The sequence below is a fragment of the Canis aureus genome, chromosome X (assembly GCF_053574225.1).
Source record: "Canis aureus isolate CA01 chromosome X, VMU_Caureus_v.1.0, whole genome shotgun sequence".
NCBI classification, from domain to species: Eukaryota; Metazoa; Chordata; class Mammalia; order Carnivora; family Canidae; genus Canis; species Canis aureus.
Window position 1 is genome coordinate 54,563,407 of NC_135649.1, and position 72,089 is coordinate 54,635,495.

The 72,089-nt window shown below is 38.0% G+C and overlaps 1 pseudogene; it reads right to left on the reverse strand.

Annotated features, from left to right (window-relative positions):
* Positions 1-12,440: 12,440 nt before the first annotated feature.
* On the reverse strand, positions 12,441-15,746 carry LOC144308871 (pantothenate kinase 1 pseudogene; annotated as a pseudogene).
* Between the last annotated feature and the right edge of the window lie 56,343 nt (positions 15,747-72,089).

A 72,089-nucleotide genomic window follows, 5' to 3' on the forward strand; every position in this document is an offset into this window, starting at 1 on the left:
GTACCCCCCTATTAGTTATTCCTAAAGCCTTTTATATAATGCAAATTATTTTATATCCCTAAATTAGAGTGTTGAATTTGCATTAAATTATCTTGCTACCTATAGTATAACCACTTTTCATATACTTTAAAATATAAAGTGGCCCAGTTTTCAAAAGATTTCTAATGTTGCAGTTAATAGAAAGATGTAGATACATATATCTTACCTACATTGTTTTGATAATGAAAAGTAAATATATTGTTAAAAATAAGTAAAAAAAACAATTGGACAGCCATGTGCAGAAGAATGAAACTAGACCATTCTCTTACACCATACACAAAGATAAACTCAAAATGGATGAAAGATCTAAATGCGAAGCAAGAATCCATCAAAATTCCAGAGAAGAACACAGGCAACACCCCTTGTGAACTTGGCCACAGCAACTTCTTGCAAGATACATCTATGAAGGAAAGGGAAACAGAAGCAAAAATGAATTATTGGAAAAAATGAATTATTGGGACTTCATCAAGATAAAAAGCGTCTGCACAGCAAAAGAAACAGTCAACAAAACTAAAAGACAACCTACAGAATGGGAGAAGATATTTGCAAATGACATATCAGAGAAAGGGCTAGTATCCAAGATCTATAAAGAACTTATGAAACTCAACAACAAAAAAACCAAACAATCTAATCATGAAATGGGCAAAAGACATGAACAGAAATGTCACCAAAGAAGACATAGACATGGCCAAGAAGGACATGAGAAAATGCTCCACATCACTTGCCATCAGGGAAATACAAATCAAAACCACAATGAGATACTCCCTCTCACCAGTGAGAATGGTGAAAATCAACAAGACAGGAAACAACAAATGTTGGAGAGGATATGGAGAAAGGGGAACCTTCTGGCTCTGTTGGTGGGAATGTGAACTGGTACAGCCAGTCTGGAAAACTGTGTGGAGGTTCCTCAAAGAGTTAAAAATAGAGCTACCCTATGACCCAGCAACTGCAGTACTGGGTTATTTACCCCAAAGATATAGATACAGTGAAAAACTAAGACACTTGCACCCCAATGTTTATAGCAGCAATGTCCACAATAGTCAAACTGTAGAAGGAGCCTCAGGGTCCATTGACAGATGAATAGATAAAGAAAATGTGGTATATGTATACAATGGAATATTACTTAGCCATTAGAAATGACGATTACCCAATTGCTTCAACTTGGATGGAACTGGAGAGTATTTTGATGAGTGAAGTAACTCAATAGGAAAAGGACAAACGTTATATGGTTTTACTCAAATGGGGAATATAAAAAATAGTGAAAGGGATCATAGGAGAAAGGAGAGAAGACGAGTGTGAAAAATCAGAGAGGGTGACAGAACATGAGAGACTCCTAACTCTGGGAAATGAACAAGGGGTGGTGGAAGAAGAGGTGGGTTAGGGGGATGGGGTGACTGGGTGATGGGCACTGAGGGGGGCACTTGACGGGATGAGTGCTGGGTGTTATACTATATGTTGGCAAATCGAACTCCATTAGAAAATATACCAAAAATAAATAAAAGAAAAAAAAACAAATGTTATTTAAAAATAAATAGGGCAGGTTTTAAAAAGTACTCTCAAAAAAAACTTTCACACCATTTTAAAAACAAATACAACAAATGCAATAATTACCTTGCAATTGAAACTTTGTTTATTTGACATTGGTACTGCAGAAAGGATCCAGAAAACAATTGTTTCTTGACACTAAAATTGAGATTTTGATTGATTTCTCAGTTGAAGATAGGAGAATTTTTGGTTGTCAAGACTACAAGAGAAGATAGTTCCTAGTACAGACTTAGTAGGTTATTATCATTTATCAAGGAACCAAATATGAATGGAATCAAGAAGAGAAATGTGTGTAAAAGTTCCATCCTATGTGAGCCTGATTTTGAGGCCTGACAGCTCAAACATATGGTTGAACACATTACTAGGAAACACAGAAACACCTGATTTGAATCAGTGAGGCAAGTTAGAATCCAGATTTGCCAATTTCTGGCACAAAACTCCTCCCCCATTTTCAGTTTATGTCAATTATTCATTTTCTATCCTATGTCCAGAATCCTTGGGTCAGAGCATGTAACCAAAGCTGGCTCAAGCAAGGGAAAATGCTGTGACAGAATTTTTTGTGTGTGTCTAGAAAATTTGGTTTGCATTTTAAAGCCTAGAATTACAGTAGCTATTTCACTACCATGAAGTAAAGCATCCTTAGGACAGGGTAAGCACACTAAAAAGGGCAGAGCTGGGAGAAATGCTGATTAAATCATACCAGAAAACTATCCTACTTTGGACTTTTAGTCACATGAGCCAATAAATCCCCTTATTTGTTTAAAGACTGCAAATTACATTTTATATTGCTTACATCATAAAGAATTCTAACAGCTTCAGAAGGCATAAACCTCATAAAGTTAGTAAATAATTATTTTCTTAGTGATTGGATATGGTAAGCACTGAAGTTAAATAAAGTCCAGTTTTGGGTGCCTGGGTGACTCAGTCTGTTAAGCTTATGCCTTTGGCTCAGGTCATGATCCCAGGGTCTTGGGTTTGAGCCCTGCATCAGGCTCCCTGCTTAGTGGGGAGTCTGCTTCTCCCTCTCTCTCTGCCACTTTTTCTTCTTATGCTTGTTCTCTCTCTCTCTCTCTCTCTCATAAATAAATAAAATCTTTGAAAAAAGAAAGTTCAGTTTTCAGGGAAAAATGCATCATCTTCATAAAGAAGCATTCTGGGGTCATTTGCAGATCATGAAAGCATCATCACTATTACCAGAAATTATCAAAGGAATAAATTAGAAGTAAAAAGAGTAAGAAAGGAATAGAAAGTCTTTTGAATCATGAAATCAGATTTTAAAGTGAGAATCTTTCCCTTCCGTTTGATAAAGAGTATCACCCTTTTTGTGACACTATCAGGAGTTGTCACAGTTACATCCTCTTGCTGGATTTTGCTTTCAGTTCTATCTTTTTATGAAATTAAAAGCAACAATTTTTAAAAAATATTTTATCTATTTATTCATGAGAGACACAGAGAGGCATAAGCAGAGGGAGAAGCAGGCTCCCCATGGGGAGCCTGATGCAGGACTCGATCCCAGGACCCCAGGATCATGACCCGAGCTAAAGGCAGACACTCAACCACTGAGCCACCCAGGTGCCTCTAAAAGCAACAAATTGTTGTAAGATTTTATTTTAAACAAATAACTTAAAACACTTAGAAGTGGCATATAGGGGTGCTTAGGTGGCTCAGTTAGTTGAGCCTCTGCCTTCAGCTCAGGTCATGATCCTGGGGCCCTGGGATCAAGTCAGAATCTAGCTCACTGCTCTGCAGGGAGCATATTTCTCCCTCTCTTCTCCACTTGTACTCTCTCTCTCTCTCTCTCTCACTATTTCTGTAGCTATATCTTCCCCTCTCTCTCAAATAAATAAATAAATAAATAAATAAATAAATAAATAAATAAATAAAATCCTTTTTTAAAAAAAGAAATGGCAAAAAAAAAAAGAAAAGAAAAGAAATGGCATATAAGCAGCTGAATATTTAAGCCTTGAGCAAGGGTTTTCAAACTCATAAGAATCATGTATGGAGATTTTAAAATCCCACACCTCACAACCAGGCAGGTCTGACACCAGTAGTCATTTCATTTGGAAATGACTTGGGAAAACTGACTTAAGGGAAGTCAGTTGCTATTTCCTATATAATTTTCTGGATTTAGATTCTCTAAACCATAATTTTGACTCTAATGATTTGGTATTTAAAATCAAGTAATTAGGAGCACCTGGGTGGCTCAGACTATTAAGTCTTACATCTGGCCTTCTACTCAGGTCATGATCTCAGGGTCCTGGGATGGAGTTCTGCATCAGGTTTCCTGCTCGGCAGGGAGTCTGTTTCTCCCCATGTGACTCCCCCCTTCGTGCTCTCTCTCAAATAAATAAATAAAATCTTAAAAAAATAGATAAAGTCAAGTAGTTATATTAAATGTCATTTATAGTTTCATTTAAATTATTTGTGCAGCTGATTAAGTCTTGATTTCATCAGTATTGCTTATACTACTATAAATTGACATTTTTAAAAAGATTTTTATTTATTCATGACAGAAAGAGAGAGAGAGAGAGAGGCAGAGGGAGAAGCAGGCTCCATGCAGGAATCCCGACGTGGGACTCGATCCCGGGTCTCCAGGATCACACCCCGGGCCGAAGGCGGCGCTAAACTGCTGGGCCACCAGGGATGCCCTAAATTGACATTTTAAAGCATTTTTCTGCATAAAAAAATGGCAGGGCTTTGACTTAAGATAGACACAAATTCTAAATCTGATATTTAAACAGTAATTTAACTTGATTTCCCCTCAGTTTTCTCATTTACAAAGCGTAAACCATTATGTCTTCTTTAGTGGATTTTTGTGAGAAATAACTAAGATAATGAAGGTATACAAAACACCTACCGCAGAATTTTGTACAAACTAGAAGCTAGTAAATTGTAGCTATTGTTAGTTGAATTCCATATTTAATTTTTATAGGTATAAATTTAAAAATTGAACCTAGTATTCATTTGCTTTAGGACAGTTATGGAAAATTACCAATTTGAAAGCCCTGGCAAAGCAATGATAGGCCAATTCATTTAGTTCTTTGAGCCCCAGCTAGGTTGTTGGTGAAAGGAAAGTTAAAGGCTCAGTGCCTTAAACTTCCTGAAGGTATCATAAGGATCTTTAAAAATCTATTGCCTGGTATGTTTTATGTGTTCTGAGAAACAGAAATTATGTGACAAAAAAATAAGAGAAAAGGTCATAGTTGTGCATTATGTGTATGTTGTTGACAAGACACATTACTCACACTTGATGAAGTAATAGGACCGTGAACATGGGAACAGTCAATTAAATAACAGTGTATCAGTAATATAGGCATTTAAAGATTACAAGTAAAGTTATACAGTTAAATTTATTCTAATCTGTTGTATAGTATGTTGTAACTATTTTTCACCATATAATTATACCCTAGAGAACCTTAATTACAAAATTAAATTATTAAATAGAAATGTGGTGCTAGACAAAAGAAATATTATGCTACCGAACTTTTCACCTCTTACCTGAGCATTTGAAAACAACTTGAATGAGAAATAAAGAATATTATGCTCAATGTGGTGTTCCTGAATTATTTTCAACTTATTTTAAATGCCACTACTACACTACTATTTATCCAGGATTCCTGTAGCATCCGGAAGGTTTAGAAGTTTTCTTTTCTTTTTTCTTTTCTTTTCTTTTCTTTTCTTTTCTTTTCTTTTCTTTTCTTTTTTTCTTTTCTTTCCTTTTTTTCTTTCTTTTCTTTTCTTCTTTTCTTTTTTTTCTTTTTTTTAGGAGTTTTCTTAACATAGGATAAGAAAGAACTTGGGACTCAAGAGGACTATGTACAGGATCATAATATTTATTCAAATTTGCTGGAAGGAAAGGAGAAATTCATAAATTAGAGACGGTTGTGTCTGGTCATTATATGAGTATTAAAAATCCATTGTGGATAGAATAAATTTTCTTATGAGATCATTATGAAACCAGAATATTTTGACATAGTTTAGTTGACTATTTCCACAAAAGATATGTTTTAATCAGTGTTTTGCTATTTTCATCATTCACTTTTCATTAGATTGGTGACATTAATAATGTCAAACACTGCCTATTATTTTGTGCATTCTTACTGATAAGCCCTTAACTGTAACCCATTAAGATGTTCTTTGGTTCAAGACAATAGAGAACTTAAAAGTAGTCTGTATTTGATCTGGAAAACAAGAAGTCATACTATTTAGAGCAAGCATAAAAAGAGTTAACACAAGCAAATTAGGTACTTGTAAAATCATGGGAAAGATGGAGGACTGAGTGTCAGGGGTGATATCTTTAGCTTTTATGTTCACTGCCTCAGAGAATCAGAGTATTGCTACCATGGGGAATTAAGAATCCTCTGAAGACTTCACATATCCTCTTCAGGCTAGAAAAGAGTGAATAGTAGAACACATAAATGACTTCAAACATGTCAAATCTGGGAAGTCCAAACATCTGCCTGCCACTACTGTCAGTGGAAGAAGATGGCTTTTGCTTCTATTCTTCTAAATATCATGTTAAAGGTATCAGTTATAAAATATAAACTATATATAGAAAGAAATAGAGACCTGGGAATCTGGGATATGTTCCAGTGTTTCAAGATCTTTCAATGGAGGGGATAGCATAAAAGGTAATATAAAGGTTGCCAAGTCAGCATACAATATTTGTTACAGTCCTTCCCTTTGGCAAATAGCACCTATATACATACTCTATTTAAACTCCTAATCATCAACAATAGCAAACATTTATTCTCCTAAACTATTGCAGTTATCCCTCATACAAACAAAGGGAGATCAAAATCCTATCAGTCACTGTGTCCATCTCTGGAGAATGTAGTATCTTTTCTAGTGTACCCACCTGCCAGGTTTGATATCATGTTGCCTAAAGACTAAACTATAAGGTTAACAACCACTAATGGATTTTCATATAACAGAAGAAGGACAGAGACAAAATAAAAGAAATTTACTAATTATACAAATAAATACAAAGAAAACAAGAATGAGAATATGTTTACTGCAGTCTTCATTTCTGCAACTCAGAGTTGGAATTTAGAACTTTCTTCCTTTATCACCCATTTCATGTTAATTTGCTGTCAATGAAATCTTTTGCTGGCCATGGTTACTTGGTGTAATAAGCTAACACAACATTCCTGAAAAGTCACAGCTCTTAGTGGTGCTGTTTACAATGGGTTTTTTTTTTTTGGTCATATTCCATTAATTTATACCACTGTGTATGGAAGTACTAAGCAGCACTCTAAAATCCTCTGGCTTCCAGGCATCTCTGTTTTGAGGGGAAAAACTCTTTTTCACATTGATCACTTTGGCCAGCACAATATTTCAATATGGTGATGGTAATTTCCAACAATGATGATCATAGCACTTTTATTTTATTTTTTATCTTCATTCTGAGGTTACATGATGCCAGTATATCCATATTGATATTCTGTATTTTGATACAGGTGTATGTAATTTTATAGATTGCCTCTATTTAAAAATAGCTTTTTAGAAATTTTCTACTTAAACAGATGGGTTAGTGAATTTCAAACTAAGATAGATGTGTAGTAAGGGAAAAAAATCACTTGCTAATACAGCATACTTTTTTTTTTCTGCTCACAAAAATTATTCTTGAGAGTTAAGAAAGTACCATAGAGTTGAGCATTTACTTCTTTGTGTAGAACTCTATATGATAGAGAAGATATTTTGTAGATCAACCAACATCAAGTGGTCTGCAGGAAGAAAATTTGGTCTTTCAAGATGTGGTTTCTTTTTAAGATTTTATTTATTTATTTGAGAGAGAGAGACAAGAGTGGGAAAGGCAGAGGGAGAGGGAGAGAGAGAATCTCAAGCAGACTCCATGCTGAGCATGGACCTGAGATCATGACCTGAGCGGAAAACAAGAGTTGGATGCTCAACCAACTGTGCCATCCATGCACCTCTCAAGATGTGTTTTTGACATAAGTTTGTTATACAAGACGAGAAGGATGCAAGATGAGAAGTTATTCAGAATAATATTTTTTATCTAACTTAATTATTATTGGGACTAGGCCTATAGGAGGATTTGGGACATGAATAGACATTAGCAATAAGCTTGGTGTTTCTGAATAGTCTCCTTTTTCTATGAACTATTTATTTATTAACTCCTCATCTACATAAAAGTGTTAAAAGCTAAAACTTTCAACAAGAAGTTTTAAAATACAAAATATGCATATGTTAGTACATACTTGAAAAATTTACATGAAGGATAAGTAGAATTCACCAGGCAAATAAACATATAAAGATCTGAATTCAGGAGGGTATTCATGGGAAAACTGTAACACTAAAAGAATTAAAGGAATCTTAGTATGGGTAGAGAATAAGAGAAGATAACAGAGAAGAAAAGATGTTGGAGAGGTACATTGGACCAGCTCTTAAGGACCTTGTAAAAAATAGGGAATTTGTGCTGTGGCAAGAGCATGGAGAATGTATTAGTGGGAAATAAGCCTGGGGGAAGGGAGAGCAGTTAAGAGGTATTTACAGGAGTCCAGACAGGGGTTGAGAATGGCCTGTACTAAGATATTGGGAGTGGAAATTCAGAAAAAATGGACAGATTTAAGAGTTAATTTAAAAGATAAAATAGGTGAGGCCTGGGTGGCTCAGGGGTTAAGCACTGCCTTCAACCCAGGGCATGATCCTGGAGTCCCAGGATCGAGTCCCACACTGGGCTCCCTGCATGGAGCCTGCTTCTCTCTCTACCAGTGTCTCTGCCTTTCTGTGTATCTCTCATAAATAAAAAAAAATTTAAAAATAAATAAATAAATAAAATAGTTTTTAAAAGATAAAATAGATAATACTTTGGACTAATTAGATGGTTGAATGAATAGAATGCACAAGGCATTCACTTGGACAATGTTAGATGGAATATTATAAGCATCAAAGCATATTTATTTTGATTTTATTCTTTGGCCCATAAAGCTAATTACAACAAGGAAACAAAGGATATATGCCATACAAAAAAAAGGATATCTATCATATAAAAAAACAAAGTACCAAACCACACAAGAAAACAAAGGATACCTGCCATATATTCTTTTGTTCCCACTTCCTGACATGAATATATGAACACATACTGCCCTCACTCCCCTACCCAAAACACACAATATTTCCCAGGAAGCTTTATAAGTGGTTTCCAAATGCTAGTCTATCTACAGATGGGCTGAATCCAAATAGTAATTTTGGAGAGAGTCATGTACTGAAATACAGATTTCTGGATGCTATATACTAAATTAACATCACTTGTGTGAGGCCCAGGGACCTATATTTTGATCAAATACCCCAGATATTTATGCACATACAGGTTTGTGACCCATGGTAGCGAACTTTATATTGACTCTGGATTTCTGATGTCCATTTAATGTATGACTGCAAAAGGAAGGCAAAAAAGGGCCCTAGCTGGTGAACTTGCAGATTGTTGCTTCAATTTCAATGGTTTTCTTCTCTGATCAAGAATGAAGAAAATGGGTACTGTTATCTTCCACTTATGGCTCTGCTTTATATACCTGTGAGAGGAGAATCAAAAAGAGCCAAAAAAAAGAAAATACATTTAACATTTTGGCCTGATTTATAATTTTCCATTCCCTCTTACAGCAACCTCAATTCTTTCCTTCATTCTTTCAGTACTTACTTTCAATACTACTAACTTACCATGAAGTTTTATGTATGATAATAATTGTACAATTAAATAATGTATAATTGGTTATAGTAATTTAAGCAAAAAAAGGAGCTCTTTTGAGGAAGTTTGGAATCCAATTATTTTGTTCATAAGGATTATTATCAGTTACCTTGGTTATGTGTTTTTATTGTAATCAATATTCATAATTGATTATTAATACATCTCATCCTTTGCTTTAGTTATTAAAGTCACTAAAATTTATTTAACAAGTAACACTTCTTTTTAAATAAATAAAATTTGCTAATTGTTGAAATAATTATTATTAGCGTTCTCATTCTGTTAATTTTACAAAAATTGTTTTTGTCTTGTTTTTGCAATTCATTCATTCAATGAGTTTCCTCCTATTTGAAATTTAAGAACTATATTGCTGATTGTAGGATAGGTATGAATTGCAGTTCTTGACAATGTAATAAGAAGTAAGCTTGAGGAAATAAATATGTACTTAATGATATCCAGCAAGAATAAGGCTTCTATAATGAGGTGTTTTTCTTTGGTTTTGAAGATTATCTTCTAAACACTAGCCTGTATCTACCTGTTTAAGTGTGAAGCTAAAGCTGTACACTAAAAAAGTAAATACATCTGCTTCATTTATTCATGTCTTTATACAATTTTAGTTAGTTAGTTTATTTATTTATTTATTTATTTATTTATTTATTTATTTAATCACAGTCACAGAAGAGCATTTTATTCATATCCTCAACCTGCTAACCAGTGTTTAACCAATGTGGTTCTCTTGCTCATAATCAGATACCTGTTTGTTTCAGCAGACACAGTAAGACCCTCAGCATATCGGAGACAAAAACATACGGCTTAGAGACAGCTGTTGAATAGCATCATTATTTTTTGAAAATCCCAACAACCTTGCAGTGAGGGATTTTAGGGAAAAGTAGAAGAAATCTTCAATTACTGACAGGTGCTTGTGCTCTTAAACTAGATTCCAAAACAATGAGACGAGGTGTACTACTTCCTTCAACCAAAGTTTCAAAATTCTTTACATTTCTCTTTTAATAATCTGCACACTGCAACAGTGTTGGCTGTAAAGTTCTCTTTTTTCTCTGGCTGCTACAATAAAATTAGAGTACTGTCAATAGAAAAAAAAGTGTTGCTCCCTAATCTAGGATGCAATAAAATCACACATAACACAAAACAAACCATTTAAAATCAGATGTTTAAAAGAAAACTGATCTTCTGGAATGATATGTCTTCCTAAAAATAAAAATGTTCGAGGAAAGAATAGGGCATAATATAACAAAAACCCTGGAGTTATACCTATCAGGTCACAATAGCAGTAATAAATGTAAAGCTGAAGCCATTTGCTCTGATCAGTGATTCCCAAAGTATGTTCCACACACTGATGTTCGCTGCTCACCGTTAACGGTTCATATTAGTGGTTTTGTAACTTAGATCAAACGAAGCCTGTGGCAGAACAACTCTGGTTGGACTGAGAGGAGCTGCAGCCCACAGAATGGACATTTCCTTCCCTTCTCCTGCCTGTGGCAGCCCCCGAAAGAGCTCTCTATTAACCTTCAGTCTGCTGTAGCACATTTCCAAAATTACTAGTTGAAAAACACTTGCAGGGTAACTTGGACATCCAGACAGGATTTGTTGAGGATTGAAAAACATTGGTCATTAATGGGCATTTACCAAATAGCTGGAATATATGAGCATGATTACATATGTAATAGAGCCAAACACCACAGTGAGCTCATTAGCTGCTGTTAAAGATGATCCAGATTCATGGAACTTCCAAGTATGAGAAAATACAAAATGTGATTGTGATTCATGATTTCTCTAAGTGTTAATCAATGAAATGATAAATACCTCTCATTAAGCATAGTGTTTAACTTGTTGTTACCTTGGGCCTAGCTCTCTCAATTCAATGATTCCTGGGGGGAAGTCTGGAGTTACTTCAAAATTGTACTCTAATGAGATCGCCATCTAAGGTAAAACAAGCTTGGTTGAAATATTCATTTATCTTTGATGCTCCTGACAGTCCTAGTGAAGCCCTGGGGCAGTTGTGATTTTTCTGTGTGCAAGAAAGCTTAGTTCTGTATGCTCAATGAGAAAAGGTATACCTGGGGTAATTAACTTCCTATATTCTGAACATAAGCAGGATTCAGTGAGGGTGTGTGTGTACACACACTTGTGCACCAAGGTTTCTCAATAGAAGTACTATATTGACTTCTGAGGCTCAATACTTTTTTTTTGTTGTTTGCTGTTATTCGTGCATTGCAGATATTTATCAGTACCCCTGACCTCGAAGTACTAAATGCCAGTAGCACCCACCTCCAATAGGGATGGCCAAAAATTGCCAAAATTCCCCCCCGGGGGTGAGGCGGGCTAAATCTTCCCTTCCCGAGTGGTGAGTCACTGATGCAGACCCCTTACAGATCATGTAGGGGTAGCAAAACAGTGCTGTTTCTCCTAATGGATGAGGGAGGAGTGCAGCAGAATTTCCGGGCTGGAAATGTCCACAGACAGTATCTAAGAAACGACTCCCTTCATGGCACAAACAAAGATGCGGAGGCCCAGAGGAGTGACATGATATCTTCATCTTTAAAAACCAATGTTTTCTGGGACGCCTGGGTGGCTCAGCAGTTGAGTGTCTGCCTTTGACTCAGGGCGTGATCCTGGGGTCCCCAAATCAAGTCCCACATTGGGTTCCCCTCCGGGAGCCTACATCACCCCCTGCCTATGTCTCTGCCCCTCTCTGTGGGTCTCTCATGAATAAATAAAATCTTTAAAAAAGCAAAAACAAATAAACAAACAAACAAAAAAAAAACAATGGTTTCAACATCATGTTCCAAAGCACATTCCACATGGCACTAGTTCCTTAAGTCATTTCTCTAGAAACAGGTTCTGGGGTCTCCTAAGTGGGAGAAACACTTCACACCAAATCATTCACTTGCAAGTAAGAAAAACTTTTAAAAATTTCATTTACACAAGGACGTCTCAAAGATTTCTGATCCTGGATCCTCTTCTCATGTCTGATCCCTACTAACTGGAAGCTGAGCGCCTCTGCCCTTAGGGCACGAACGCACTAACTACCAGGTACTCTCCCCGTCTTGGAGGGCTGTTTTAAACCTGTCTGTGGTATTCCGAAATTCCTTATGAGGCGTGCCAACTATTCCAGTTTTCAGGTGAGACATTTAACCGAGGGTAAAAAACTTTTTTTTTTTTTTTTTGGTAAACCCAGTTTGGTTTACTGGTTGGAATGACAGATGATTTTAAGCAATTCATCCTGTGCTCGGCACCAAGGAAATTCTAAAAGAAGGCTTCTTCTGAAGCCCTCTCTGACCATCCCAAGCACCCTTTCTTGTGGATCCTACGGTCCGGTCCCTGCCATTCATTTGGCACTTAACACATACTGCTTTTTGTTTTTGGTGGGTGTGGCCTTCTTCCCTCAACCTGACCAGTTTCCAGCAGGCTAAGGACTATGTTTTACGAATCTTCACATAAATTATCCTCTTGCTATGTTAACATATCATGCAGTAAATCCTTTTTAAGCTATTTCTTTTAAAAATGTGCTCAACACAAATAATCTTTTTATAAACTGGTATTCAACATAGAGGCCTGGGTTTAAGTACAGAAAGGTTCTCCCAGCAGAAACCATGTTTACCTGGTCCCTGTAACTCTTTTATAGTTGTCCTTGGAGTATACTGCTAGAATGCTGACACCTGAGCCCATGTTCGCCGGCAAAATAGGGTATGGGTTATCAAGGCAATAAGGCTTTTTTTTTTTTTTTTTTTTACACAATTCAGGATTTGTAGGATTTTCAAAATAGTAACATTCCGGCTTGCCGTTGAAGCCGACGGAGTCAACTGACAGTCCAGTTCATCCAGTTTATGGAGCTGCAGGTCAGCAATCATTCTGAAGTCCTTTTCAAACTTGAAAGCCCCGCCTCCGGTGGCGCAGAGGGTGGTGCGAAGGCTGGAGAAGTTCTCGCTGCGCATCTGAATAAACCTGTGCACGGCACAGCCGGGGAAGCGGATGAAGTGCAGGTTCCCTTTGCGCCCACACCCGGTCAAATTTTTCAGTTCTAGATGGACGTCTCGGATCCCGGTTTTCCCATAAGCCATATTAGAAGTGAAATACTTCATGATGCTCTTCAGGTTCTCCACCTCCCCTTGCTCCTCTTCAGCTGTAATATCCTTCGGTTCGAAGTAGACCACTTTAATCAGCGTTCCGCCGATATCCATGCTGAACCATGGGAATGGCAGCCTGTGTTTGCTCATTCTCCTCCGCAGCCGGCATTTCTTGGCCGGGGAGTCGTGCTGAGGGGGCAGTGGCTGCGGCTGCGGCTCTGGCAAGAGCGGGAGGCGCGGGGGCTGGACTGGCGGCGGGTGGAAGCCGTTGTGCAGCAGCGCGTTCCTGGCTGCAGCGCCGGCGTCGGCGGGGGCCCCCGGGGCGTGCGTGGCTGAGTGCTCCGACCGCCCGCCCGGGTCACCCAAGCCGGGGGCTGGTGCGGCGGCGCGCGGGCCCCGGCTCAGGCGGCCTCTCTGGAGGTCGTTCTCGGGCGTCTTTATTTCCCCGGATCCTCCCTGCGGTTTCCGATTCAGCAGCCGCAGAGCCGGCGCCGGGGGATGGCGAGCCCGGCGCTCCTCCCCTTCTCCCACGGGCTCCTCCCGGCTCCTCCGCTTTCTGCCCCGCGCGCCCGCCTCGCCGCGCCGGCCGCCGGGAGCATGCGGGCTCCTGGCACGGAACCGGGGATCCCCGCGGACCCCCAGCCGGGGCCCCCACAACCTGCCTCCCCCTGATCTCGGGCCGCGCGACTAAAAACGCTGCTTCCTTGCCTCCCTCTTCATACAATTTTAAGTGCTAGGGTTTTCTCTTGGTGATCTAAAATAATATTGAACACTGAGAGGTAGAAAATACAAGTATATTTTCACTATTATCAATGTGCCTTAATAATGTGGAAGGAGGGGCAGTCCTGCTGGCTCAGCCCGGGTGGCTCAGCGGTTTAAGGCCACCTTTGGCCCAGGGCGTGATTCTAGAGACTGGGGATCGGGTCCCATGGAGCCTGCTTCTCCCTCTGCCTGTGTCTCTGCCTCTCTCTCTGTCACTCATGAATAAATAAATAAAATCTTTTTAAAAAATAATGTGGAAGAAGTTTCTACTTATTTTGGTATTGCTATGCATTTCTTTTTTATCCCCTTGTCATATAGCCTTATCTATTTTTTCTATAAGTTTTAAAGTTTTATTTTTCACATTTAGATCTACACTGTAACTGGTATTAAAATATTCATCCATAGTCAAATAAAGCCATAAAGTTTCATAAATGGTGGGAGACCTTAGTGGATATTTGAACAACTGATTTTAGAGACAAGAAAATTGAGGGCCAGAGAAGTTAACTAACATTTGAGTTAGTTGGTCATGTGCCCAGCAGAATGTATGTTGCTTATAGTGACTCTCTTCCTTTTTATTACACATACATATCATTTACATATGACAAAAAAAAATCTCCCCTTGGATAAGGACTACTGAACAATTCTGACCATTGGACCATTGGAACAAAAGCTTGTTGTGTCCTCTATTGCACCCAGTGGCTATGTTTGTTGGCACTTTCTTACATAATGCACAGAAGATGGAAAATGGCTTTCACTTCCTATTCTAGGGCATGTCCTTATACCAACATTATTTTCTAGCATGACTATTCTGTGTAGATTTTCAATTAAGTTAACCAAGAATTGGATGCTTAACTAACTGTGCCACCCAGGTGCCCCTATTTTTTTTTATTTTAAATTCCAACATAGCTAACACACAGTATTATATTAGTATTATATTAGTTTTAGGTATACAGTATAGTGATTTAATAATCCATACATTACCCAGTGCTCATCACAACAGGTGCATTCCTTAATCCCCATCACCAATTTCACCCATTCCCCTACCCACCTCCCCTCTGGTAACCATCAGTTTGCTTTCTATAGTTCAGAGTATGTTTCTTGATTTGTTCCTTTTCCCTTTGCTCATTTTCTTTTTGTTTCTTAAATGCTATGTATGGGAGAAATCATATTTGTCTTTATCTGACTTATTTCACATAGCATTATATTCTCTAGCTCCATCAGTGTCATTGTAAATGATAAGATTTTATTCTTTTTTATGGCAAAATTATATATATATATATATATATATATATATATATATATAATCTCCATTATCTATGGTTGGACATTTGGGGGTGCTTCACTACTTGGTTATTGTATATAACCCTGCTATAAGCATAGGGTTGCATGTATCCCTTTGAATTAATGTTTCTGTAATTTTTAGGTAAATTCTCAGTAGTATGATTACTGGATAATAGGGCAGTGCTATTTTTTAATATTGAGGAACCTCCACACAATTTTCCATAGTGGCAACACCAGTTTGCATTCCTACAAGCAGTGCACGTGGTTTTCTTTTTCTTCACATCCTCACCAACATTTATTGTCTCTGTGTATTTGATTTCAGCCATTCTGACAAGTATGAAATGATACCTCATTATAGTTTTTATTTACATTTTCCTGCGATGAGTGATGTTGAGAATCTTTTCAATTGTTGGCCATCTGGATGTTTTCTTTGGAAAAATGTCCCTTCATGTCTTCTGCCTATTTTTAATTAGAGTATTTGTTTTTTGGGTGTTGAGTTGTATAAGTTCTTTGTAAGTTTTGGATACTAATCTTTTATTGGATATGTCATTTGCAAATATCTTTTCCATTCCATAAAAAGCAGTAGGCTGCTTTTTAGTTTTGTTGATCATTTACTGTGCAGAAGCTTTTTATTTTAATGGAATCCCAATAGTTTATTTTTGCTTTTATTTCCCTTGCCTCAGGAGACATATCTAGAAAAATATTGCTACAGCTGATGTCAAAGAAGTTACTGCCTGTGCTATCTGCTAAGATTTTTATGGTTTCAGATCTTTCATTTAAGTCTTTAATCTATTTGGAATTTATTTTGGGGTATAGTGAAAGAAAGTGGTCCAGTTTCATTCTTTTGCATGTAATTATCCAGTCTTCCCAATATTATTTGTTGAAGATATTGTTTTATCCCCCAGTGGATATTCTTTCCTACATTGCCAGATGATTGACCATATAATTTTGGGTTAATTTCTGTGTTCTCTATTCTATTCTATTGATCTATATGTCTATTTTTGTGCCAGTACCATACTGTTTTGATTACTACATCTGAGTAATACCAATTGAAGTCTAGAACTGTGATAACTCCAGCTTTGGTTTTCCTTTTAAATTTGCTATGGCAATTTGGGACCTTTTGTGTTTCCATATACATTTTAGGATTCTTTGTTCCAGTTCTGTGAAAAATGCTGTTGGTATCTTGATAAGAATTGAATTAAATCTTTAGAATGCTTCGGGTATTACAGAAGTTTTAACAATATTGGTTCTTCCAATCTATGAGCATGGAGTGTCTTTCCATTACTTTGTGTCATGTTCAGTTGCTTTCATCAGTGTTATAGCTTTCAGAGTACATATCTTTAATATATTTGGTTCAGTTTATTCTTAGATATTTTATTCTTTTTGGTGCAATTTTAAATGGGACTGTTTTCTTAATTTATCTTTCTGCTTGTTCATTAGTGTATAGAAATGCAACATATTTCTGCACATTGATTTTTTTTTATCTTGTGACTTTGCTGAATTTGTGTATTAGTTTTAGCAGGTTTGTGTGTGTGTGAAATCTTTAGGGTTTTCCATATAGAGTATTTTGTCATCTGTAAATAGTGAATGTTTTACTTCTTCCTTACCAATTTGGATACCTTTTATTGCTTTTTGTTGTTTAATTGCTGAGGCTAGGACTTCCAGTACTATGTTGACTAAAAGTGTTGAGAGCGGACATCCTTGCCTTATTCCTGATTTTAGGGGAAAGCTGTCAGTTTTTCCCCATTAGGTATAATGTTTGCTGTGTGTTTTCCTATGGCCTTTATTATGTTGTGGTGTTTCCTCTAAACCTACTTTGTTGAGGGCTTTTATGATGAATGGATGTTGTACTTTGTCAAATGCTTTTCCTGTGTCTATTGAAATGCTCATAAGGTTTTTATCCTTACTCTTATTGATGTGATGTAACACATCAATCGAATTGTGACTATTCCACCACACTTAGATACTGGGAATAAAGCCTACTTGACTGTGGTGAATGATTTTTTAAAATATATTTTTGGTTTCTGTTTGCTAGTATTTTTTGAGGATTTTGGCATGTAGGTTCATCAAAGATATTGGCCTTTAGCTCTCTCTCTTTTTTTGGTATCTTTATCAGATTTTGGGATCAGGGTAATGCTGGCCTTGCGGAATGAATTTGGAAGTTTTCCTTCCATTTTAATTTTTTGGAATAGTTTGAGAATAGGTATTAACTCTTCTTTAAATGTTTGGAAAGAAGATATTGTATATATATACAATGGAATATTACTCAGCCATTAGAAACGACAAATACCCACCATTTGCTTCGACATGGATAGAACTATAAGGTGTATGCTGAGTGAAGTAAGTCAATCGGAGAAGGACAGACATTATATGGTCTCATTCGTTCAGGTAATATACAAAATAGTGAAAGGGATTAAAGGGGAAAGGAGAGAAAATGGGTGGGAAATATCAGTGAGGGTGACAGAACATGAGAGACACCTAACTGGCAAATGAACAAGGGGTAGTGGAAGGGGAGGTGAGCAGGAGGATGGGTTGACTGAGTGATGGGCACTGAGGGGGGCACTTGATGGGATGAGCACTGGGTGTTATGCTATATGTTAGCAAATCGAACTCCAATAAAAAAGTATACAAAAAAAGCAATAAAAAATTCCACTTCACTTAAAAAAATAAATGGTTGGTAGAATTCATCTGTGAAGGCATCTAGTCCTGGACTTTTGTTCATTGGAAGTTTTTTGATTACTGATTCAATCTCCTTGCTGGTATTTGGTTCATTCAAATTTTCTGTTTCTTCCTGCTTCAATTTGGCAGATATTTGAGGAGATATTTTTTATCTTTTTATTTTGTGATTTTCTTGACTGATTTTTTAATAGAAGTATTTATTTTTACTGTTTTTGTGTTTTACATTCATACTGTCACTCTGGTCTCTTCTTTTCACTCAGAGTCCCCTTTCATATCTCTTGCAGGACTAGTTTAGTGGTCATAAACTCCTTTAGTTTTTCCTTATCTGGGAAGCTCTTTATCTCTCCTATTCTGAACGATAGCCTTGCTGGATAGAAAAATCTTGGCTACAGATTTTTCCCACTCAGCATGTTAATTATATCATGCCACATATTTCTGGTTTTCCAAGTTTCTGATGAAAAATCTACTAATAGATTTATGAGAGTCCCCTGGTATGTCACTGTCTTCTTGTCTTGCTGCTTTGTAAACTTTTTTATCACTCCTTTGACATTTATTTTATTTTATCATTTTATTGTTAATGATTTTATTTATTTATTTTATTTTAGAGAGATTGAGCACTAGTATGGGGATGGAAGGAGGGAGAGGGAGAGAATCTCAAGCAGACTCTATTTCAAGCATGAAGCCCAATGCAGGTCTTCATCTCATGACTCTGAGATCATGACCTGAGCCAAAACCAAGAGTCAATTACTCAACCGACTGAGCCACCCAGGCACCTCCATTTAAATTACATGTCTTGGTGTGGATCTACTTTTGCTGATTTTGCTTGGGGATTCTCTCTGTGCCTCCTGGATCTAGATATCTGTTTTCTTCCCCAGATTAGGAAAGTTTTCAGCTATTATTTCTTCAAATACATTTTCTGCCTCCTTTTTCTCTCACTTCTGTGGCATTCCTATAATGTAAATTTTAATGCATGTGATAAAGTCATTGACTCCATAAGTCTATTCTAATTTTGCATAATTCTTTTTCTTTCTTTCCTTCTTTTTTATTTTTTATTGTTTAATTTGCCAACATATAGAATAACATCAAGTGCTCATCCCATCAAGTGCCCCCCTCAGTGCCCGTCACCCAGTCACCCCCACCCCCCGCCCACCTCCCCTTCCACCACCCCTAGTTCGTTTCACAGAGTTAGGAGACTTTCATGTTTTGTCTCCCTTTCAGATATTTCCAACTCATTTTGTCTCCTTTCCCCCTTATTCCCTTTAACTATTTTTTATATTCCCCAAATAAATGAGACCATATAATGTTTCTCCTTCTCTTTCCTTCATGGATGTATCTTGCAAGAAGTTGCTGTGGCCAAGTTCAAGAAGGGTGTTGCCTGTGTTGTCCTCTAGGATTTTGATGGAATCTTGTCTCACATTAAGATCTTTCATCCATTTTGAGTTTATATTTGTGTATTGTGTAAGAGAATGGTATAGTTTCATTCTTCCACATGTGGATGTGCAATTTTCCCAGCACCACTTATTGAAGAGACTATCTTTTTTCGAGTGGATAGTCTTTGCCCCTTTGTCAAATATTAGTTGACCATAAAGTTGAGGGTCTACTTCTGGATTCTCTATTCTGTTCCATTGATCTTTGTGTCTGTGTTTTTTGCCAGTATCACACTGTCTTGATGACCACAGCTTTGTAGTACAACCTGAAATCTGGCATTGTGATGCCCCCAACTATGGTTTTCTTTTTTAATATTCCCCTGACTATTTGGGGTCTTTTCGGATTCCACACAAATCTTAAAATAATTTGTTCTAACTCTCTGAAGAAAGTCCATGGTATTTTGATAGGGATTGCATTAAATGTGTAAATTGCCCTGGGTAACATTGACATTTTCACAATATTAATTCTTCCAATTCATGAGCATGGAAAATTTTTCCATCTCTTTGTGTCTTCTTTAATTTCTTTCAGAAGTGTTCTATAGTTTTTAGGGTATAGATCCTTTATCTCTTTGGTTAGGTTTATTCCAAGGTATCTTATACTCTTGGGTGTAATTGTAAATGGGATTGACTCCTTAATTTCTCTTTCTTCAGTCTCATTGTTAGTATAGAGAAATGCCACTGACTTCTGGGCATTGATTTTGTATCCTGCCACACTGCCAAATTGCTGTATGAGTTCTAGTAATCTTGGGGTGGAGTCTTTTGGGTTTTCTATGTAAAGTATCATGTCATCTGCAAAGAGGGAGAGTTTGACTTCTTTGCCACTTTGAATGCCTTTTAATTCTTTTTGATGCCTGATTGCTGAGGCTAGGACTTCCAGTACTATGTTGAATAGCAGTGCTGAGAGTGGACATCCCTGTCTTGTTCCTGATCTTAGGGGAAAGGCTCCTAGTGCCTCCCCATTGAGAATGATATTTGCTGTGGCCTTTTTCTAGATGGTTTTAAGATTCTGAGGAATGTTCCCTCTATCCCTACACTCTGAAGAGTTTTAATTAAGAATGGATGATGTATTTTGTCAAATGCTTTTTCTGCATCTATGGAGAGGATCATATAGTTCTTTTATTTTCTCTTGCTGATATGATCTATCATGTTGATTGCTTTACGAGTGTTGAACTAGCCTTGCATCTTGGGGATAAATCCCACTTGGTCATGGTGAATAATCTTCTTAAAGTATTCTTGGATCCTATTGGCTAGTATCTTGTTGAGAATTTTTGCATCCATGTTCATCAGGGATATTGGTCTATAATTCTCCTTTTTGGTGGGGTCTTTGTCTGGTTTTGCAATTAAGGTGAGGCTGACCTCATAGAAAGAGTTTGGAAATATTCCATCTCTTTCTATCTTTCCAAACAGCTTTAGCAGAATAGGTATGGTTTCTGCATTAAACATTTGAAAGAATTCCCCAGGGAAGCCATCTAGCCCTGGACTTTTGTGTCTTGGGAGGTTTTTGATGACTGCTTCAATTTCCTCCCTGGTTATTGGCCTGTTCAGTTTTCTATTTCTTCCAGTTCCAGTTTTGGTAGTTTGTGATTTTCCAGAAATGCATTCGTTTCCTCTAGATTGCCTAATTTATTGGTGTATAGCTGCTCATAATATATTTTTAATATCCTTTGTGCCCTTGGTGTTAGTCATGATCTCTCCTTTCCCAGTCATGATTTTATTATATTGAGTCATTTCTCTATTCTTTTTAATAAGGCTGGCTAATGGTTTATCTATCTTATTAATTCTTTCAAAGAACCAACTCCTGGTTTTGTTGATCTATTCCACAGTTCTTCTGGTCTCTATTTCATTGAGTTCTGCTTGAATCTTTATTAACTCTCTTCTTCTGCTGGGTGTAGGATATATTTGCTCTTTTTTCTCTAGCTCCTTTAGGTGCAAGTTTAGCTTTTGTATTTGAGTTCTTTCCAGTTTTTGGATGGATGCTTGCATTGGGTTGTATTTCCCCCTCGGGACTGCTTTTGCTGTATACCAAAGATTTTGAATGGTTGCATCTTCATTCTCATTAGTTTCCACTAATCTATTCAATTCTTCTCTAATTTCCGTATTGACCCTTTCATCTTTTAGCAGGATGGTCCTTAACCTCCACCTGGTTGAAATCCTTCCAAACTTCTTCTTATGATTTATTTTTTTTATTTTTTATTTTTTAATAAATTTATTTTTTATTGGTGTTAAATTTAAGAACATACAGAATAACACCCAGTGCTCATCCGTCAGGTGCCCCCCTCAGTGCCCGTCAGCCATTCACCCCCACACCCCGCGCTCCTCCCCTTCCACCACCCCTAGTTAGTTTCCCAGAGTTAGGAGTCTTTATGTTCTGTCTCCCTTTCTGATATTTCCCACACATTTCTTCTGCCTTCCCTCATATTCCCCTTCACTATTATTTATATTCCCCAAATGAATGAGAACATATAATGTTTGTCCTTCTCTGATTGACTTACTTCACTCAGCATAATACCCTCCAGTTCAATCCACTTTGAAACAAATGGTGGGTATTTGTCATTTCTAATGCCTGAGTAATATTCCATTGTATACATAGACCACATCTTCTTTATCAATTCATCTTTCGATGGACACCGAGGCTCCTTCCACAGTTTGGCTATTGTGGACATTGTTGCTATAAACATCGGGGTGTAGGTGTCCCGGCGTTTCATTGCATCTGTATCTTTGGGGTAAATCCCCAACAGTGCAATTGCTGGGTTATAGGGCAGGTCTATTTTTAACTTTTTGAGGAACCTCCACACAGTTTTCCAGAGTGGCTGCAACAGTTCACATTCCCACCAACAGTGTAAGAGGGTTCCCTTTTCTCCACATCCTCTCCATCTTTTGTGGTTCCCTGCCTTGTTAATTTTCCCCATTCTCACTGGTGGGAGGTGGTATCTCATTGTGGTTTTGATTTGTATTTCCCTGATGGCAAGTGTTGCAGAGAAAGATCTAAATGTGAGACAAGATTCCATCAAAATCCTAGAGGAGAACACAGGCAACACCCTTTTTGAACTTAGCCACAGTAACTTGCAAGATACATCCACAAAGACAAAAGAAACAAAAGCAAAAATGAACTATTGGGACTTCATCAAGATAAGAAGCTTTTGCACAGCAAAGGATACAGTCAACAAAACTAAAAGACAACCTACAGAATGGGAGAAGATATTTGCAAATGACGTATCAGATAAAGGGCTAGATTCCAAGATCTATAAAGAACTTCTTAAACTCAACACCAAAGAAACAAACAATCCAATCATGAAATCGGCAAAAGACATGAAGAGAAATCTCACAGAGGAAGACATAGACATTGCCAACATATCATTCTTTCCTCCTTTATCGAATATTAGTTGACCATAAAGTTCAGGGTCCACTTCTGGGTTCTGTATTCTGTTCCATTGATCTATGTGTCTGTTTTTGTGCCAGGACCACACTGTCTTGATGACCACAGCTTTGTAGTACAACCTGAAATCTGGCATTGTGATGCCCCCAACTATGGTTTTCTTTTTTAAAATTCCCCTGGCTATTCGGGGTCTTTTCTGATTCCACACAAATCTTAAAATAATTTGTTCTGACTCTCTGAAGAAAGTCCATGGTATTTTGATAGGGATTGCATTAAACGTGTAAATTGCCCTGGGTAACATTGACATTTTCACAATATTAATTCTGCCTATCCATGAGCATGGAGTATTTTTCCATCTCTTTGTGTCTTCCTCAATTTCTTTCAGAAGTGTTCTATAGTTTTTAGGGTATAGACCCTTTACCTCTTTGGTTAGGTTTATTCCTAGGTATCTTATGCTTTTCGGTGCAATTGTAAATGGGATTGACTCCTTAATTTCTCTTTCTTCAGTCTCATTGTTAGTGTATAGAAATGCCACTGACTTCTGGGCATTGATTTTGTATCCTGCTACGCTACCAAATTGCTGTATGAGTTCTAGCAATCTTGGGGTGGAGGCTTTTGAGTTTTCTATGTAGAGTATCATGTCATTGGCGAAGAGGGAGAGTTTGACTTCTGCTTTTCCAATTTGAATGCCTTTAATGTCTTTTTGTTGTCTAATTGCTAAGGCTAGGACTTCCAGTACTATGTTGAATAGCAGTGGTGAGAGTGGACATCCCTGTCTTGTTCCTGATCTTAGGGGAAAGGCTCCCAGTGCTTCCCCATTGAGAATGATATTTGCTGTGGACTCTTCATAGATGGCTTTTAAGATGTTGAGGAATGTTCCCTCTATCCCTACACTCTGAAGAGTTTTGATCAGGAATGGATGCTGTATTTTGTCAAATGCTTTCTCTGCATCTAAGGAGAGGATCATATGGTTCTTGGTTTTCTCTTGCTGATATGATGAATCACATTGATTGGTTTACGAGTGTTCTTCATGATCTTTTAATTGTTTTTCTCTTTTTTCCCTCTTTGCCATCAACTTGTCTTCTATGTTACTCACTTGTTCTTCTGCCTCGTTAACCCTCGTCATTAGCACCTCCAGTTTGGATTGCATATCATTTAATTGATTTTTAATTTTGCCCTGATTAGATCTAAATTCTGCAGTCATGACGTATCTTGAATCATTTATGCTTTTTTCTAGAGTCATCAGTAGGTTTATAATTGTGATCTGAATTGACTTTCTGACATTGAATTATAATCCAAATTTTGTAAATCTGTAGGATAGCATACTGTTTCTGATTCTTTCTTTTGTGGTGATTTATTCATTTTGCTCAGTGCAGAGTGGGCAAAAACAAGTTGTACTGGAAAAAGGAGAAAAAGAGAGAAAACAAAGTGTGTGTGGGGGAACAGAAAACAAAAAACAAGTGGGAGTATTCTCTGATTCTGTATACTGTAAATCCCTCGACTTCCCCTGTAACTTTCCAGTGCTGCTTGGTCAATAACTTGCTTTTCCCCAGTCCTTCCAGCTGATCTTCTGGTGAGGGGCCTGCTGTGCTGATTCTCAGGTGTGTGCACCTAGAGGAGCTGCCCGCCTACTGTCAGGTGCAAGGCTCAGTGTTAGCTGTTTATCCTGTGATGCCCCTGCTCAGTCCCAGGTACAAGGCGACACCAGGAGAAGGAACAATGGTGGCGGCGGCCAGCTTTCCAATCCTGGAGTCAGCTCCTGCAGTAACTCCTGCAGCTCCAGCCTGCAGGGGCCTGGATGCTCTGGGGTAGGGTACACCTATTTGCACAGCTCAGGGCCGCCCAAAGGCAGGAGCATCCCTGTTGTCCTGTGTCCTCCCGGCCTCTGCCTGTCTCGGGAGGATTGCCAGATCTTGGGCTGTGTCCCCCAGTGACCTTGGCTCCGGGTCTGCACTGCTGGAATTGCGCTCCTGGGCCCCGCAGGCCCCTCCATGCATAGCTGCTGCCTGAGCTGCTCCCGGGGCCCTGCTGTGCATGCGCTCCACCCCTTTATGGAGCTCGGCCCACCGTGTGTGATGCACTCTCCCCAGGGCACACTCCCTGTTAGTGCCCCTGGGAGCATGAGGACTTCACTGCCTCTCCTGGGATCCTGCCCAAGCTCCCCGGGAGTGCCTTTCCCTCAGGGAAGATTGGTAAAGCTCCCACTTTTCTGGCACTGGGCTTTCCTGTCCTGGGGCACTCGCCTGTGGCCTTAGCCCGGCTCCTTGTGGGGCCACACCCCCTTGGATGCTTTTTTATTTCTTTATTTTTTTTCCATCTTCCTACCTTGATAGAAGCACAAACTCTTCTCACTGTAGCATTTCAGCTGTTCTCTCTTTAAATCTCAGATCGAATTCGTAGGTTTTCAGAATGATTTGAAAGTTATCTAGGTAAGTTGGTGGGGACAGGTGACTTGGGGACCCTACTCTTCAACCATCTTGCCCCCTCTCCCCGGATATATCTTATATAATACAGGGTTAGTTTACAGATACCTTTTATGTGTTGAAGTCTTTCTAAGTTAAAATTGTACTTTTTTCTTAGTAAAAGTTGAATGTCTGATTTCTATATTGATGTTTTGACATCTCACCCTCAGTAGAAGGTTCTGAAATCTCATCAGTTGGGTGTTCATTAGGTCAAGAATGACTAGTTGGACATATTTTTCTTAACTGTTTTTAAACTTATTCCTCTTAGGTTCTGTTAAAACCTCTTATACTGGTCCTATTTTCTGGAAAACTCTAAGTCACTTTTTTTAATCTTCCATAGTCACACATATATTTCACTCAGTCTCATTTTATTTCTTATAGATTTACTGACATAAAGTTATCATTTAATGTATGATTATTATAATGTATCTATATAAACTTATCAAGGTTTAATAATCACAATTGTAAATATAACCAATATTATCAATACAAATGTAATTGCTATTGCCTTATTGCTAATTGTGAACACTATTGTTAATATACTGTTATTAATAGTAATGCATGATACCTCATGTTGTGAAATATTCAGAGTGCATAGATTTTAATCATATAGTTAATGTAGTTACTTTTTTCAAAAAAATATATCAAACATTAACAGTTTCATTCCAGTGTAGATCTTATGGACTATCTTGATTAAATAGCGAGTACCTATTATCTTTAAGATACAGAGATAGATACCAAGGGTATATACTCATATGAGAGTTTAGGCCTTTGAGGAACTTGTAGTCTTGTTGGGAATACAAAGTACATCATAAATCACAGAATCTCTGGGTGCAAAACTTCCCTTTCTTAGTTTTCTCAGGTTCCTTTAACAAAATAACATAGATTGGGTGACTTAAACAAGGGACTTTTATTCTTTTGCACCAAGATCAAGGCGCTAGCAGATTAGGTATCTGGTGAGGACCTGCTTCTTGGCTTGTAGATAGCCCTTTTTTAACTGGGTACACACATGGCCTTTCCAAGGTATGTGCTTATGGAGACATCTCTTTGTCTTCTTCTTCTTCTAAGGGCATTTATCCCATCACAAGCCTCCCACCCTCCTGACCTAATCTAATTTAACTCTATTTCTAAAGGCCTCACCTACTTAATACCATTACATTTGTGTTAGGGCTTAAATATATGAATTTTCAGGGGACACAAGTGTACAGCTCTTAAAAGTCCTTAAAGTTAATTTTACCTGATCCTTAAGTCCTCTTACACTCCATAAAATAGTCACACTGTCTCATTATTTCCAATAATGAGAACTTCATTTCCTGAGGCAGCAGCTCCCTCTGTGTTGAATCCATACTGATTATTAGAAAGTTCTTTTTAAAATTTAGTTGAGAGGCACCTGGGTGGCTCAGTTGATAGAGCATCTGACTCTTAATTTAGGCTCAGATCATTATCTCAGAGTCCTGGGATTGAGTCCTGCCTGGGGCTCTGCATTCAGCTGGGAGTCTGCTTGAGATCCTCTCTCCAGTTTCCTCTGCCCCTCCCTGACTTGTTCACATGTGCACTCTCTTTCTCTCTCTCTCTCTAAAATAAATCTTTGAAACATAAATAAATAAATAAATAAATAAATAAATAAATAAATAAATAAAATTTAGTTGAAAGTAATCTCTCAATAGTGTTTAACCATTGGCCCTGGCTCTATCATTTGGAGCCCTATAGAATCATTCTATTTACTCCCTATATAGGAATCCCTAGAGTAGCTAAAGATAATTAGCATATTACATCTTGCCCATCCCCAAAATTTCTCCAAGATATATTCATCTCTAGTCTCCTCAGAAATTTATCCTGTATAATCTTTTTATTCTCTTGTATCCTGGCCTTCCTACATGCATAAAATGTTAAATAAAACAATATTGCACACATTAAGTACTAAATAAGTAAAGTAAGCAATGGCAGTTAAAGGAGTTCAGAGAAGGGAATATTAACTGAAGTCCAAGCGATTAGACAGGGTTTAGTGGTTGAAGTCATACTTGCACAGGGCCTTAACACAGGAAGATGAGAGAGGGTAATGTGAAAAAAAGCCCCCCAAATTGCGCTGTATGTGGCTTTTTCAGGAGCTATGTTCAGATTAGTTTAGTTCAACTGCATGGCAAGTATAGGCATTGAATTACTTCACTGAAATCCATTAAAAAAATATCTGTACCAGGGGTGCCTGTTTTCAGCTCAGGTCGTGATCTCAGGGTTGTGAGATTGAGCCTCACTTTGGGCTCCACACTCAGCAAAGAGTCTGCTTAAGGCTCTTCCCCTTCCTCCTCTGCCCCTCCCCCTGCTTTCTCTCTCTCTCTCTCTCTCTCTCTCAAAAATAAATAATTAAAAAAATAGTTGTACCAAACTTTGATTGTTGTCCTATATTCTCCCTAAGAAACAATGGCCCATTTTAATACATTTCCTTATAAAGCAAGTGACACATGTATTTGCATTTCAGTGACTGCTTCAGTTTTAAGAATATCTCACGAAACATTTGCAATGATGTGGATGGAACTAGAGGATATAATGCTAAGCAAAATAAGTCAACCAGAGAAAGACAATTATTATATGATCTCACTCATATGTGGAATTTAAGAAACAAAACAGAGATCATAGAGGAAGAGAGGGAAAAATAAAACAAGACAAAATCAGAGAGGGAGACAAACTATAAGAGACTCTTAATCATAGGAAACAAACTGAAGGTTGCTAGTGGGGAGGGGGGTGGGGGTGTGGGATAACTGGGTGATGGACATTAAGGAGGGCATAAAATGTGACGAGCATTGGGTGTTATATAAGACTGATAAATCACTGACCTCTACCTCTGAAATAATAATACATTGTATGTTAATTAATTGAATTTAAATTAAAAAAAGACTATCCCATGAAAGTCTTAGATATATTATTTAGAGTGGAATGATTTTACTGTGCTGTAATTTTCCAGGGAGAGACTTCTCCTGCCATAAATTAGATGCCTTTAAAGGTCTAGGTTCTTCAGATGAAGATATCAAATTATCTAAGTTTTGATTTTAGCGGAGTCCAGTTAATCCAAGACCAAAACAAATGTAACATTTCTATGACACTTTCACTGACTATCATAAACTGGGAGTGAAAAGAACTAAGGAAAGAAAGAAGAACATGGGGATAGAATGAGTAAGGATGTATTCATGTACTTATGAAATAAGCTGTGGGTAGGATATGTGTATTGTGCTAGCATATGTTGTGTTCAAAAGATAAGCTGTGTTGCATGTCGTGACATGGTATACTATTCTTATGATACATGTTGTATAACATTTTTGGTAAAGATATATATGTGGTAGTGCTTAGGTTACTTTTATCTACTTAATTCAGAGAATGGCTGATGATATTGGGATGGGTGAACTATTTGAATGAAAAACTTACAAGTAGCTTCTCAAAAGGCCAGGTTGTAGGTACTGATATTGTGTGAAAGTTCTTATAATAAATCTCTTCTGGCAGCTTGAAAACATGTATTCATGTATTCATTATTCACCAAATAATAACTGACCATCTATTGTATATCAGCACTGTAATAGGCTCTGGAGATGATAAGCAAAAACAGACAAGTCTTTCCCTTTGAGATTGTCATAGTTTAGTCAGAGAGACGGGCATTAATGTAATAATCATATGCATAGCTATTTGTCGACCTAAGTGTTCCAAGGAAAAAGAACAGGATACTATAAGAGAATACCATGGTGTGTGTTCTTTTATGTGTTCCATATATTCTCTACTATACCTACAGACACCAGCTGGTTGCTGCTACAGGTCCCAGTTGGTATGATTCTCAAAAGGCTGATTATTCATTTGGGTTCCTAGAAAATTCAAGTCTTACCTAATTTATAACAGGTAATGGATGTGAGTGAAATTAGCCACTTATACATCTATCTCCCCAAGTAGAATGTGAGCTCCTGGAGAGCAGAAACTCATTTGACCCAGCCCTATATCTCTATCCCAGTGTTTGGCATATAGTATGAGGTCAGTAAGTGCTAGCTGGATGACTAAATTAATCCAACTGTAATTTAGTATAGGTTAAAAATATATTCTGAACCAATATTTTTCATCAATAGTGCAGAACCACAAGACCACTTTAATTATGTTCTAATTCCATTCTTTTAAACTCTATAGTCAATTTCAAAATATGCATTTGAAGTTCAGTTAGAGGTGTGTAAATCAAAGTGATTTTTTTAAAAGATCTAATTGAGGAAATAATCAAACTTTGCATTGACTCTAATTATTGATTTGGGAGCAAAGCTTTAAAATTCAAAATAAATCCCACGTAGCTTCAGTGAATATATTGGGCAGATAGTAATGCTGCTAAATCCGAACTTGATTGTGACTGTGGTGATGAGCTCAAAAAATTTCCACCATTATTATCTTTTTAGGGGGATGAGGCAGCTAATTGCGTTTAATAAGCAGTTTACTGCTTTCTAAGTCCTTTGCTTTTCAGTTTTACAACTGACACTGATTCTGCTAAAACTCTTTCCAGAGACTAAAATATTTCTGCATATATCTGGTATATTTAAGTTACACCCCAGAATGAGATAGGAATATTACAGAAGCAAGACTGTGAAAAGAATTTAGAAAGGTAAATATGTTTCTGGTTGTCTTGCCACAATAAATGTGGATAACTCAGTAGATGATTAGAGTACAATAAGAATGCTAAAAGATAACTCTGAGTCAGATAGTGACGTGGTCTTCAACACTGTCTTGATCTTCATGGTGGAGGCCTCAATTCCCTGCCAGTTTAAAATTGGTCAAGGAAAAGGAAAAGATAGGCTCCCATAGAACTCAAATTCTTCTTAGTGAGCTGTTGTTTACTTGTAGGCTGAAGGTGCCTGATGATATTTCTTCTAATTTTTCTAATGTATTCCTGGCCCTGCTGCTCTTATGGCCTCAGGCAAACTCTATCATAAAAAATGAAGGTGTACTTCGCAGGTATAATAAAAGTGCATACGTGCAAATAGGTTTGTCAGTTGATATGCTCATATCAACTTAAAAGAACTTCACATTTGTACAAATTAAGAAATAAATCACTAGTATACAAATTCTCTGATTTCCCTCTCTTCATCATTTTCTCTGCAGGCCCAGGCTGACTAGGCTATTTTATAGAAGCTGGAGATGACTCATTACCCCACATTACTTTGTCTCACAGATGGCATCATTTTATTTTATGTGCAAAGAGACAAGTGATATTTTTGCCTTGGTTTTATTGGTTTTATTGTATTAGGCTATGGAGAGCACTGGCTGTGATGAATATATAATCTGGTACAAGAGTTTTCATTTGGAACTTGGAGCTTTGGTGGAATACATAGGGAGATAAAAAGGGAGATATTTTAAAAAGGCATATAGAGGGAGAAGAGAGAGAAATGTAAAAAGAGAGTTTATTCTCTATATAAGCAAGGTATTATTTTCTATACATAAGAGAATACTGAAGACCTGTAGATGGTTCTTAGGCTAATCTATTTATTTGGCACTGGAAAGTAGTTTTTAAACTGTGCTAAAATTGTTGATCCAAGGCTTTTCAATTTTTGCCCCTAGTTACAGACTTGATAATTATTTTCATTAACCAAGGAACCTAGCGGTGCTGCAGAGCTAAGCTAATGATTGGCTTCTTGCCAATGCCTAAATGATAAGGAAGCAATTTCTCCCAGTAAATCAAGTATAAGAGATGAGAATCCTCTAAAATGAGTGTGTGTCTGTAGTGTGTGTGTGTGTATGTTTCCCTTAGTGGTGGTCAGTGAATGCAAGTATACAAGGAGTGGGGATATGTGCAAATTCACTGGAAATAAACTTTTTTTCTTATGTGGGATGAGTCAAGGATAATTTTGTAGAGTTTCTTCTGTTGTATTCAGGAAAAAAAACTGATCAACTAGGTATAATTCTCTATTTCTTCTGTCAGAGAGCTAGGTCATTTCACAATCTATACAACTTTTGAATTTCTATGTTGTACACTTGAAACTAATGTAATATTGTATGTTATTTATACTTCAATAAAAAGAGAAAGTTAGATATTTGTTATAGATATCTGTCATTATGAGAATGGAATTATGAAATCCTGCTGTTATACAAAGTGGGCTCAATATACTCTGTGAAGCATGCAAATATCAGTGTAACTTACTATCATAGCCATATAACAAAGTACTTCTTAAGGAGTTTAATAACACCTGTTAAAACTCAGGTTTTCTAGATCGAAGCCAAAGACTCTTTCTAGCTAGTGTTCAGATATTAATTTCACTCACTCACAAACCCTGGGTATACAAAATAACCCATTATTTTCTAAACCAAATTAAATCTGACCTGAAGGCTCTTTTATGGAGATCCTATAAACGATTTAGTATCATTCATTATTGGGTCTCTCTTCTAATTCCCCAGTGCTGTGGGTGTTAGTGAGGTTTTATTCAATGCAAAATTTGAAAAACTCCCTCAGTGACTTGGTTTACAAAGGTCCCTGCTGATGTGCTTATTAGACAAACCTTCATTTTCCATTGGGTAGGGGTGGTGTTCCCACTTTTTTGACTGGCCTGGGCACAGGGTTTGAGGTTGGACAGAAGGTCTAGCATATTTGATCTAGATGGAAGTCACCTGAGGTTCCATTTCTTCCCCCAGTGACTCTCAGGGCTTAAAAAGCATGTTTCCCAGCTATCTGGGAACCAGAAAAATTTACTTTTCCAGCGTTGGGGACTCTCTCATAGACCTGGGGTCAGCTAATTGGCTCACCTGTATCTTTTTAAGCACTTCTTTCTTTTTTTTTTTTAATTTTTATTTTTTATTTTTTTTTAAATTTTTATTTATTTATGATAGTCACACACAGAGAGAGAGGCAGAGACACAGGCAGAGGGAGAAGCAGGCTCCATGCACCGGGAGCCTGACGCGGGATTCGATCCCGGGTCTCCAGGATCGCGCCCTGGGCCAAAGGCAGGCGCTAAACCGCTGCGCCACCCAGGGATCCCTAAGCACTTCTTTCTAACCTGTCTCTTCCCAGTGAAACTTTAGAGATGCGTTTGTTACTCTCTTCAGTGGGAGAGTAGGACAGAAAATCCTGAAGTCTGATAACACTGCCTAGGAGGGAGGCAAGATGGTGAAAGAGCAGGGGGCCACGTATCATCTGGGCCCCTGAATTTAGATAGATAACTATCAAATCATTCTGAACACCTGGCAATTCAACATGAGATGTAAGAAAAGAATGGTTGGAATTCTACAAATCAAAAAACAACCACTTTTTGTAAGCTAGGAAGTGCAGAGAGGTTAATCTGAGGTGATTTATTGGAAGATAAATGTCAGGGGAGGGAGCCTCCATAAGCTACCTGTGGGAAAGTGATATAGCCCTGAAGCAAAGCATCAGAACCTTTAGAAATCTGCTCCAATGAGAGATGTCCCTGCCTGAAAATGCTCAGATAGTGAAGTGGGGAAGAATCCTAGGTGGAAGGGTATGGTTTCAGGATTCTTGGGGTCACAGAAAGAATGGGGAATCCTGAGCAAGCGGAGTTCCTAAGCAAGCATTGGAACAGGTAAAGCAGTGAGGATCAGCGAGTCTGGGAGGGGGGCTTTCCACTCGGTTCACCATAAATTGTGAAACACAGCATGATTCAGTAACAGCTTTCTTGGGGGTTGGGCACTGCAAAGAACAGAAAGCTGGGACCTCTTAATTCCCCCAGAGGGGCAGCACAGGAGTGTGCACTACTACGCAACTGCTCCCTGCAAAGGACAGAAAACTGGTGGTCCTCTGCCTTCCCCTAGGAGAGGAAGTGCAGGGGCATGCGTGACCTAGCAATTGCTCTTGGTGCGGAGGCCCTGGAAAGCACAGAAATGCAGGACCCTTGCCCTTCCCCTGGGAGGAAATGTGCAGCGCCCACCATAGGAATCTGCAGAGTTTGACAAACACAAAAGTGAAGACCGCTTATCCCTGAGGGTTTATTAAGAGAGAGGACAGTGATTTTCCACCTCTGGGGCTGGAGGTCTGGGCACGCCATTTTTATTTTCATCCTCTAAAGAAGTGCAGAAAGCCTTTAGGGAACAAAAGTCATATACAGAAACCAGTAGCAGCTCACAGTGAGCCTGGACCTCTGGCAAGGGGTGGTGAAACTTGACCCAGGCAAAGACACCTGAGAATCAGTACAGCAGGCCCCTCTCCCAGAAGAGCAGCTGAAACAATAAGTGAAAAGCAAGTTTATGGGGCACACAGAACTGCAAAACTCTAGGGCTAGGGGAAAATAATATATAGAATTTGATATTTCTTTCTCATGATTTATTTTTCAGTTTAAAATTTTTTATTTCCTTTTCATTTTTTCCCTTTTCAACTAGTTTCTTAGTTTACTAACTTTTTGTTTTTGAGTCTTTTTTTTAACTTTCATTTTTTTGACATTTATATTTTATAGATAGATCTTCATTTTTGGCTTCCTTTCACTGTATTTAGGGCTTTTAAAATGTATATAGGTTTTGCCTTCTTTACAATTTTGGGATTTAGTGTCTTCTAGCAAACCAAAATACATCCAGGACCAAGGGAATCACCTTGTTTTGTCCACCTGTGAGATTATATTCTCTCTCCCCTCTGCTCCTTTTTTGTTTTTTTTTTTTTAATTCTTCAGATTTATCTAGTGTTTATTCTGCTAGAGTAGTGGTTAAATTTTTTTATTTTGTTCACTTGTTCATCCATTATTCTCTGGGCAAAATGACTAGGAGAAGAAATTCAAAACAAAAGAAAAAAAAAACAGAGGTAATACTCTCTGCCACAGACTTAATTGATATGAATATAAGTAAGATATTAGAACTGGAACTTCGGATAATAATTATAAAGTTATTAGCTGGGCCTGAAAAAAGCATAAAAGACACTGGAGAATCTCTTAGTGCATAAATAAAATCTATTCAGGCCAAAATTAAAAATGCTCTAACTGAGGTGCAGTCCAAACTGGATGCTCTAACTACTAGGGTAAAGAGGGCAGAAGAGAGAGTATGTGACACAGAAGACAAGTTGATGAGAAGGCAGGAAGCTGAGAAAAACAACTAATAGACCATCAGGGGAGGCTTTGAAAAATCAGTGATGCCATAGAATGAAACAATATTAGAATTCTTGGGGTCCCTGAGGAAGAAGAAAGGGAAGGACAGAAGGTGTATTTGAGCAAATCATAGCTGAGGACTTCCCTAATCTGGGGAAGGAACTAGGCATTCAAGCCCAAGAGATTGAGAGGACCCCTCCTAAAATCAGTAAAAATAGATCAAGACACTGACATATAATAGTGAAGCTTGCAAAATTTAGAGATAAAAAGAAAAACCTGAAAGCAGCTTGAGACAATAGGTTCTTAACCTACAATGGTAGAAATATTAGACTGGCAGGAGACCTGATCGAGCCCCGCATCAGGCTCCCTGCTCAGTGGGGAGTCTGCTTTTTCCTCCACAATTACTTCCTGCTCTCTCTCTCTCTCTCTCTCTCTCTCTCTCTCTCATGCTCTGTCTTTTAAATAAATAAAACCTTTTAAAAAAGAAATATTAAGGAGAACCTGTAAGCAAAAAGAGAGCCCCAAAAGGACACAGAACAGAAAGAAACAGAGATAGTCTACAGGAACAGAGACTTTGCAGGTAATACAATGGCACTAAATTCATATCTTTCAGTAGGTACTCTGAATGTAAATGAGCTAAGTGCTCCAATCAAAACATACAGGGTATCAGATTGGATAAAAAAGGAAGACCAATTTATATGCTGTCTACAAGAGACTCCTTTTAGATAAAGACACTTCCAGATTGAAAATGAAGGGGTGGAGAAAAATTTACCATGCAAGTGGACCTCAAAAGAAAGCAAGAGTAGAAATCCCCATATCAGACAAGTTAGATGTTAAACCAAAGAGTGTAGTAAGGGATGGAGAGGAATACAATACCACATCTATACAACAAGAAGATCTAACAATTATAAATATTTATGCTCCTAACTTGGGAGCATCCAATTACTTAAACCAAATAATTACCCAATAAACGCATTGATAATAATATAATATTTAGTGGGTGACCTTAAAACTGCAATCACAACAATGGGAAAATCATCTAAACAGAAGATCAACAAGGAAACTGAGTTTTGAATGACACACTGAACCAGAAGGAATTCACAGATATATACAGAGCATTCCACACAAAAGCAACAGAATACACATTATTCTTAACTGCACAGAGAACATTTTACATAGTAGATCGCATGCTGGGTCGATAATCAGGTCTCAACTGATACCAAAGAATGGGGATTAATCCCTGTACATTTTCAGGTCACAATGCTTGAAACTTAAACTCAATCATAATAGAAAATTTGAAAGGAACTCAAGCACTTGGAGGATAAAGAGCATCCTACTATATAATGAATGGTCAAACAGGAAATTAAAAAGAATTTTTAAAAATTCATGGAAACAAATGAAAATGAAAACACAACTGTTCAAAATATTTGGGATACAGCAAAGGCAGTCCTAAGAGGGAGGTAGATAGCAATATAAGCCTTTCTCAAAAAATTAGAAAAGTCTCAAATGCACAAGCTTACATAACACTAACAGAGCTGGAGGAAGAATAGCAAGTAAAGCCTAAACCAACCAGGAGAAGAGAAATAAAGATTAGAAGAGAACTCAATGAAATAGAAATCTAAAGAACACTAAAATAGATCAATGAAACTAGAAACTGCTTCTTTGAGATACAATAAGATCAATAAAACCCTAGCCAGACTTACCAAAAAGAAAGGAAAAAGGACTCATATTAATAAAATCATGAATGAGATCATGACCAACACAAAAGAAATACAAACAATTTTAAGAACATATTATGAGCAATTATATGTCAAAAAATTAGGCAATTGGGAAGAAAGAGATGCATTCCTGGGAACTTATAAACTACCATAACTGAAACAGGAAGAAATAGAAAACCTGAATAGGCCCATAACCAGAAAGGAAATTGAAACAGTAATAAAAAATCTCCCAAGAAACAAGAATCTGGGGCTAGATGACTTCCCAGGGGGAATTCTACTAAACATTTAAAAAAGAACTAATAACTATTCTGAAGCTGTTTCAAAAATAGAAATAGAAGGAGAAATTCCAAACTCATTTTATGAGGCCAGCCTTACCTTGACCCCCAAACCAGATAAAGATCCCACCAAAAAGTAGAATTATAGACCAATATCCCTGATGAACATAAATGCCAAAATTGTCACCAAATACTAGCCAATGGGATCCAATAGTACATTAAAAGGATTGTTCACCACGACCAAGTGGGATTTATTCCTCAGTTGCAAGGGTGATTCAACATTCACAAATCAATGTGATACATCACATTAATAAAAGGACAAGAACCATATGATTGTCTTAATTGATGCAGGAAAACATTTGACAAAATACGGCATCCTTTCTTTTTTTTAATAAATTTATTTTTTATTGGTGTTCAAATTGCCAACATATAGAATAACAACCAGTGCTCATCCCGTCAAGCGCTCCCCTCAGTGCCCGACACCCAGTCACTCCCACCCCCCGACCACCTCCCTTTCTACCACCCCTAGTTCGTTCCCCAGAGTTAGGAGTCTCTCATGTTCTGTCTCCCTTTCTGATATTTCCCACTCATTTTTTATCCCTTTCCTTTCATTCCCTTTCACTATTTTTTATATTCCCCAAATGAATGAGACCATATAATGTTTGTCCTTCTCTGATTGACTAATTTCACTCAGCATAATACACTCCAGTTCCATCCATGTCGAAGCAAATGGTGGGTATTTGTCATTTCTAATGGCTGAGTAATATTCCATTGTATACATAAACCACATCTTCTTTATCCATTCATCTTTTGATGGACACCGAGGCTCCTTCCACAGTTTGGCTATCGTGGCCATTGCTGCTATAAACATCGGGGTGCAGGTGTCCCGGCGTTTCATTGCATCTGTATCTTTGGGGTAAATCCCCAGCAGTGCAATTGCTGGGTCGTAGGGCAGGTCTATTTTTAACTCTTTGAGGAACCTCCACACAGTTTTCCAAAGTGGCTACACCATTTCACATTCCCACCAACAGTGTAAGAGGGTTCCCTTTTCTCCTTATCCTCTCCAACATTTGTGGTTTCCTGCCTTGTTAATTTTCCTCATTTTCACTGGTGTGAGGTGGTATCTCATTGTGGTTTTGACTTGTATTTCCCTAATGGCAAGTGATGCAGAGCATTTTCTCATGTGTGTGTTGGCCATGTCTGTGTCTTCCTCTGTGAGATTTCTCTTCATGTCTTTTGCCCATTTCATGATTGGATTGTTTGTTTCTTTGCTGTTGAGTTTAATAAGTTCTTTATAGATCTTGGATACTAGCCCTTTATCTGATACGTCATTTGCAAATATCTTCTCCCATTCTGTAGGTTGTCTTTTAGTTTTGTTGACGGTGTCTTTTGCTGTGCAAAAGCTTCCTTTCTTGATGAAGTCCCAATAGTTCATTTTTGCTTTTGTTTCTCTTGCCTTCGTGGATGTATCTTGCAGGAAGTTACTGTGGCCGAGTTCAAAAAGGGTGTTGCCTGTGTTCTCCTCTAGGATTTTGATGGACTCCTGTCTCACATTTAGATCTTTCATCCATTTTGAGTTTATCTTTGTGTATGGTGAAAGAGAGTGGTCTAGTTTCATTCTTCTGCATGTGGATGTCCCATTTTCTCAGCACCATTTATTGAAGAGACTGTCCTTTTTCTAGTGGATAGTCTTTCCTCCTTTGTTGAATAATAGTTGACCATAAAGTTGAAGGTCCTCTTCTGGATTTTCTATTCTGTTCCATTGATCTATGTGTCTGTTTTTGTGCCAGTACCACACTGTCTTGATGACCACACTTTTGTAGTACAACCTGAAATCTGGCATTGTGATGCCCCCATACAGCATCCTTTCTTGATTAAAACTCTCCACAGTGTAGAGATTGAGGGAATATACCTCAATATCATATAAGCCATCTATTAAAAGCCCACAGTGAATTTCATTGTCAATGGGCAAAAACTAAGAGCTTTTTCCCTAAGATCAGGAAATTGAAAGAGATGTCCATTCTCACCACTGTTGTTCAACATAGTACTAGAAGGCCTAGCCTTAGCAGTCAGACAACAAGAAGAAATAAAAGGCATTCAATTGAAAAAAGTCAAACTTCACTCTTTGTAGATGACAGACTTTATGCAGAAAACCCAAAAGACTCCCCCACAAATTTGCTAGAATTCAAACAGGATTTCAGCAACATGACAAGATATAAAATTAATGCACAGATTATGTTGCATTTCTATACACTAACAATGAGACTGAAAAAAGAGAAATTAAAGGGTCAATCCCATTTATGATTGTGCCAAAAAGCATAAGATACATAGCAATAAACCGAATAAATGAGGTAAAGGATCTGCACTCTTAAAATTACAGAACACTCATGATAAAAATTGAGGAAGACACAACAAAATGGAAAAACATTCAATGCTTATGGATTGGAAGGATGAATATTCTGAAAATGGCTATGCTACCCAGAGTAATCTACACATTCAATGCAATCCCTGTCAAAATACCATCAATATTTGTCACAAAGTTCGAACAAATAATCCTAAAATTTTATGAAACCAGATAAGACCCTGAATCGCTAGAGTAATGTTGAAGAATAAAATCAAAGCTGGGGTCACCAGTGTCTGACTTCAAGCTATATAACATAGCTGTAATCATCAAGACAGTATGGTACTGTCACAAAAACAGACATGTAGATAAATGGAACAGAATAGAGAGCCCAGAAATAGACTCTAAACTCTGTGTTCAACTGACAAAACAGGAAAGAAAAGAATGTCCAGTGGAAAAAAGATGGTTTCCTCAATGAATGGTGCTGGAAAAATTGGACAGCTACATGTAGAAGAGTGAAACTTGTCCATTTTGTTACATCATGTTCAAAGATAAACTCCAAAATGGATTAAAGACCTAACTGTGAGACAAAAATCCATCAAAATCCTCGAGAACAGGCAGCGACCTCTTCAACCTTGGCCACAGCAACTTCTTGTGAGGTCTCCAATGGCAAGGGAAACAGAAGCAAAAATGAACTATTGGGACTTCATCAGAATGAAAAGCTTCTGCACAGCAAAGGAAGCAGTCAACAAAACTAAAAGGCAACCTATGTAATGGGAGAAGATATTAGCAAATGACATATCAGATAAAGACCTAGTATCCAAGATCTGTGCTGAACTTATGAAGCTCAACACCTAAAAACAAGCAATCCAGTCAAGAAATGGGCAGTAGTCAGGAACAGACATTTCTCCAAAGAAGACATGTATAGCAGACACATTAAAAAAAGCTCCACATGACTTGGCATTAGGACAGGCACTGAGGGGGGCACTTGATGGGATGAGCACTGGGTGTTATTCTGTATGTTGGCAAATTGAACATCAATAAAAAATAAATTTATTATTTAAAAAAAGGAAATAGAAATCAAGACCACAATGAGATGCCCCCTTACACCATTCAGAGTGTCTAAAGTTAACAACACAGGAAACAATGAATGTTGGCAAGGATGTGGAGGAAGGGGAACTCTCAACACTGCTGATAGGAATGCAAGCTGGTATAGCTACTCTGAAAAACAGTATGGAGGTTCCCTCAAGATGTTAAAAATAGAGCTACTTTATGACTCAGCAATTGCACTACTAGGTATTTACCCCAAAGACACAAATGTAGTGATCCAAAGGGGCACCTACACCCCCATGTTCATAGCAACAATGTCCACAATAGCCAAACTGTGGAAAGAGCCAAGTTGTTCATCAACAGATAAATAGATAAAGAAGATATGGCAGATATATATATATATATATATATATATATATATATATATGTTTATATATATATATAAATCAGCCATCAGAAACGATAAATACTTACCATTTGCATTGATGTGGTTGGAACTGGAGGGTATTATGTTGAGTGGAATAAATCAATCAGAGAAAGACAAGTATCATATGGTTTCACTTAAGCAGAATATAGGAAACAGCATGGGGACTCATAGGGGAAGGGAGGAAAACTGAATGGGAAGTCATCAGTGAGGAAAAAAAATCATGAGAGATTCTTAACTATAGGAAACAAACAGAGGGTTGCTGGAGCGGAGGTGGGTGAGTAATGGGGTAATTGCGTGATAAGCATCAAGAAGGGCATGTGATTTGATGAGCACTCAGTGTTATATGCAGCTGATTAATTATTGAACACTACATCTGAGATTAATGATATACTATATATTGGATAAAATAACTTAAATGTAAACATTTTTAGAAAGAAAATATTGACGTCTGTGTTTTATTCAAATTATCTGATAGCAGTAGTGTCATGAACTAATGAACAACTGCTCCTATCACTGCAAAGTGAATATATTATCCATGTAGTTGCAGTCCACTGTTGATTAACAAATCACATGGACAGAGAAACAGTGACTTAGACTGAAAGTTATTCTAGACTAATCTTCCCAAAGTACGACTCCATTGCATCACTTCCATCCTTTAAAAGATTAATGGTTTATTATTGACTATCAAATAAAATATAATTTTATTTTGACCAACATAGTCTCAAACAACATAGTCTCAACCTACCTTTTCTCTCCAGTCAATACTCCACATTTAGGTAAAACTGGAATGTGATCTAAACATTTTGTTATTTGAACAATATCACCTGCATGCCTTTGTAACTGAACCCGAGTGACTTGCCGATTGAGGTGCATTAAATTGAACACAACCCAAAAAAAGCGTTGAAAGCAAAGAATTTGTATTACTTGCTACAAGTAAGGAGACAGGGAGAGAGCTCTCAAAACACTGTCTTCTCTTTGGGTTAGTCCAGGAAGCTGTAATTCAGTGTGCTAGGGAGACAGGTGCAAGGAGCTTAATACAGTAAGAAACTTATACATTTTCTATTACTTAGGTACTTCAGTTAAACTCAGCATACCTAGCATGTCAGCATGCTAGTGCATACACTGTATGTTCAGAAAAAAATGATGGAAAACTGTGCCATAGTAGGAGATTTTAGGATTATAATGAGCTAAATGTAACTTTAGTGTAACTCAGGGGGCTTCTGCTCAGGTCTTCAGCTCCAATCTGGGTCAAACTGATTTATATTGGGGGTATCCAGTGGAACATCCAGCTATACATCTCCTTAATGTGAGCTGCTTGTTCTGCAAAATATACACATTCTTTCCCTCCTTTTGCCTCTTTCCCCTCCCTCTAGCTGATCTGAGTATCTCTCTATTGTGCCCTTAAGGAACACCTTTGCTCATGCTTTCTGACTGGAATACCCTCCCTTTGTATCTGCCTGTCAAGATCCTACTCATTACTTGAAGTTCAACCCAGGAGCTATTTCATTCAGGGATTCTTTCCTGATTTCTTTAATTTGAATTTATGTCTTTCATCTTTGAACCCCAATACATTTCATTTGTCCTTCTCTTTTATTCTTATATTCTGCCTTAGACTGTGGTTATTTGTATTTTTGCTCTAGCTTTTCAAGTAGACTGCACATTTCCTGAGGGCAGGCTCTGTGACCAATGGCTTAAAATTATCCTAGTATAGTGCCTTAAAGGCTAGACATACAATAATTAATTTCAAAATTAGCATATCATATCCTAAGCTATTTTTAGGGCAGCCATTGTTTTCTCTTTCTTTTCATAGTGCCTCTAGATGTTTTGGGTTATTTCCCCAACAGTTCTTACACCTTGGCCTCCTACAGAGCAAATGCATATCTAGCTATTTCTTCCTGGTTGTTTTAATTTGAGTTTTCCTTGTAGTTTATTTTTCTTATTTATTACTGACAAACCATTTCTTTGTCCCTTGGAGTTAAATTAAACTGTATTGGAATAGAAGAGGTAACTATAGACTCCACATTTATCTAACTTTTTAAAAGTTGATAGGAAGTCTAGGCAGCACAAGAATAATTCTAAAAGAAACAAGCCAATAAACAACATTACAATATTTTTATTAAAAAAATTGGAAGTCGGGCACCTGGGCAGCTCAGTGATTGAGCATTTACCTTTGTCTCGGGTTGTGATCCTGGAGTCTTGAGATTGAGTCCCACATCAGGCTTCCAGAGGGGAACCTGCTTCTATCTCTGCCTATGTCTCCATCTCTCTCTGTCTCTCATGAATAAATAAATAAAATCTTTAAAAAATAGAAGAGGGAGTTCTCTTTACACATTATATAACTTTACTCTAACGGTTTGCTTTATACAAAACTAAAAGTCACATGTAACAAAAGTAATAGACTTAAAAAGGAGGAGGAAGAAAGAGAACACTAAACATAATTATTATGCAAAAACTCACCTTATACAATGGGATAATGAATATTTATGATGATTGAGAGATAGAACCCCTGGTGAGAATGAGTCAGTGCTAAATGCCTGCTAAACAAATAGTGGTACAGAATATTGATTTAATATCATTTTACTCAGACATTAGAAATGATGAATACCCACCAATGGCTTCAACATGGATGGAACTGGAGGGTATTATGCTGAGCAAAGTAGGTCAATCAGAGATGGACAAACATTGTATGGTTTCACTCATACGGGGAATATAAAAAATAGTGAAAGGAATTATAGGGGAAAGGAGAGAAAAGGAGTGGGAAAAATCATAGAGGGTGACAGAACATGAGAGACTCCTAACTCTGGGAAACGAACAAGGGGTAGTGGAAGAGGAGGTGGGTGGGGGGATGGGATGACTGGGTGACGGGCACTGAGGGGAGCACTTGATGGGATGAGCACTGGGTATTATTCTATATGTTGGCAAATCGAACTCCAATAAAATATACAAAAAATCATTTTAAAATAGAACTTCTGTGATGTCAAATGAAAATCTAACTATGAAATATTATTTTTTAAGATTTTATTTATTTATTCATGAGAGACACAGAAAGAGAGGCAGAGACATAGGCAGAGAGAGAAGCAGGCTCCCTAAGGTGAGCCGGATGTGGGTCTCGATCCCAGGACCTGGTATCACCACCTGAGCTGAAGGCACATGTGCACCTACTGAGCCATCCAGGTGCCCCAGGAGATTTTAATTTAAATTACATTTCTTGAATGAGGCAAGATGGCGGAAGAGTAGGGTCCCCAAGTCACCTGTTCCCACCAACTTACCTAGATAACTTTCAAATCATCCTGAAAACCTACGAATTCAGCCTGAGATTTAAATAGGGAACAGCTGGAATGCCACAGTGAGAAGACTTCATGCTTCTATGTAGGTAGGAAAATGGAAAAAAAATAAAGAAATAAAAAAGCATCCAAAGGGGAGGGGCCCTCGGGAGGAGCCAGGCTAAGGCCAGGTGGCGAGGCCCCCAGGACAGGAAAGCCCAGTCCCGGAGAAGAGAAGCAGGAACTTTACCAATCTTCCCAGATGAAAAGGCGCTCTCAGAGAACTCCAACAGGATCCCAGGAGGGGCAGTGATGCCCTCAGGCTCCCAGGGGCACTAACAGAGGAAGCACGCCCTGGGGGAGAGAAGCCGAACTCCCTAAGGGGGTGGAATGCACTGGTGGGGCCCCAGGAGCAGTCCAGGAGGCAGCTCAGGTGGCAGCTCCACCCTGAGGGGGCTGTGCAGCCCCAGGAGCACGATTCCAGCATCGCCCAAGGCGCAGGGGACACAGCCCAAGATCCGGCACTACCCACTGGGACAGGTGGAGGCTGGGAGGACACAGGGCAGCAAGGACGCTCCTGCGGCTGGGCGGCCCTGAGCAGTGCAGATTGGCGCCCCTGGGCTCTGGAGGATCCAGGCCCCTGAGGACTGGGAGCTACAATAGTTACTGCGGGAGCTGACTCCAGAGCTGGAGAGCTGCCCCCGCCAATGTTGTTGTTTCTACTGGTGTCACCCTGTACCTGGGACTGAGCAGGGCCGCCAGGGAGGAGGGGCCTCACAGGATAAACAGCTCCCACTGAGCACTGCACCTGGCAGGGGGCCGGGCAGCTACCACAGGTACACACACCTGAGAATCAGCACAACAGACCCCCTTCCCCAGAAGACCAGCTGGAAGAACAGGGGAAAAGCAAGTTATTGACAAAGCAGCACTGGAAAGTTCCAGTGGAAATATAGGGACTTACAGTATATAGAATCAGAGGATACACCTCATTATTTTTCTTTTCTGTTTGTCCCCCCTTTTTTTCTCTTTTTCTCCCTTTTCAAGTACAACTTGTTTTTAGCCACTCTACACTGAGCAAAATGACAAGAAGGAAATACTCACCACAAAAGAAAGAATCAGAAACAGTCCTCTCTCCCACAGAGTTACAAAATTTGGATTGTAATTCAAAGTCAGAAAGCCAATTCAGAAACACAATTATAAATCTAAGGGTGGCTCTAGAAAAAAGCATAAAGGATTCAAGAGACTTCATGACTGCAGAATTTAGATCTAATCAGGCAGAAATTAAAAATCAATTAAATGAGATGCAATCCAAACTGGAGGTCCTCACGACAAGGGGTAAGGAGGTAGAAGAAATAGTGAGTGACATAGAAGACAAGTTGATTGCAAGGAGGGAAACTGAGAAAAAAAGAGAAAACCAATTAAAAGATCATGAGGATAGGTTAAGGGAAACAAATGACAGCCTCAGAAGGAAAAATCTACATTTAATTGGGGTTCCCGAGGGCACCGAAAGGGACAGAGGTCCAGAATATGTATTTGAACAAATCATAACTGAGAACTTCCCTAACTTGGGGAGGGAAACAGGCATTCAGATCCAGGAGATAGAGAGATTACCCCACTAAAATCAATAAAAACCATTCAACACCTCGACATTTAATAGTGAAACTTGCAAATTCCAAAGATAAAGAGAAGATCCTTAAAGCAGCAAGAGAAAAGAGATCTCTAACCTTTATGGGGAGAAGTATTAGGTTACCAGCGGACCTCTCTACAGAGACATGGCAAGCTAAAAAGGGCTGGCAGGATATATTGAGGGTCTTAAATGAGAAGAACCTGCAGCCATGAATACGTTATCCAGCAAGGCTTTCATTCAGAAGAGAAGGAGAGATAAAGAGCATCCAAGATAGGCAGAAAATGAAAGAATATGTGACCACCAAACCAGTTCTCCAAGAAATATTAAGGGAGACTGTAAAATAAGAAGAAGTCCAAGAAAATAATCCACAAAAACAGAGACTGAATAGGTATCATGATGACACTAAATTCATATCTTTCAATAGTAACTCTGAACGAGAATGGGCTTAATGATCCCATCAAAAGACACAAGGTTTCAGACGGGATAAAAAAGCAAGACCCATCTACTTGCTGTCTACAAGAGACTCATTTTAGATGTAAGGACCACTCCAGCCTGAAAATAAAAGTTTTGACAACGACGTACCATTCAAATGGTCCTCAAAAGAACTCAGGAGTAGCCATCCTCATATCAGATAAATTAAAGTTTATCCTAAAGACTCTAGTACGAGATGAAGAGGGACACTATATCATACTTAAAGGATCTATCCACCAAGAGGACCTAACAATCATGAATATTTATGCCCCTAATGTGGGAGCTGCCAAATTTATCAATTAACAACCAAAGTTAAGACATACTAAGATAATAATACACTTATACTTGGTGACTTCAGTGTAGCACTTTCTACAATCGACAGGTCTTCTAAGCACATCATCTCCAAAGAAACAAGAGCTTTAAATGATACACTGGACCAGATGGATTTCACAGATATTTACAGAACTTTACATCCAAATGCAACTGAATATACATTCTTCTCAAGTACACATGGAACTTTCTCCAGAATAGACCACATACTGGGTCACAAAACAGGTCTTAATCAGTACCAAAAGACTGGGATTGTCCCCTGCATATTTTCAGATGGTAGTGCTTTGAAACTAGAACTAAATCAGAAAAAGTTTGGAAGGATTTCAACCACGTGGAGGTTAAGGACCATCCTGCTAAAAGATGAAAGGGTCAACCAGGAAATTAGGGAAGAATTAAAAAGATTAATGGAAACTAATGAGAATGAAGACACAACTGTTCAAAATCTTTGGGATACAACAAAAGCAGTCCTGAGGGTGAAATACATCTCAATACAAGCATCCATTCAAAAACTGGAAAGAACTCAAATACAAAAGCTAACCTTGAACCTAAAGGAGCTAGAGAAGGAACAGCAAATGAAACCCTCACCCAGCAGAAGAAGACAGTTAATAAAGGTTCGAGCAGAACTCAATGAAATAGAGACCAGAAGAACTGTGGTACAGAACAACAAAACCAGGAGTTGGTTCTTTGAAAGAATTAATAAGATAGATAAACCATTAGCCAGCCTTATTAAAAAGATGAGAGAAAAGACTCAAATTAATAAAATAATGAATGAGAAAGGAGAGATCACGACCAATACCAAGGAAAAAGAAATTATTTTAAAAACTTATTATGAGCAGCTATACGCCAATATTAGGCGATCTAGAAGAAATGGACGCATTTCTGGAAAACCACAAACTATCAAAACTGGAACAGGAAGAAATAGAAAACCTTAACAGGCCAATAACCAGGGAGGAAATTGAAGCAGTCATCAAAAACACCCCAAGACACAAAAGTCCAGGGCCAGATGGCTTCCCAGGGGAATTCTAGGAAACGTTTAAAGAAGAAACCATACCTATTCTCCTAAAGCTGTTTGGAAAGATAGAAAGAGATGGAGTACTTTCAAACTCATTCTCTAAGGCCAACATCACCTTAATTGCAAAACCAGACAAAGACCCCACCAAAAAGGAGAATTATAGACCAATATCCCTGTTGAACATGGATGCAAAAATTCTCAACATGATACTAGCCAATAGGATCCAACATACATTAAGAAGATTATTCACCATGACCAAGTGGGATTTATCCCTGGGATGCAACGCTGGTTTAACACTCATAAAGCAATCAATGCGATTGATCATATCAACAAGAGAAAAATCAAGAACCATATTATCCTCTCCATAGATGCAGAGAAAACATTTGACAAAATTCAACATCAATTCCTGACCAAAACTCTTCAGAGTGTAGGGATAGAGGGAATATTCCCCAGCATCTTCAAAGCCATCTATGAAATGCCCACAGCAAATATCATTCTGAATGGGGAAACACTGGGACACTTGCCCTAAGATCAGGAACAAAACAAGGATGACTACTCTCACCATTGCTATTCAACATAATACTAGAAGTACTAGCCTCAGCAATTAGGCAACAAAAAGACAGAAGGCATTCAAATCTGCAGGGAAGAAGTCAAACTCTCCCTCTTCACAGATGACATGATACTGTGCATAGAAAACCCAAAAGCCTCCACCCCAAGATTGCTAGAACTCATACAGCAATTCGGCCATGTGGCAGGATACAAAATCAATGCCCAGAAATCAGTGGAATTTCTATACACTAACAATGAGACTGAAGAAAGAGAAATGAAGGAGTCAATCCCATTTACAATTGCACCGAAAAGCATACGATACCTAGGAATAAACCTAACCAAAGAGGTAAAGGATCTATACCCTAAAAACTAGAGAACACTTCTGAAAGAAATTGAGGAAGACACAAAGAGATGGAAAAATATTCCATGCTCATGGATTGGAAGAATTAATATTCTGAAAATGTCAATGTTACCCAGGGCAATTTACACGTTTAATGCAATCCCTATCAAAATACCATGGACTTTCTTCAGCGACTTGGAAGAAATCATCTTAAGATTTGTGTGGAATCAGAAAAGACCCCAAATAGCCAGGGGAATATTAAAAAAGAAATCCATAGCTGGGGGCATCACAATGCCAGATTTCAGGTTGTACTACAAAGCTGTGGTCATCAAGACAGTGTGGTACTGGCCCAAAAACAGAACATAGATCAATGGAACAGAATAGAGAATCCAGAAGTGGACCCTCAACTTTATGGCCAACTAATACTCAACAAAGAATGAAAGACTATCCGCTGGAAAAAGGACAGTCTCTTCAATAAATTGTGCTGGGAAAATGGAACATCCACATGCAGAAGAATGAAACTAGACCATTCTCTTACACCATACACAAATATAAACCAAAATGGATGAAAGATCTAAATGTGAGACAAGATCCCATCAAAGTCGTAGAGGAGAACAAAGGCAACACCCTTTTTGCACTTGGCCACTGCAACTTCTTGCAAGATACATCCATGAAGCCAAGAAAAACAAAAGCAAAGATGAATTATTGGGACTTCATCAAGATAAGAAGCTTCTGCACAGCAAAAGAAACAGTCAACAAAACTAAAAGACAACCTATAGAATGGGAGATGCTATTTGCAAATGACCTATCAGGTAAAGGACTAGTATCCAAGGTCTGTAAAGAAGTTATTAAACTCAACAGCAATGAATCAAACAATCCAATTATGAAATGGGCAAAAGACATGAACAGAAATCTCACAGAGGAAGACATAGACATGGCCAACAATCACTTGGGAAAATGCTCCGCATCACTGGTGATCAGGGAAATACAAATGAAAACCCCAATGAGATACCACTTCACACCAGTGAGAATGGTGAACATTAACAAGACAGGAAACAACAAATGTTGGAGAGGATGTGGAGAAAGGGAACCGTCTTGCACTGTTGGTGAGAATATGAACTGGTACAGCCAGTTTTCCAGACTGGAAAACTCTTCCTCCAAGAGTTAAAAATATATCTGCCCTACGACCGAGCAATTGCTCTGCTGGGAATTTACTCCCAAAGATACAGATGCAGTGGAACGCCGGGACACCTGCACCCCAATGTTTATAGCAGCAATGTCCAGAATAGCCAAACTGTGGAAGGAGCCTCGGTGTCCATCGAAAGATGAATGGATAAAGAAGATGTGGTTTATGTATACAATGAAATATTACTCAGCCATTGGAAACAACAAATACCCACCATTTGCTTCGTTGTGGATGTACCTGGAGGGTATTATGCTGAGTGAAATAGTCAATCAGAAAAGGAGAAACATTATATGGTCTCATTCATTTGGGGAATATAAAAAATTGGTGAAAGGGAATAAAGGGAAAGGAGGAACATGAGTGAAAATATCCGTGAGGGTGACAAAACATTAGAGACACCTAACTCTGGGAAACGAACAAAGTGTAGTGGAAAGTGAAGTAGGCGGGGTTTGGGGTGACTGGGTAATGGGCACTGAGGGGGGCACTTGGCAGAATGAGCACTGTATGTTATGCTAAATGTTGGTAAATTGAACTCCAATAGAAAAAATTTTAAAAAATAAATTACATTTCTTTTGCCTTCATTTTCCACATTACTACAATGCTGTGAGGCCAGAGTACTTTTCAATTAGGACAGATTACTGACTGTCATTCCACTTGTGCAGCTCCCAGTGAAATCAACAGTAATCTTGCAGCAGTTCAATTTTTTTCATGTAGCTCTCAGATCTTAAAAGTATTGAGCTTTAATCAGTATGTAAATGTAGTGTTTTCATAGAAAGCAGAAAAGTCTGTGCATTCCAAAATAATGTTATCTGGACTCCTGCATAATGAGGAACCACTGATATTATTTAACCAGACTGAATGAAGGCCACAACCTAAACAAAATAAATTATACTCTCACCTCTGTCTTGGCCTTATACCAGGTTTCTATTGGCAAAGCCAAGAAGAGGATTGAACTTTTTTTTTTTTTGTAGATAATTTTAAGTTTAAAGCAAAAGTAAAATACAAACTTTATTATTTAAATAATTATTAGGTCTTTTGGAATTAAAATAATATTTTGGTAGGTAGTACTAACCTCGCTGTCCACGTGAATTAAAACTTAAAAGTAACAGGGACGCCTAGGTGGTTCAGCAGTTGAGCCTCTGTCTTTGGCTCAGGGTGTGGTCCCAGGGTGCCCTGGGATCAAGTCCTGAATCGGACTCCCTGCAGGAGCCTGCTTCTGCTTCTGCCTATGTCTCTGCCTCTTCTCTCTGGGTGTGTGTCTCTCATGAATAAATGAATAAAGTCTTAAAAAAAGAACTTAAAAGTAACAAAACTTAGCTTGAACTTGTTAAATTAATGTGTATGTTTTCTTTGTGCATTTACACATGCATCTTTAAATACAAATTCCAATTATGCTTTACTGAAGGAAGACAAACTCTCTCAAAAAATGCTAATGAAGAATTCTTTTACTGAGTCCTTTTAAAAGGCAGCTGACAAAGCCTTTGCTAAGCATTATTAAATTGCTTCTATATGACTCTTTGCCCCTAAAATTTTAGCCAGATGGATAATAGAGAAGGAATTTTGTTCTCCTTTAGGAATTAGTTGAATATCCACCTCTTCTTGGTTAATTTTTTTTGTCAAGATAGAAATACTGTATAGCTTTTTTTAAGATGTTATTTATTTATTCATGAAAGACATAGAGGAGAGAGGCAGAGACACAGGCAGAGGGAGAAGCAGGCTCCATGCAAGGGAGCCTGACGTGGGACTCGATTCCGGGACTCCAGGATCATGCCCTGGGCCAAAGGCAGGCACTAAACTACTAAGCCACCCAGGGATTTCCCCAGTATAGCTTTTTTTCCCCCTGTATAGCTTTTTTAAAAAAACCTTTAATTAAATTCCAGTTAGGTAAAAAATAAAAATAAATAAAAAATAAATTCCAGTTAGGTAACATACAATGTTATATTAGTTTCAGGTGTACAATATAGTAATTCAACACTTCCATATAATACCTTGTGCTCATCCTTGCAAGTGCACTCCTTAATCCCCATCACTTATTTAAAACCCAACCCCCCATCTGTCTGTCCCCTGGTAAACATCAGTTTTTTCTCTATAATTAAGAGTCTGTTTCCTCATTTGCCTCTCTTTTCTCCCTTTACTCATTTGTTTTCTATCTTAAATTCCAAATATGAGTGAAATCATATACTTGTATTTCTCTAACTGACTTATTTGGCATAGCATAATATTCTCTATCTCCATCATGTTGTTACAAATGGCAAGATTTCATTTTTTAATGGCTGAATAATATATATACCACTTCTTTACCCAGTCATTAGTTGCTGGACACTTTGGCTGTTTCCGTATCTTGGCTATTATAGATAATGCTGCTATAAATATCAGATTGCCTGTATCACTTTGAATTAGTATTTTTTTGTATTCCTTGGGTAAATTGCCAAGTAGGGCAATTGCTAGATTGTATAGTAGTTCTATTTTTAACTTTTTGAGGAAACTCCATACTGTTTTCCATAGTGGCTGCACCAGGATGCATTCCCACCGATAGTGCAAGAGGGTTCCCATTTCTCCACACCCTTGCAAACACCTATTGTTTCTTCTGTTGTAGATTTTAGCTATTCTGACAGGTTTGAGGTGATACTTCATTTTAGTTTAGATTTGCATTTTTCTGATGATCCATGAAGTTGAGCATCCTTTCAAGTGTCTCTTGGCCATCTGTATGACTTCTGTGGAAAAATGAAGATTCTACCCATTCATGACTGTTGCCCATTTTTTTAATTTGTATTTTTCTTTTTTTTTTGGTGTTCAGTTTTATAAGTTCTTAATATATTTTGGAAACTTACCCTTTATCAGGTATGTTATTCACAAATAACTTCTCCTATTCCACTGGTTGCCTTTTAATTTTGTTTATTGCTTCCTTCATTGTGTAGAAGCTTTTTATTTTGATGAAGTCCCTAGAATTCATTTATATGCTTTTGTTTCCCTTGCTTCCAGAGACATGTCTAGACAGAAGGTGCTATGGCCAATGTCAAAGAGGTTACTGTCTATGTTGTCCTCTAGAATTTTGATGATTTCTTGTATCATTTAGGTCTTATATACATTTTGAATTTATTTTTTTGTGTATGACATAGAAAAATGTTCCAATTTCATTCTTTTGCAAGTAGCTGTCCAGTTTTCCCAACACCATTAGTTGAAGAAACTGTCTTTTTTCCCCATTGGATATTCCTTTCTGCTTTGTCAAACATTAATAGAACGTATAGTTGTGGCTTCATTTCTGGGTTATCTATTCTGTTCTATTGATTGATGTGTCTTTTTTTATGCCAGTGCCATACTGTTTTGATCATAACAGCTTTTTTTAAAGATTTTATTTATTTATTCATGAGACACACACACACACACACACACACACACACACAAACAGAGAAAGGCACAGGCAGAGGGAGAAGCAGGCTCCATGCAGGAAGCCCAACGTGGGACTCCATCCTGGGTCTCCAGGAATCAGGCCCTGGGCTAAAGGCGGCGCTAAACCGCTAAGCCACCTGGGCAGCCCTGATCATAACAGCTTTGTAATACAATTTGAAGTCTAGAATTGTGATGCCTCCTGCTTTGCTTTTCCTTTTCAAGACTGCCTTGCCTATTTGGGGCTTTTCATGGTTTCATGCACATGTTAGGATTATTTGTTCTAGCTCTGAGAAAAATGCTGTTGGTGTTTTGATGAAGATTGCATTGAATGAGTAGATTGCTTGGGGTAATATTGACATTTTAACACCATTCTTCGATTCCATGAACATGGAATATCTTTCTATTCCTGTTTGTCATCTTCAGTTTTTTTTCATCAGAGTTTTTTACTTTTTGGAGTACAAGTCTTTCATTTCTTTGCATAGATTTATTCTTAGGTATCTTATTGTTTTTGGTGCAGCTGTAAATGGGATTGATTCCTTGATTTCTCTTTCTTCTGCTTCATCATTGGTTAATAGAAATGCAACAGATTTCTGTACATTGATTTTGTATCATGCAACTTTACTGAATTCATATATTAGCTCTAGAAAATTTTTGGTGTTTTTTTTTTTATGGGGTATCATGTCATCTGCAAATAGTGAAAGTTGGACTACTTCCTTGCTATTTTGGATGTTTTTTATTTTCGTTGTTGTTGTTGTGTTGCCTGATTGTTGTCGCTAGAAGTTCCAGTACTATATTAAGTAACGGTGGAAAGAGTAGACATCCTTGTCTTGTACCTGATCATAGAGGAAAAGCTCTCAGTTTTTCTTCATTGAGGCTGGTATTAGTTGTAGGTTTCACATATATGACCTTTCTTACATTGAAGTGTATTCCCTGCATCCCTACTTTGTTGAGGGATTTTATCATGAATGAATGTTTTACTTTGTCAACTGTTTTTCAGCATCTATGGAAAGGATCCTATGGTTCTTAATTTTTCTTTTAGTAATATGGTGTATCATATTGACTGATTTGTGAATATTGAACCACCTTTGCAGCCCAGGAATAAATCCCACCTGATCTTAGTGAATGATTCTTTTAATGTATTGTTGGATTCCGTTTGCTAATGTTTTGTGGAGAATTTTTGCATCCATGTTCATCAGGGATATGGGCGTTAGTTCTCTTTTTTAATACAGTGTGGTTTTAGAATCAGGGTATTGCTGACCTCATGGTATGAGTTTAGAAGTTTTTCCTTCCACTTTTATTTTTTGGAAAAGTTTGAGGAAGATAGGCATTAGATCTTTAAAATTTGGTAGATTTCACCTGTGAAGCCATCTGGCCTAGGACTTTTGTTTATTGGGAAATTTTTTATTACTGATTCAATTTATTTGCTGGTTATCAGTCTATTCAAGCTTTCTATTTCTTCCTATTTCAATTTTTGTAGGTAATATGTTTCTAGGATTTTATCCACTTCTTCCAAGTTGTCAAATTTGTTGGCACCAATTTGTCATAGTATTCTCTTAGAGCTGTTTGTATTCCTGTGGTGTTAGTTGTTATATCTTAACTTTCATTCTTGATTTTATTTATTGTGTCCTTTCTCTTTTCTTTTTGATAAGTCTGGCTAGGAGTTTATCACTTTTATTAATTTTTCTCAAAAACCAATTCCTGGTTTCATTGATCTGTTCTAGATTTTTATAGCTTCTATATCATTTATTTCTGCTCTAATCTTTATTATTTCCCTTCTTCTGCTGGCTTTAGGCTTTATTTCTTTTCAATTTTTTAGCTCCTTAAGGTGTTAAAGTTAGATTGTGTATTTGAGATTTTTCTTACTTCGGGAGATAGGCCTGAATTGCTATATACTTCTTCCTTAGGACCTCTCTTGCTGCATCCCAAAGGTTTGTACCATTGTGTTTTCATTTTCATTTGCTTCCATGTATTTTTAATTTCATCTTTAATTTCCTGGTTAACCCATTCAATTTTTTGCAACATGTTTTTTGAACCTCCATGTATCTATGGTCTTTCCAATTTTTTATGGTGCATAACTTCAATTTTTATAACATTGTGATCAGAAAACATGCATGGTGTGATCTCAATCTTTTTGTACCTGTTGAGGCATGGTTTGTCTCCTATTATGTAATCTATTCTGGACAATGTCCCATGTGCACTTGAAAAGAAAATTTATTCTTCTGCTTTAGAATGAAATGTTCTTTTTTTTTTATTGGTGTTCAATTTACTAACATACAGAATAACACCCAGTGCCCGTCACCCATTCACTCCCACCCCCCGCCCTCCTCCCCTTCTACCACCCCTAGTTCGTTTCCCAGAGTTAGCAGTCTTTACGTTCTGTCTCCCTTTCTGATATTTCCCACACATTTCTTCTCCCTTCCCTTATTTTCCCTTTCACTATTATTTATATTCCCCAAATGAATGAGAACATATAATGTTTGTCCTTCTCCGACTGACTTACTTCACTCAGCATAATACCCTCCAGTTCCATCCACGTTGAAGCAAATGGTGGGTATTTGTCATTTCTAATAGCTGAGTAATACTCCATTGTATACATAAACCACATCTTCTTTATCCATTCATCTTTCGTTGGACACCGAGGCTCCTTCCACAGTTTGGCTATCGTGGCCATTGCTGCTAGAAACATCGGGGTGCAGGTGTCCCGGCGTTTCATTGCATTTGTATCTTTGGGGTAAATCCCCAACAGTGCAATTGCTGGGTCGTAGGGCAGGTTTATTTTTAACTGTTTGAGGAACCTCCACACAGTTTTCCAGAGTGGCTGCACCAGTTCACATTCCCACCAACAGTGTAAGAGGGTTCCCTTTTCTCCGCATCCTCTCCAACATTTGTTGTTTCCTGCCTTGTTAATTTTCCCCATTCTCACTGGTGTGAGGTGGTATCTCATTGTAGTTTTCATTTGTATTTCCCTGATGGCAAGTGATGCAGAGCATTTTCTCATATGCATGTTGGCCATGTCTATGTCTTCCTCTGTGAGATTTCTGTTCACGTCTTTTGCCCATTTCATGATTGGATTGTTTGTTTCTTTGGTGTTGAGTTGAATAAGTTCTTTATAGATCTTGGAAACTAGCCCTTTATCTGATATGTCATTTGCAAATATCTTCTCCCATTCTGTAGGTTGTCTTTGAGTTTTGTTGACTGTATGTTTTGCTGTGCAAAAGCTTCTTATCTTGATGAAGTCCCAATAGTTCATTTTTGCTTTTGTTTCTTTTGCCTTCGTGGATGTATCTTGCAAGAAGTTACTATGGCCGAGTTCAAAAAGGGTGTTGCCTGTGTTCTTCTCTAGGATTTTGATGGATTCTTGTCTCACATTTAGATCTTTCATCCATTTTGAGTTTATCTTTGTGTATGGTGAAAGAGAGTGGTCTAGTTTCATTCTTCTGCATGTGGATGTCCAATTTTCCCAGCACCATTTATTGAAGAGACTGTCTTTCTTCCAATGGATAGTCTTTCCTCCTTTATCGAATATTAGTTGCCCATAAAGTTCAGGGTCCACTTCTGGATTCTCTATTCTGTTCCACTGATCTATGTGTCTGTTTTTGTGCCAGTACCACACTGTCTTGATGACCACAGCTTTGTAGTACAACCTGAAATCTGGCATTGTGATGCCCCCAGATATGGTTTTCTTTTTTAAAATTCCCCTGGCTATTCGGGGTCTTTTCTGATTCCACACAAATCTTAAAATAATTTGTTCTAACTCTCTGAAGAAAGTCCATGGTATTTTGATAGGGATTGCATTAAACGTGTATATTGCCCTGGGTAACATTGACATTTTCACAATATTAATTCTGCCAATCCATGAGCATGGAATATTTTTCCATCTCTTTGTGTCTTCCTCAATTTCTTTCAGAAGTGTTCTATAGTTTTGAGGGTATAGATCCTTTACATCTTTGGTTAGGTTTATTCCTAGGTATCTTATGCTTTTGGGTGCAATTGTAAATGGGATTGACTCCTTAATTTCTCTTTCTTCAGTCTCATTGTTAGTGTATAGAAATGCCACTGACTTCTGGGCATTGATTTTGTATCCTGCCACGCTACCGAATTGCTGTATGAGTTCTAGCAATCTTGGGGTGGAGACTTTTGGTTTTTCTATGTAGAGTATCATGTCATCTGCGAAGAGGGAGAGTTTGACTTCTTCTTTGCCAATTTGAATGCCTTTAATGTCTTTTTGTTGTCTGATTGCTGAGGCTAGGACTTCCAGTACTATGTTGAACAGCAGTGGTGAGAGTGGACATCCCTGTCTTGTTCCTGATCTTAGGGGAAAGGCTCCCAGTGCTTCCCCATTGAGAATGATATTTGCTGTGGGCTTTTCATAGATGGCTTTTAAGATGTCGAGGAATGTTCCCTCTATCCCTACACTCTGAAGAGTTTTGATCAGGAATGGATGCTGTATTTTGTCAAATGCTTTCTCTGCATCCAATGAGAGGATCATATGGTTCTCGGTTTTTCTCTTGCTGATATGATGAATCACATTGATTGTTTTACGGGTGTTGAACCAGCCTTGTGTCCCAGGGATAAATCCTACTTGGTCATGGTGAATAATTTTCTTAATGTACTGTTGGATCCTATTGGCCAGTATCTTGTTGAGAATTTTTGCATCCATGTTCATCAGGGATATTGGTCTGTAATTCTCCTTTTTGGCGGGGTCTTTGTCTGGCTTTGGAATTAAGGTGATGCTGGCTTCATAGAACGAATTTGGAAGTACTCCATCTCTTTCTATCTTTCCAAACAGCTTTAGGAGAATAGGTATGATTTCTTCTCTAAACGTTTGATAAAATTCTCCTGGGAAGCCATCTGGCCCTGGACTCTTGTGTCTTGGGAGGTTTTTGATGACTGCTTCAATTTCCTCCCTGGTTATTGGCCTGTTCAGGTTTTCGATTTCTTCCTGTTCCAGTTGTGGTAGTTTGTGGCTTTCCAGGAATGCGTCCATTTCTTCTAGATTGCCTAATTTATTGGCGTATAGCTGTTCATAATATGTTTTTAAAATCGTTTGTATTTCCTTGGTGTTGGTAGTGATCTCTCCTTTCTCATTCATGATTTTATTAATTTGAGTCTTCTCTCTCTTCTTTTTAATAAGGCTGGCTAATGGTTTATCTATCTTATTAATTCTTTCAAAGAACCAACTCCTGGTTCTGTTGATCTGTTCCACAGTTCTTCTGGTCTCGATTTCGTTGAGTTCTGCTCGAATCTTTATTAACTCCCTTCTTCTCTTGGGTGTAGGATCTATTTGCTGTTTTTTCTCTAGCTCCTTTATGTGTAAGGTTAGCTTTTGTATTTGAGTTCTTTCCAGTTTTTGAATGGATGCTTGTATTGCGATGTATTTCCCCCTTAGGACTGCTTTTGCTGCATCCCAAAGATTTTGAACGGTTGTATCTTCATTCTCATTAGTTTCCATGAATCTTTTTAATTCTTCCTTAATTTCCTGGTTGACCCTTTTATCTTTTAGCAGGATGGTCCTTAACCTCCATGTGTTTGAGGTCCTTCCAAACTTCTTGTTGTGATTTAGTTCTAATTTCAAGGCATTATGGTCCGAGAATATGCAGGGGACAATCCCAATCTTTTGGTATCGGTTCAGACCCGATTTGTGACCCAATATGTGGTCTATTCTGGAGAAAGTTCCATGTGCGCTTGAGAAGAATGTGTATTCAGTTGAGTTTGGATGTAAAGTTCTGTAGATATCTGTGAAATCCATCTGGTCCAGTGTATCATTTAAACCTCTCGTTTCTTTGGAGATGTTTTGCTTAGAAGACCTATCGAGTATAGAAAGAGCTAGATTGAAGTCACCAAGTATAAGTGTATTATTATCTAAGTATTTCTTCACTTTGGTTAATAATTGATTTATATATTTGGCAGCTCCCACATTCGGAGCATATATATTGAGGATTGTTAAGTCCTCTTGTTGAATAGATCCTTTAAGTATGATATAGTGTCCCTCTTCATCTCTCACTACAGTCTTTGGGGTAAATTTTAGTTTATCTGATATAAGGATGGCTACCCCTGCTTTCTTTTGAGGACCATTCGAATGGTAAATGGTTCTCCAACCTTTTATTTTCAGGCTGTAGGTGTCCTTCTGTCTAAAATGAGTCTCTTGTAGACAGCAAATAGATGGGTCCTGCTTTTTTATCCAGTCTGAAACCCTGCGCCTTTTGATGGGGTCATTAAGCCCGTTCACATTCAGAGTTACTATTGAGAGATATGAGTTTAGTGTCATCATGATATCTATTCAGTCTTTGTTTTTGTGGACTGTTCCACTGAACTTCTTCTTAAAGGGGAATTTTAAGAGGCCCCCTTAAAATTTCTTGCAGAGCTGGTTTGGAGGTCACATATTCTTTTAGTTGCTGCCTGTCTTGGAAGCTCTTTATCTCTCCTTCCATTTTGAATGTGAGCCTTGCTGGATAAAGTATTCTTGGTTGCATGTTCTTCTCATTTAGGACCCTGAATATATCCTGCCAGCCCTTTCTGGCCTGCCAGGTCTCTGTGGAGAGGTCTGCTGTTACCCTAATACTCCTCCCCATAAAAGTCAGGGATTTCTTGTCTCTTGCTGCTTTAAGGATCTTCTCTTTATCTTTGGAATTTGCAAGCTTCACAATTAAATGTCGAGGTGTTGAACGGTTTTTATTGATTTTAGGGGGGGGAATCTCTCTATTTCCTGGATCTGAATGCCTGTTTCCCTTCCTAGATTAGGAAAGTTTTCAGCTAGAATTTGTTCAAATACATATTCTGGCCCTCTGTCCCTTTCGGCGCCCTCGGGAACCCCAATTAAACGTAGGTTTTTCTTCCTCAGGCTGTCGTTTATTTCCCTTAATCTATCTTCATGGTCTTTTAATTGTTTGTCTCTTTTTTCCTCAGTTTCCCTCTTTGCTATCAACTTGTCTTCTAGGTCACTCACTCGTTCTTCCACCTCGTTAACCCTCGTCGTTAGGACTTCTAGTTTGGATTGCATCTCATTCAATTGATTTTTAATTTCTGCCTGATTAGCTCTAAATTCTGCAGTCATGAAGTCTCTTGAGTCCTTTATACTTTTTTCTAGAGCCACCAGTAGCTGTATAATAGCGCTTCTGAATTGGCTTTCTGACATTGAATTGTAATCCAGATTTTGTAACTCTGTGGGAGAGAGGACTGTTTCTGATTCTTTCTTTTGAGGTGAGGTTTTCCTTCTAGTCATTTTGCTCAGTGCAGAGTGGCCAAAAGCAAGTTGTATTGGGAAAAAGAGAAAAAGAGAGGAGAGAAAGAAGGAAAGAAAAGAGAAAGAGAAAAAAAAAGGGAAGAAAAAGAAAAAAAAACGAAAAAAGAAGAAAAAAAAAAGAAAAAGAGAAAGAAAAAGAAAGGAGAAAAAAGGGGGTGGGGGAAGGAAACAAATCAAAAAGCAAAACAAAACAAAAACAAAAACAAACAAACAAAAAAAGAACCACCGGGGAGTATCTTCTGATTCTGTGTACTTTAAGTCCCTTGGCTTCTCCTGGAAGTTGTCAGTCTAGCTGGTGTTCTGGGGGAGGGGCCTGTTGTGCTGATTTTCAGGTGTTAGCAGTTGGGGGAGCTGCTGTGCCCCTGCCTGGTGCAGGGCTCGGTGGGGGTTGTTTACCCCGTGAGGCCGCAGGAGGAACAGCCCCAGTGGCGGGGCAGCTCTGGAAACCTGGATTCAGCACCGGCAGGAACTCCGTCTGCAGGGCCTGGAGGCTCCGGGGCGGGGCCGCTGATCTGCTCAGCTGGGGCAGGAGCGTCCTTGCTGTCCTGGGCCCTCCCCGGCCTCTGCCTGTCCCGGGGGAGGCCGGATCCTGGGCTGTGTCCGGGCGCCCTGTGCTCCGGGGCCTGCGCTGTTGGATTCGCGCTCCCGGGCCGCGCAACCCCCTCCGCGGAGCCGCCGCCCGAGCCCCTCCGAGCTGCTCCTGGAACCGCGCAGCCCCCTCCGCACGGAGCCTCTTCCTCTGCCCGAGCCCCTCCGAGCTGCTCCCGGGGCCGCGCAGCCCCCTCCGCGGAGCCGCCGCCCGAGCCCCTCCGAGCTGCTCCGGGTCCCGCCGGGTCCCGCCGTGCGCGCTGCAGCCCTTAGGGAGCTCGGCGCACTCTCCTGGGCGCGCAGTTGCTGTTACTGTCCCCGGGAGCCCGAGGGCATCCTCGCCCTCCTGGGTCCTGCTCCAACTCCCCACGAGCCCCTTTCCGCCCGGGAAGGTCGGTGCAGCTCCTGCTTCTCCGGGACGGGGCTCTCCTGTCCTGGGGACACTCGCCCCGGCCTCAGCCCGGCTCCTCGCGGGGCCCCTCCCCCTTGGAGGCCTTTGTTCCTTTATTCCTTTTTCCCCGTCTTCCTACCTTGATAGATGCGCGAACTCTTCTCACTGTAGCATTCCAGCTGGTCTCTCTTTAAATCTCAGGCCGAATTCATAGATTTTCAGGATAATTTGAAGGTTTTCTAGGTAGTTTGGTGGAGACAGGTGATTTGGAGACCCTACTCTTCCGCCATCTTGCCCCTCCCCCTTTATCTAGAATGAAATGTTCTGAATATATCTGTGAAGTCCATCTTGTCCAGTGTATCATTCAAAGTCATTGTTTCCTTGTTTATTTTCTATTTAGATGATCTTCCTTTTGATGTAAGTAGGATGTTAAATTCTCCTACTATTATTGTATTATTTTCAGTTAGTTGTTTTATGTTTATTAGTAATTATTTTATATGTTTGGGTGCTCCCAAATTTGGGGCATAAATATTTATAATTGTTAGATTTTGTTGGAATGACCTGAGCTGAAGGTAGATACTCAACCAACTGAGCCACCCAGGTGCCTTCTGTCTTTCTCACTTTTGGTGTCTCCTTTCCACTCAAAGAATCCCCTTTCATATTTCTGGAAGGGCTGGTTTGGTGGTCACAAACTCCTTTAGTTTTTGTTTGTCTAGGAAACGCTTCATTATCTCTCTATTCTGAATGATAACCTTACAGGATAGAGTATTCTTGGCTGTAGATTTTTCTGCATGAATAACACACTAGACTAGATGGACTTAATGGATATATCCTGAACATTCCTCCTAATACTGAAGAATGCACATTATTTTAAAATACATACGGAATATTCTTCAGAATACATTACATACAAGTCACAAAACAGCCCTCAACAAATACAAAAAGGCTGAAATCATGCCGTGCACCTTTCCTGACCATAACACTGTGAAAGTAGAAGTCATTCACAAGGAAAGCTCTGGAAAGACCAAAACAAATACATGAAATTAAACAACATCCTACTAAGTAATGAATGGGTCAGCCAGGAAATCAAAGAAGAAATGTAAAAAATACATGGAAGAAAATGAAAATGAAAGCACAATGTTCCAAGACCTTTGGGATATAGCAATTGCAGTCCTAATACAGAAGTATATATTAATACAGGTCTACCTCAAGAAGCAAGAAAACTTTCAAATAAACAACATTACCTTACAACTAAAAGAGCTGAAAAAGAAACAACAAACAAAATACAAACTCAGAAGAAGGAAGGAAATACTAATGATTAGAGTAGAAGTAAATGATATAGAAATTAAAAGCACAGAAGAGATCAATGAAACCAAAAGCTGGTTGTTTGAAAAAAATAATAAAATTTATTAACCTCCACTCAGTCTTACCAAAAAAAAGAAAAAATAAAGTATCCATACTCTTGATTACTACAGCTTTGTAGTGTATCTTGAAATCTGGAATTGTGATACTTCCTGCTTTTTTCTCCTTTCTCAGATTGCTTTGATTCTTTGGGGTCTTTTGTGTTTCCATAAAAGTTTTAGTATTATTTGTTCTAGTTTATAACAGTTATTTATGTAATAAAATATGGTTTATAACTTAAAAAGAGATAAATAGCAATGCTTATGATTTTATTATCTTTTCCCAGTGCTACTAGTTCTCTGGCATCTACTTTCCTTTTCAAAGTGAACAGATTGATATGAAGATTAAAAACCAACTTTCTAGGGGGATTTCTTACACTGCTGATATTTCATGGTCAAGGTGGTTGTGGGTATCTCAGTCTGTTTCACAAAATGTGTACAGTAGGTCAATTGGAATTGCCTTTGTATAAGTTAATGCTTTTTATTGAGTTATTTTGTAGAATTTTTTCCAATCTATATTTATAATGTTCTTTGTAAAGCAGAGATATTTATCATGATTTAATATAGAAAGTCAGAGTTTGCGTCCATGCCATGCAACAACAACAACAACAACAACAACAAAAAGGAAATAAAAATAGAGGGAAAATCCACTGAGTACAGTCATTTTAATTAGGATTATTAAATTATATTTATTTCTTGAATAAAACTATGGCCAGTAGCAGTTGTGGGTAATTTAGCACAAGATAGAGTGACCTAATTTTTTCCCAAAGATTTTATTTATTTATTCATGAGAGACAAGGAGAGAGATCGAGAGGCAGAGACACAGGCAGAGGGAGAAGCAGGCTCCATGCAGGGAGCCTGATGTGGAACTCCATCCTGGGTCTCCAGGATCACACCCTGGGCTGAAGGTGGCACTAAACCACAAAGCCACTGGGGCTTCCCTAGAGTGACCTAATTATACAAACTTTCATGGACAATTTCAATCTCGCATATGTTCATATTAAGTGCCCCTTGACCTCTACATGTGTTTAGTATGATTTCTTGTGATTTATCAATGACAAAATCATTTCTTATGACTTATCAATGATTATCCCAATAAGGGAAAACAGAAAATCAACAAAATTAGAATAAATATATATCTAATATTCAAATTTAATACTCCAATCTCCTCTTTGAGGTAACATAAGAAAGATAGAATATCAAGGTAAAAGTTTTGGTAACTAAATTAGACTATATTTAAAGGGTAAGTGAGGGATCCCTGGGTGGCGCAGCGGTTTGGCGCCTGCCTTTGGCCCAGGGCGCGATCCTGGAGACCCGGGATCGAATCCCACATCAGGCTCCCGGTGCATGGAGCCTGCTTCTCCCTCTGCCTGTGTCTCTGCCTCTCTCTCTCTCTCTCTCTGTGACTATCATAAATAAAAAAAAAAATTTAAAGGGTAAGTGAGCTTATTTTATAGGAATCTAATAAAATATCCTACTGGGTAGAAAGGTTTTTTCCTCCCCATTGATATCAATTGTCAGATTAGTTCTAGATTTGAAACCCAAATTTGTTCTTTCTGGTTTTGAAATTTTGTTTAAAGTTGTGAGTTTTTATCTTTTCTTAAACTATGCTGTCATAATGTGATGCTTTTCATTTTCCTTCCAACTTTTGTAATGGAATTAACTTTTCTTTCTAGAACTTTGTAATTTTAAGATTAGAATTCTTTGAACAGAAGAAACCATTGTCTGACCTCAGTCTTTTCATTTCTGATCTCGGGTTCATCTAAACTCCATGATAACACCATCATCCAAAGTTTTTAAAGATACAAATTTCTTTTATTCCCTATTCCTTTTTAGAGAAAAGAATACCAACTAAAAACTTCTGTCTGAAATACTTTCTCTTTGTGTTTTAGGAAAGTTAAAATGAGTCTTAAATCCCTTTATGCAAAGCTGGTCTTGATCTCTGGGTCTTCAGCTTCACTTAGAGTAAGTGCATTATTTTTAACAGATGACTCATTCTTCAATACTAATTAATGTCAGAATTTAATTTAAAATAGTATATATTTGAAATTTCCTGTAATCAGAAGAACTTCTCCCATCCAAGTACTAACTAGGCCCGACCCTGCTTAGCTTCCGAGATTAGATGAGATGGGGCATGTTCAGGGTGGTATAGCCATAGACAGAGGTAGAACTTCTAAAACAAAGTTTCTGTGATAGTCTGTAATTTCTTGAACAGGATAAGATGAAGTTACTTCACAAATTTAATATTTAAGTTTTTGAAAATTATTATCATTTTGTTAAAATCAAAGAACCTGCTAATAAAGAGATCAAAAGTAAGGCAGTGCATCAGTGAACCAGAAGCTTGAAGCAGGCAATTCTTCTTGATTGCTGTCCACTGGAATAAAACAGAAGAGTTAATAGGCATAAAATATACATCCACAAGTTCTAAAACACTACCAATAGCATTCAGTAAAAAGAAATAGATAGTGGAGAAAGGAAATAAAGGGTAATAAAACAATACAAATATTAATTTATTCAACAAATTAGAAACTACTGTGTCCCAGGAACTGTTCCAGACTCAGAGAAACAAAAGATAATAAAAGGCAGAGAAAAGTCTCTGTATGTCTTGAGCTTACCTTCTCCTTGAAAAAACCTACACTAAACAGGGTGAAAAAATATAATATAGTGTGTTAGAGTATGATATAGAATGAATAAATAAAGCAAAGAATAAGAATTTGAAATAGTGGGGTAAATTTTTCATGCTGGAATAATGACAAAGGAAGGCCTCACTGACCCAGAGAAATATGTGCATTCAATGAGGGAATGAACCATGCAGCTGTCTAGAGGAAGGGCATCCCAGATATAATAATTTTACATATGAAGGCATTTGAATTAAGAACATACCAGATATGTTCAAGAAACAGCAAGGAGGTGCACTTTGGAGAGAACTAAGGAAGATAATATCAGAGGAAAGGAAGGACAGCTTGTGTAGTTTCTAAGAACTATGACTTACAATGGAAAGCCTGTGGAGGCTTTTGAGAGGAGGACTTACTTCATATCACAGGTTTTAAGAAGGTCACTCTTTGTGTTGAGTGGAGAAAATTCTACAAGAGATTAAGAATGAAAGTAGGGTGTTTAGTTAAAATGTTATTTTATTAATTCAGAAAAGAAATGATGGTGGCTTGGATAGTGGCAGTGAAGTAGTAGAAATGTCAAATTCTGGATATATTTGTAAGTTACTGCCAAAAGGATTTGCTGATGGAACAGAGTTTAGGTGTGAGAGAATGTGGAGAATCATGGGTGAAGTTAAGAATTTTGACAAAAATAACTGAAATTAACTCAGATGGGTAAGACTGCATGAAGAAAAAGCTTTGGAGGAAGAATATTGGGAACTGAGTTTGAATGTGTTAAGGCTTAGTGACTATTAGTCATTGAAGTGAAGATGTCTAATAAACAATTGAGTACAGATGTCTGGAGTTCAGAGAAGAGGTCTGAGCCAGGATAACATTTTTGAGTCATCAGGATATATATATATATATATAGCCTTGGACTGTGATCATCAAGGACATAAAATATAGCTAGAAAAGAAGACTAAGTTCTAAGGCAACACCTTGTTTTTAGACTAAGCCTTAAAAGACTAGAAAAGATATTAAGAAGGAACAATCACAATAAATAGGAAGAAAACTGAATGAGCATAGTAATCTAGAAGTGACAAACTGTCTTAAGGAGGACAAAGTGATAAACTCTGACAAATGCTGTGCTTAGTCAAATAAGAAGAGGACAGAGAAATGACCATTGCATATAAAGTCATTAGCAACTATAACAGAATCAGTTTCTGTGGACACCTAATCATTTTGGAATGGATTCAAGAGAAACCAGTGAGGAGTATAAATAAACAACTCTTTCTAATTGGGGGAAACTGAGTAAAGGAACTCTTGTCTATGTGATAGGAGAAATAACAATTTGTGTACCGATGGGAAATATTAAAGAAGAAAAAATTGAAGATAAAAATGTGTAGGATATTTGGAACAATGCCATTAGAATGGTGGAAAAACAGTTCTTATAGGAAGAGACCTTGTGTGGGAGCATGGGTAGTCCATTCATAGAAATAGAAGGGAAGTAGGCTATATGTAGAGATACATGTAGGTAGGTAAATATGGTGGTGAGAATGTGTGGAAGCTCTCATCTAGTTATTAAGTTTTCTCGATGGAATAGAATGCAAGATCATTATTTGAGCATGAGGATAGGCAAGAAGATACTGAAAGTTTAAGGGAACCAAAGTAATAATGCAATAGTCAAATAGAAGTGTGGGAGAGTGAATATACTAGGGAAATATGGCATGATGTTTGCCTCATATAAGGCAGATTTATCTATATAAAAATATGACTTATTGAGGAATTTTGGGGGTTATTTATGAGGAAGCTGTTTGTAGGGAATCTGCTTAGACAGGGTTTCCTGAGGTGGAGTGACTTCCAGAAAACTGATTTGTTAACTTTGCCCTCCTGTGACAAGGCTCTCCTGGTTATGTGAGCTAAAACTTTTTTTTTTTTTTTGCATTATAGATAAATGTACCTGTGAGCACTTGAGTATAGCACTTAACTTTCAGGGTATCTTAGCTGCAATTCTTCCCTGAGTAGCAATTCTTCTTCTTCTTTTTTTTTTTTTAAAGATTTTATTTATTTGAGAGGGAGAGAAAGAACATGAGCAGAGAGGAGCAGTAGGGGAGGAGAAGAAAAGAGAATCTCAAGCAGATTCCTCACTGAGTTTGGAGCCTGACATAGGGCTTGATCCCATGACTGTGAGATCATGACCTGAGCTGAAGCCAAGAGTCAGATGCTTAACCAACTGAGCCACCCAAGGACCCCCTTATATAAGCCTCAGACTGGCTGCCCAAACCTCAGTCCTATCTACAGGACTCTAGATAGACTCTGAGGCTCTAATTGTTTGTAGGGTTTTTTTTCTTCCAATCATTTAAAATACTCCCCCCCCCCATTTAGGTACAGGATTATTTTTTTATCTTTGTGGTAGCTTTCTATGATTGTGGGGCTTTTGTTGCTGCTATTACTCTTAATTTTATGTCTTCATTTACTGAATAGTACTAGATCTTATTTTAATTTATTTTCCCATTACTTTTTTATTTATCACTGTGAAATGGGGAATAAAAATGTAGTGCTGAGAGTAAAGTCAGGACAATTATTTGTCCAATCAGTGGAAACCATGGGCCATATGATTTTCCCTTCTGTTAGCTCTTTAAAGATCCTTCTTGAGCTTCCAAGAGGCTTCCTGAAGTTAAGCTCTTCTCTGTAAAGCTTATTTAGGTGCTTAGTAATAACTGAACACTTTATCTGGGTGAGTTGGGATAACAGAAGGCCATAATTGCTATAATAATCAGTTTTCTTTTTTTAAGAGATATTCAGAACTTCTGTGAGGAGATATAAGAAATAAAAACCATGGTGTTTGATATGAAAGTCCAGCTAATTCATACCATTTCTAACCAGTCCATGGCACAGATGGACAAATAAGTAGAGAAAAAATTAACTAAGAAGGATCATCTAATGATTGTATGGTAGGTTTTATATGAGAAAAGAGCTATGTAATTTCAAATATCCTTTGAGACAAAAGAATAGGAGATTTAATTGCCCAACTATAACTAAGCTTTTGAGATTTCTTTTGTACTTGCCTGTCTTTAGGATAAACTGGCCTGAAAAATGGAGATTCAAAAGAATTATACTTTTGTGTAGGGCTTTTCAACTCTTATATAATCATTTTAGATAAGAACTTTCGTATGACTGTAATGACCTTCAATGGAAATTTTTAGGAGAAGAGTGATTGTTTTTCATCTTATGTGTCTCTGCTTCATGATATCTTTATTTTTTATTTCATAATATCTTTCTATGATTAAAATCTGAATAGAATCCTAGCCTCCAAAATCATGGCACCTATTGACTCCCTGATCATCTTCAGCCCCATTCTTCTCAAAACAAAAGGAATAGGGTATCCTAGAGGCCTCACAAAATAATTGATCATTATGTTGGCTTGAGGCCTTGGCATTCATTCTTTCAATGAAAAGACTTATTCATCCACGTGAACTTGCAAAACCCCTACCCCATGTTCCACCTCACTGCCCCATTGGAACTGTTTCAGCTGTGAATCTGTTCAGATTGACAGCTATAACATCTGAAAACATGATCTGTTTTCTTCCCAGACTACTTTTTGCTGATAGTTTTCAACACCTCAAGGCTGTTTCCCCCTCTCATTCATTTTCACAAAGAATATTATTTAAGTTTCATTCTTTACATTTTTTAAAAGATTTTATTTTATTTATTTATGAGAAGCAGAGAGAGAGAGAGAGAGAGAGAGAGAGAGGCAGAGACACAGGCAGAGGAAGAAGCAGGCTCCATGCAGGGAGCTCCACGTGGGACTCGATCCAGGATCTCCAGGATCACGCTCTGGGCTGAAGGCGGCGCTAAACCGCTGGGCCACTGGGGCTGCCCTAAATTTAATTCTTTAGAGCCTACTACTACTTACCTCTCTTTATTTCTTAAAGAGACTGATTTTAAATGGTTGCACATTCAACAATCAAGGAGTTGCCCAAACATAGGTAGATGAACTAGATCTTTCCAAAAAGAATTGTTAGCAATAAAACATTCATACTATCATTTGTTTACAAAAAATACAAATATATATTTATATAGGTTATATATATTTATATATATTTCAAGCATATATATGTGTGTATATATATATATTTCACATATAAATTCATTCATCTTAATATCCTTAGACTTTTAAACAATCTAACAACTTGGCAAAGCAGACTGATAACACTGATTTCTGTAATGCTAATGGGTAATTTCTAAGTTTTCTGGTATTTATTATAATGGCTAATTCATTTTCATTCAGACTCTACTCACTGATAAAACAGAATGATAAATCTTAACTTACATATTAATATCTATCAAAACATATATGGATGTATCAAGTGTCTGTCCACAGGAAACTGCTTTGGTTTTTCTTTAACATTTTCGGTGCCTACTGATAAGAAGTATGTTACTAAGCCATTTATAATAATAGTCTCACATAATCATCATACTACGTATTAGCTATCAGATAGGTAGTTTTAATTCTCATTTTAAGAAGAAACAACTGAGACTCAGAGAAATTAAATTTCTTATGCAAGTTCACGTAACTATCACTTGGAAAAACTCAAATAGGAAATAAGATCCAAATCTGTCTGATTTAAGCCAATACCTATTCTAGTACACCCTTCCTGTAGCTTTCTTGATAACTGGAGACTCCTAGGTTTCTATAAGCAAGAATGTGACTACTAAAACTCCAACCATAACACACCTGGACTAGAAAGATGGCTCACTTTAAGGCCATGCTTCTGGAGACACCCATCAAAGGAAAAAACAAATTTGCTAAATCCAGTCTATGTGAAATGGCAATCCCTGAATTCAGTAGGTTTGCCAGATAAGATATAGACACCTAGTAAGATTTGAATTTCAGATAAATGAATAAATTTTTATTTTTATTTTTTTTAGATATTTATTTATTTGCTCATGAGAGACACACAGAGTGAAGCAGAGACACAGGCAGAGGGAGGAACAGGCTCCCCGCAGGGATCCCAATGTGGGACTAGATCCTGGATCCCAGGATCAGACCCTGAGCCAAAGGCAGATGCTCAACTGCTGAGCCACCCAGGCATCCCTACCAGTAAATTTTTAGTATAAGTGTAGCCCATGTACTATTTAGGGAATACATGTGTTAAAACTTATCCCCCGTTTATATGAAATTGAAATTTAAGTGAGTATCCTGTATTTTCATTTCCTAAAATTGGCAACCCTTTGAATAAGATAAATGTACTTTCAGCTTCCAATTTTAGGGTACCACTTAGTTGTGCTTTCCATGAGACTTTTAGAAAAATAGCCTGGATATAGTACCATAGTAAGTGGATAATGGCACCTATATTGTGCTTTAATATAGGCAAATGATTTTGTTTGGGTTGGAGGGCAATACATTTAACAATATTCTGAACTTCTCTGCCATGTAGAATTATTTGAAAGTTTTTCGTAAACGGTTTCTTAAATCAATTTCTCATATATTATGGAACATATAAGTTAGCACTCATTGCATCTGAACTTTTATTTTTTGTTTTTTTAATAAATTAATTTTTTATTGGTGTTCAATTTACCAACATACAGAATAACACCCAGTGCTCATCAAGTGCCCCCCTCAGTGCCCGTCACCCATTCGCCCCCACCCCCCGTCCTCCTCCCCTTCCACCACCCCTAGTTCCTTTCCCAGAGTTAGGAATCTTTATGTTCTGTCTCCCTTTCTGATATTTCCCACACATTTCTTCTCCCTTCCCTTATATTCCCTTTCACTATTATTTATATTCCCCAAATGAATGAGAACATACACTGTCCTTCTCCGATTGGCTTACTTCACTCAGCATAATACCCTCCAGTTCCATCCACATTGAAGCAAATGGTGGGTATTTGTCATTTCTAATGGCTGAGTAACATTCCATTGTATACAACTACATCTTCTTTATCCATTCATCTTTCGATGGACACCGAGGCTCCTTCCACAGTTTGGCTATTGTGGCCATTGCTGCTAGAAACATCGGGATGCAGGTGTCCCGGCGATGGAAAATTAGGCATCTGAACTTTTAGAGTAAAATTGATTGATGGAGCTAACTATTGAAAAAAGAAAATAACCTTTATGGGGCATTTTTTTCACTCCATGATTACAATGTGGTGGGGAAAAAAGCATTAACCTTGCATTAGAAAATATGAGCCTTGTTCAGTAGCTTTGTCACTTATTATCAAGTGATGTGGGAAAAGTGATCTATTTTCTCTGAACTTCTTCTATTTATTTATTTTAATTTTTTCTCTTGCACATGATTTTATTTATTTACTTATGTATGTATGTATGTATGTATGTTTTATTGGAGTTCGATTTGCCAACATATAGCATAACACCCAGTGCTCATCCTGTCACGTGCCCCCCTCAGTGCCCATCACCCAGTCACCACATGCCCCCCGCCCTCCTCCCTTTCCACTACACCTTGTTCATTTCCCAGAGTTAGGAGTCTCTCATGTTCTGTCACCCTCACTGATATTTCCCATTCATTTCCTCTCCCCTTTATTCCCTTTCACTATTTTTTTTTGTATTCCCCCAAATGAATGAGACCATATAATGTTTGTCCTTCTCTGATTGGCTTACTTCACTCTCACATTCTTTATTTATATAATGGTGATAATAATCTCTGCTCAGTCTACATCACATAATTTTTAATAAGCATAAATAAGACAATAAATGCATTGGGTTCTGTATGTTGTAAAGCACTATTCAAAATGTAAATAATTATCTTAATTTTGCCTTGAAAGAGCTGTAAATGACAACTATTATGACATTGAAAATACTAATAATGAATAAATTACTTCCCTTTCAGTGAACTTTGGTTGTTTTCTGATTGTTTTTGGCAACAAGAAAGTATTTCATTGCTCTATGATTTAGTATTCTGATATTTTGTGCCTATAAAACTAATTGAAATGGACTTGTTCCAAGCCAAGCAGAAGTAAATAAAAAGTTAGACTGTCCTGAGAGATTATGTGAATGTGGACTATGTGATCACATATATAACATATAGGTACTCTTGGAAGTGTGATAAACACTATCACTCACATAATGTATGCTTATGGTATACTATCTTTTTAAGAAAATGTATTTATTTTTTTTTCAGAGACAGAGAGAGAGAGCATGCCAGGGGAAGGGGTAGAGGGAGAGGAAGAAGGGAAGCAGACTCCCCACTAAACATGGAGTCCAACCGGGGGTTGATCTCTTGACTGAGAGATCATGACCCGAGCTGAAGTCCAGTCCAACATGCAACAGACTGAGCATTCAGGCACCCCTGTGGTATAATAAATCTTAAAAATAATGTTTAAGTAATTTTATTCAGTGTCTAGATGAAGTTTTATTAAAATCTTGTCAACCAAAATCAGCAGGAAGGAAATTTCCAAGTTTCTTAATGGTTAAGGAAGCTGATCCCTTATGAATTTACACATTTTTATAAATGTCAAACAATCTTAATAATAGAAGTGATTTCAGTTTTTA